This window comes from Helianthus annuus, chromosome 14, assembly GCF_002127325.2.
Source record: "Helianthus annuus cultivar XRQ/B chromosome 14, HanXRQr2.0-SUNRISE, whole genome shotgun sequence".
NCBI lineage: Eukaryota > Viridiplantae > Streptophyta > Magnoliopsida > Asterales > Asteraceae > Helianthus > Helianthus annuus.
The window spans coordinates 116,231,519-116,303,607 of record NC_035446.2 but is presented as its reverse complement, the minus strand read 5'-3'; the positions used below and the strand labels follow the sequence as shown (position 1 = coordinate 116,303,607).

At 37.6% G+C, this 72,089-nt stretch overlaps 2 protein-coding genes and 2 long non-coding RNA genes across 4 annotated transcripts; 3 read left to right on the top strand and 1 right to left on the bottom strand.

The window, feature by feature from the left end:
* Positions 1 to 26,316: 26,316 nt before the first annotated feature.
* On the top strand, positions 26,317 to 30,093 carry LOC110909107 (IMPACT family member in pol 5'region). The gene is made up of 6 exons (XM_022154115.2): positions 26,317 to 26,575; positions 28,090 to 28,131; positions 28,408 to 28,523; positions 29,243 to 29,348; positions 29,606 to 29,659; positions 29,747 to 30,093. Exons 1-6 carry the CDS (start codon positions 26,351 to 26,353, stop codon positions 29,903 to 29,905), a joined length of 702 nt encoding a protein of 233 aa, XP_022009807.1. The 5' UTR covers positions 26,317 to 26,350; the 3' UTR covers positions 29,906 to 30,093.
* A 3,590-nt stretch (positions 30,094 to 33,683) lies between these two features.
* On the bottom strand, positions 33,684 to 35,393 carry LOC110909108 (transcription factor bHLH30). The gene is made up of 2 exons (XM_022154116.2): positions 35,135 to 35,393; positions 33,684 to 34,332 (listed from the first exon to the last, which is right to left on the bottom strand). The coding sequence occupies exons 1-2, from the start codon at positions 35,363 to 35,365 to the stop codon at positions 33,877 to 33,879; spliced, it is 687 nt and encodes a 228-aa protein (XP_022009808.1). The 5' UTR covers positions 35,366 to 35,393; the 3' UTR covers positions 33,684 to 33,876.
* A 9,482-nt stretch (positions 35,394 to 44,875) lies between these two features.
* LOC110905789 lies at positions 44,876 to 46,511 on the top strand. Its single transcript, XR_002573416.2, has 2 exons — positions 44,876 to 45,329; positions 46,306 to 46,511. It is a non-coding gene; the product is annotated as an uncharacterized LOC110905789 (long non-coding RNA).
* Positions 46,512 to 50,785: 4,274 nt separating this feature from the next.
* LOC110905790 lies at positions 50,786 to 52,421 on the top strand. Its single transcript, XR_002573417.2, has 2 exons — positions 50,786 to 51,239; positions 52,216 to 52,421. It is a non-coding gene; the product is annotated as an uncharacterized LOC110905790 (long non-coding RNA).
* Positions 52,422 to 72,089: the final 19,668 nt, after the last annotated feature.

Genomic DNA, 72,089 nt, shown 5'->3' with positions numbered 1-72,089 from the left:
CCAAACTGTTTTGGTCAAAAATCACACAAGGATAGTGTAACCAAACTTTATGTAAACGGGGTATGATGCTTGGTTAATTACAAAAGTAAAGGATCACTTTCGTGATAGAGATGCAAAGACACAATGATTTATACGAGGAAAAAGCCCTTGATCAATATATGATCTCCGGCATAAAAAACCTCGGGTGATGGCAACTACCGATCACCAAACTTTAATATAAGAACAAAATGGTTACAACTTCGGATGATAATGAGCTGAGTACAAGGATCACTATTGTTTCGAGTGTCTAAGTGTGTGAGAGTTGTGTTGTATGTCGTGTGTCCCCTTCCAAATGATGAAGAAGTGGTATTTATACATGTGTAGGTGACCTATTTTAGGTAGCTAAACTAATATTCAGCTCATTACCCCTTTAGAAATGAGATACAATCTAGCCTAAATAGCCGCCCATAAATCAAGCCTAGTTTCCATATCCTGTGCAACGTCTATCTTCAATTAAGCTCTTGCCATAATTGTGAAGACGCGTCCCTGGATCATGATGCCTAGAGCGTATCCTGCTAGATGTTCCTGCAAAACAATATTGTATTAAGTGGAAGTGGCCGTTAGTATGAGGATCACTATAATGTCCCATGATCCTGATCCTGAAGTCCTGCTGAGGATCACTGTCTGCCAAAGAAACAAGGATCACTGGTTAGGATCACGTATAAGGATCACCTATAATAAAAATCCAGCCCTAACAGAGGGTATGTGTTGATTTCACTGATCTGAATAAGGCATGTCCCAAGGATCCTTTCCCATTACCCCACATTGACTCCATGGTGGATGCAACGGCGGGGTATGAACTGTTGACCTTTATGGATGCATCATCTGGATTCCAACAAATTCAGATGGAACCATCTGACCAAGAGGATACAGCCTTTATGACCCCAACAGGTTTGTATTGTTATATTGTCATGCCTTTTGGATTAAGAAATGCAGGTACAACATATCAAAGGCTGGTGAATATGATGTTCAAAGATCAAATTGGACAAACTATGGAAGTATACATAGATGATATGGTAGTCAAATCAAAGAAAGCTGAGGATCACCTAAGGGATTTGGAGGAAGCATTTGATATCCTTGATAATTATAACATGAAGCTTAATCCTTCGAAGTGCCACTTTGGTGTTAAGGCAGGTAAATTCCTAGGATATATGGTAACTCAGAGAGGTATTGAAGCAAGTCCGGAGCAAATTAAAGCACCTGGTGGAAAAGTATTTATGCTTGCCATGACTGACTACTTCTCTAAGTGGATAGAAGCTGAAGCTTTTGCTCAAGTCAGAGAAAAAGAAGTTATATCCTTTATCAAAAGAAACATTATAACTAGATTTGGCATTCCCTCTGAAATTGTATGTGATAATGGTTCCCAATTCATTGGAAGCAGAACTACTAACTTTTGTGACAGTTGGGGAATCAAGATGATAACATCAACACCAGTTCATCCACAAGCCAATGGCCAAGCAGAATCATCCAACAAGATCATCATCAACAATCTAAAGAAGAAGCTAGGATCCAAGAAGGGAAAATGGGCAGAGGAGTTACCTTATGTGCTATGGGCTGATAGAACAACTCCCAAGAATGCCACTGGTCAAACACCTTTTTCTTTAGTATTTGGGGCAGAAGCAGTGATCCCAACAGAGATGGTGATCCCAACTGCTAGAACAAGTGCTCGTGATCCTGAAGAAAATGCTGCAATCCTGGCTCAGGATTTGGATACTATTGAGGAAATCAGGGATCTGGCTAGGATAAGGATGGCAAGCTACCAACAAAGAATGGCTGGTGCTTACAACAAAAATGTTAGGATAAGGAAGTTCCAAGTCGGAGATATGGTGTTGAGAAAAACATTCCAAAACACTATTAATCCTGCTGACGGGAAGTTAGCACCAAAGTGGGAAGGCCCTTACTTGATTGAAGCTGAAGCAGGAAAGGGGGCATACAGGTTGCTAACCATGGAAGGAAATTTGTTACCAAGAGCCTGGAATGCTGTTCACTTGAAGAAATATTTCATGTGAACATGATCCTTCAAGCATGTGATCCTTATATTGAAGTATCCTTGAAGGATCCCGATGACATCAGTGATCCTTACTCTGGTAATGTGCTTATCCTAAAACTATTACATTTCCTTACTTTTTACCAAAGGATAAGGATCCTGTATCCTTCATCCTCTTCTCACGAACCATTTGAGTTATGATAGTTCAGGTATCTACGGCATATCGTCAAGAATCTTCAAAAGTAACGCAGATCCTTGGGCTTGTCCCCAGTTATCCTTGGGATTATCCCCAGTTTCCGCCAGCAGCGCACGATGATCCTGATATAGTTCACGTCTTTGGGACCAGTACCCACTTCCGGGGCTGACAACCTCATCGTACTGGCTATACCCAGGATCCTCCGTATAATGGTAGACGTACCATACATCCGTTCCTAAGGTTTCTAACGTTTTCACGTTAGCTAAGGTTTTGACATTTTCATGTCACTAAGTTTGGATAGTCGCCAGTAAGGGCCATACTCCAGTTTACATACGATCCTTTGGGCTTGTCCCCAGTTATCCTTTGGGCTTGTCCCCAGTTATCCTTTGGGCTTGTCCCCAGTGATCCTTTGGGATCATCCCCAGTTATCCTTTGGGCATGTCCCCAGCTACTAATTTATCTTTTACATTGGCTTAGTCCCAAGTTATATTCCATTTTTCAGGTTCTCGAAGTTAAACATTTAAGGATCCTTAATCCTTATTATCCATTAAAGTTTTACTTATGGTTATCCCGATTAAAGGTTAGGATCCTAACTTGGATCCTCAGGTATGATCCTTAACTATTTTCAATTTCATTATTCATTTGAATACCCTTTAGACCTTGACAACTGAACCTATGATCCTTAAAATAAACTACCTTGAAAATTTTCGGTTATAGGATATTTGATCCAGGATCATATCCTAAACTTCTTAAACATAATTTGCTCAACTTTTCTTACTCAAACAAACATGTGCCCAAAACAAGTGAAAATAAAAAGGATAATAACACAAGATAAGCGACAAAAGTTTAAGATTTTATTTATTAACGAAAGGATTAACCCTTCAAAAGTTGTCAAAATTGCCAACCCACATTTCTACCAGCAAAACGTGGCCCGTCCACATGGGTTGGCAAAGGATGTCCACTGTCTTTGCGGTCTTAGCAGGTGCAGGAAAGTAAAAGCGGCAGGATCACAAAGGCTTCATCCCCCAAACAGAGGATCCCTCCACCTTTTGTAATCCTACCTATTGTCCAAAGGATCCAAGATCCTTAACCCTAAAAACTATTGTTCAAAGATTACAGACCATCAACCACAAAAACTACTACCAAAATTTAAAAATTGGGCTCCGGCTATGTCTAGAAGTTTCCATCATTGCCCAATCTTGCAGCTCAAACCTTCGCTGCACCATCACCACCAGCTCCACTTGCTTCACCCTGATCCTTACCAGCATCTCCACCTTCAAGCATAGGGATATCCTCAGCATCATCATCATCCTCCAACTCTGCCAGCCTTGCCTTCCAACCTTCCACATCCCATGTACCTTTGTCAAAGGAAGGATCCTGAGCCTCTGCAGCCATTTGCAGCTGGATCTTATACATGGTTATCGCAGCAGAGACCTTAGCATCCTGGGTGATATCATGCTTCTCGTAGTCAAACTTGATCAATGCTTTGACAGCTTCATCCCTGGTAGCCCGGAGCTCCTTCTCAAGATCGGCTATCTTGAGATCCTTCAGCACACCCATCTGTTGGAGGTCGGCAATTTGGCGATCCTGATCTTCAACGTGGTTAACATAAGTCTCTATTTCAGTAAGTTTCTGCAAAAAACAACAAGATATGACGTCAGACACAGGTGATCCTCAAAAACCATCAGGATAACCAACAGGGGCAGTGATCCTAACCTCGTTGACAGAATTAAGAAACTGCTGACGAATCAGGGGAAATCCTTGGAGATCCTCAGAAGTCTTCCTCTTCTTTCCCTTACCCCTAATGGGTAGTTTAGGGGCTGAAGCAGAGGGACTAGCAGCAGGAGTCTTCTTCTTCGAAGACTTGACGTTGGCAAGATCATCAACCCCAAACAAGGAGGCAGACTTGGCGGACTTAGCAGATTTCCCAGCACCTACACAATCAAAACAAGATAAGTCTCCTAACTAATTTAATACTTTTGCATAGAACTTACTTTTTGGTAAGGATACTTACTTGACATTGTGGCAGATGCGGAGGATACTTCTTGTGAATCTTGGATGGTGACTTGAAAACTTCTGGTCTCAGGATCAAGCTTCTTGAAAGCTAAAACTTTCTCTCTTGCCGCAGGAGTTAACTTGAGATGAGTAACGGATATAGCTGAAAAAACACAAAAGACAAAAAAGACATTAGTGATCCTCATCATAAGAGACAAGTCTGATGGTGATCCTTCGAGGATCCTCTATCCTACCATGAGTAGCCCACTCCTTGGGCAGATCCTCCCCGTTAGGGATGGTATCTCTCCTAACAAAGAAGAATCGTCGCTTCCAGTTGGTATCATTTTTTGTGACCTTAAAAACAGGGTGATCCTCTCCAGCTTTCCGTTTCAACAAGTATCGACAGGAACCAAATGTGGTAAGATCATATAACTCGGCCAGCTCCGGCATCCCTAAGTCAATCCCCTCCTGCTCGATGATCCTCTCAAGGGTACACAGAACCCTCCAGATCATCGGCATGGCCTGGATATAGGACATACCGGTCAGAGAAAAGAAGGACTGGGTGAAGGCTGGAAAAGGGTATGAATATCCTATGGTAAACGGAGTTGCAGGAAAGGCCACCCAGGCGTCGGAAACGAAATCACTCAGAGCGGTGGGAGTAAAAGACTTGAAGATGGTATCCGCCGGAAAACAGTGACGGATCCTATCAACATGAGCATCGGTAAAGCAACATCTCTCCGTAGGAGAGTCCTTAATGATCCCTTGGCTTTTCAGGGGACTGCTCTTCTCGTGATCCTTATGGGGAGAGTTTCGGAGCAACATCCTCACAGCAAAATAAAAACAGGGAGCAGAAAAACAGAGTAAGAGGAGGAAGAATGAAAAAGAAAAGAGAATACCTGATCGATCTTCGGTAGAAATTATAAAGGGAAGTTATATCGAATTTAAATGCAGAGTGATCCCAACCCTATCTCCTATTTATAATCATGATTTGCAGGGATGTCACTTCATTGACGTAATGATCACAACGGCTAGTCCGCTTATAACGGCTAGTTATCCGAGTAGTCCGTTGAAGATAAGATCAGAGCAAAATATAACTCATTAATTTACAATAAACTCCTTATATTTTGGGGGCAATTGTTAGGGCTGGATTTTTATTATACGTGATCCTTATACGTGATCCTAACCAGTGATCCTTGTTTCTTTGGCAGACAGTGATCCTCAGCAGGACTTCAGGATCAGGATCATGGACCATCAAAGGATCCTCATGCTAACAGTTACCTTCGTTTAAAACAATGTTATTTTGCAGGAACATCTAGCAGGATACGCTCTTAGCATCATAATCAAGGGACGCGTCTTCACAATTATAGCATGAGCTTAATCGAAGATAGACGTTGCAAAGGATATGGAAACTTAGCTTGATTTATGGGCGGCAATTTAGGCTAGATTGTCTTTTATTTCTAAAGGGGTAATGAGCTGATTATTAGTCTTTTTACCTAAAATAGGTCACCTACACTTGTATAAATACCACTCTTCCTCATTTGGAAGAACACACAACAACACACAACACAATTCTCACACGCTTAGACACTCGAAACTATAGTGATCCTTGTACTCAGCTCATTATCATCCGAAGTTGTAACTATATTTTTCTTATATTGAAGTTGGTGATCGGTAGTTGCCATCACCCGAGGTTTTTTATGCCGGAGATCATACATTGATCAAGGGCTTTTTCCTCGTATAAATCATTGTGTCTTTGCATATTTCTCACAAAAGTGATCCTTTACTTTTATAATTAACCAAGCATCATACCCCGTTTACATAAAGTTTGGTTACATTATCCTTGTGTGATTTTTGACCAAAACACTAACCGAGGAGGGTATCTCAGGAGTAGGATTCTGAGGGAGGCTGGGCACAATATTCCCCCTATTATCCTCAGTATACATGGCTGAACTAAAGTTCAAAGCTCTGGGCTGTAATGGAGTGACGATATTCTCAGCAGGTCTACTCGAGCCGGACTTCAAGAGTTGTGTCTCCCTTAACAGCATCTGGTTTGTTTCCTGTTGCTGCCTCATTTGTTCCTGCACACTTCCAAATAAAGTAAGAATTTCATCATTAGAAGCTAGAACAGGAGCAGATTCTTGAACACTGCGGGTAGGGATAATATCCTGAGGTCGTGAAGAGGCTATCGTCCTTGGAGGAGGTGGTGGAAGCACCGAACCAGTAGTGGCAGAAGTCATAGCAGACACAGTAGAGGAACTCATGTTTGATCTTGAGGCCATTATGGACAAAGTGGCAAAAAGTTTTGAAAATAGAAAACTGATTAGCGATTTCACAAAAATTTTTAGTAAAGAGAGCACCACTTGCCCCACGGTGGGCGCCAAATTGTTTTGGTCAAAAATTACCAAAGCAATTAAGTGATCAAATTAGTCAAGTGAGGTAGTGTGCTAAAAAGTGTGTTGAAAATATACTGGTTATGTTGTTTGGAAAAACAGTGTTCAGGATACGGCTCAGGATATTGAGCTGTATCTACGATCAAACAATGAGCAAAAAGTAAAGGGGTTGACACGAGATGTACGAGGAAAGCCCTTGATCAATCTAGATCGCCGGCATAAAACCTCGGGAGCTGACAATCGCAGCTGCCCAGTTCTTCTATTGCTTCAAATATCAGGATACAGTGCAGGATATTGACCAGATCGCTAAGTGTTACAATGCTTTGTGTGAGAGTACAAGTTGCGAGAGAACAAGTGTGTAAGTGTAGTGGGTGTAGCCGTGATGTCCTATTCGATCTGGTATACCCGTCTATTTATAGTAATGAAATAGAAACTATAATTCCTATAAACATGGAATACTCCGAATATTCCATTATGAACGTTGTAGACCGAGTAATGCGGCTTCAACGGCTTCATGTGAACGACTTGGACCGAGTCTCCCGTAGAAAAGGTCTTCATGTACGTTGGGCAACTAGATGCGTACTCCTGCACACAACCCGTTAGTAATCCTGAGGATACCATTCAGGATGTTACCAATATCCTAAATGAGCATCCCGGATATGAGCAGTTATCATACAATCAAGATATAAATCAAGATATTTCCCAGGATATGGGCTCAGAATTTCACCCATAACAATTTCTATGATATCTTAAGGAAGAACAAGAAATTTGAGTAGACTGAGAAGCATGAGAGTGCTTTACAAGCCCTCAAAGAATACCTATCCTCAGCTCCAGCGTTGATGAAACCAGAAAAAGGAGATGTGTTATCCTTATATCTTGCGGTATCCTCAAAAGCAGTAAGTGCTGTCCTTGTTAAGGATCATGAAGGTACACAATATCCTGTCTATTATGTAAGTAAGAGTTTACTTGATGCTGAATCCAGGTATTCACACCTTGAAAACTTATTCTTGCATTAATTATGGCATCTACTAAGTTAAGACATTATTTTGAAACTCATGTTATTGTTGTTAGAACTAATTTTCCAATTAAGAATGTCCTCAGGAAACCAGAGATGTCCGGAAGGATGGCTAAGTGGGCAGTAAAGCTTAGTGCCTATGATATAAGATATGAGCCTAGAACAGCCATCAAATCCCAAGCATTAGCAGACTTTGTGGCTGATTTCAGTAGTGATTTACAAAAGGAAGCCAAATTGGAAGTCCAGCAGCTGGAGGAGACCAAGGATCCTTGGATACTGCATACTGATGGATCCTCAAATGTCAAAGGCACGGGGCTTGGTATACTACTAAAATCGCCACAGGGGGACATAATACCCAACTCCATAGCTTGTGAGTTCCAAGCCACTAACAATGAGGCTGAATATGAAGCCCTGATTGCTGGTTTGCAAATTGCTAAGCATATGGGGATCAGGTATCTTGAGGTATACGTGGATTCATTGTTAATCACTAATCACTTTAATGGATCCTATGCTGTTAAAGGTGAAAAACTAACTAAATATTTAGAGATAGTCAAAGAATTGGCACTCTCCTTTGTTTTCTTTAGTTTGACACAGGTACCAAGGGAAGAAAATACAGAAGCTGACGCATTGGCTAATCTAGGATCATCTTTGAAGATCCCAGAGGATATAAGTATCCCCATCATCCATATCCTGGCTCCTGCTATTGAAAATCAAGTGGCCATGGAAATAGAAGAGGATTCTGCAATGATCCCTAGTGAGGATACTCAATCTTGTTCAGAATCATGGATCTCACCAATCATGAGATACTTACAACACGGAGAGATTCCTATGGGAGAAAACCCTAGGGCTTTCAGAATTAAGGTATCTCAATTCACAATCTTAAATAATATGTTGTATAAGCAATCTCTTGCAGGACCATATTTAAGATGTATCGAGGATCCTGAAGTTCAAGAAGTTTTAAAAGACTTCCATGAAGGAGATTGTGGAAACCACACTGGGGGCAGGGCATTGTTCTCAAGGATCTTAAGGACAGGATACTACTGGCCAACTATGAAAAGGGATGCTGTGGAGTATGCTAAGAAGTGTGATCCTTGTCAAAGACACAGCAATATCCTTCATCAGCCGGCTGAATTTCTACATCCTATATCCTCCTCATGGCCATTTATGAGATGGGGGATGGATATAGTTGGCAAGCTCCCTAAGGCACCTGGTGGAAAAGTGTTCATGCTTGCTATGACTGATTACTTCTCCAAGTGGATAGAGGCTGAAGCTTTTGCCCAAGTCAGAGAGAAGGAAGTTATATCCTTTATTAAGAGAAATATTATAACTAGATTTGGCATTCCTTCTGAAATTATATGTGATAATGGTTCCCAATTTATTGGGGGCAGAACTACTAACTTTTGTGACAGCTGGGGGATTAAGATGATAACATCAACACCAGTCCACCCACAAGCTAATGGTCAAGCAGAATCATCCAACAAGATCATCATCAACAATTTGAAGAAGAAACTTGGATCCAAGAAGGGGAAATGGGCAGAAGAATTACCTTATGTGCTTTGGGCTGATAGGACAACCCCCAAGAATGCTACTGGTCAAACACCATTCTCTTTGGTATTTAGGGCAGAATCAGTGATCCCAACAGAAATGGTGGTTCCAACTGCTAGAACAAGTACCCGTGATCCTGAGGAAAATGATGAGAACCTGGTTCAAGACTTGGATACTATTGAGGAAATCAGGGATTTGGCTAGGATAAGGATGGCTAGCTACCAACAAAGAATGGCTGGTGCTTACAACAAAAATGTCAGGATAAGGAAATTCCAAGTTGGGGATATGGTATTGAGAAAAGCATTCCAGAATACCACCAATCCTGCTGATGGAAAATTGGCACCAAAATGGGAAGGCCCTTATTTGATTGAAGCTGAAGCAGGAAAGGGGGCATATAGATTGCTAACCATGGAAGGTGATTTGCTACCAAGAGCCTGGAATGTTGTCCACTTGAAGAAATATTTCATGTGAGCAGGATCCTCCTGGCACATATGATCCTTACATTAGAGGTATCCTTGAAGGATCCTTAAGGTGTCAATAATCCTTACTCTGGTAATATCCTAATCTTGAACTATTTCATTTTCTTATTTTCTTATTTAAGGATAAGGATCATGTATCCTTTATCCTTCTCTCACAAGATTTTGAGTTTTGATAGTCCAGGTATCCTTAGCATATTGTTGATAATCTTCAGAAGCAATTCAGATCCTTGGGTTTAACCCCAGTTGTTTGGGCTTGTCCCCAGTTATCCTTGGGCTTGTCCCCAGTTTCGCCTGTAGCGCACGATGATCCTGGTATAGTTCAAGTCTTTGGGACCAGTACTCGCTTTAGGGGCTGATAATTCCATTGTACTGGCTATACCTAGGATCCTACGTATAATGGTAGACGTACCATACATCCGTTCCTAAGGTTTCTAACATTTTCACGTTAGCTAAGGTTTTGGCATTATCATGTCACTAAGTTTGGATAGTCGCCAGTAAGGGCCATACTCCAGTTTACATACGATCCTTGGGCTTGTCCCCAGTTATCCTTGGGCTTGTCCCCAGTTATCCTTGGGCTTGTCCCCGGTTACTAACTCTTATCTTATATTGGCGTAGTCCCAAGTTATGCTCTATTTCAGGTCCTTGAAGTTAAACAACTAAGGATCCCTGATCCTTATTTCTCTCTAAGGTTTATCTTATAGTTATCCTGATTATGGTTAGGATCCTAACTTGGATCCTCAGGTATGATCCTTAACTATTTTTATCTTATTCATTGTTTATTTGAATAACCCTTATACTTTGACAACTGAACTTATGATCCTTAAAACATACACTACTTTTTGGGATTTTTCGACTATAGGATATTTGATCATGGATCATATCCTAAATGCTTTCAATCTGAGTTATTCAAAGTAACTTATTTAATAAGTATACATCAAGACAATTAAAAATTAAAAGAACTTAAAGGATAACAACACTGGATAAGCGACAAAAGTTAAGATTTTATTTATTAAGCATAAAGACTAACCCTTCATAGGTTGTCAAAATTACCTACCCCAAGCATCTACCAGCAATACGTGGCCCGTCCGCTGGGGTAGGTAAAGGGTGTCCATGATAATAGTTTTCAAGTTGTGCAGGAAAATAAAGGCGGCAGGATCACAATGGTTTCATCCCCCAAACAGAGGATCCCTCCACCATATGCAATCCTACCTATCGTCTGAAGGATCCTTGATCCTTAACCCTAAAACTATTGTTCATAAGTACAGACCATAAATTGTTCAAACAACCACCAAACAAACAAACAAAAAATTGGGCTCCGACTATGTCTAGAAATTTCCTTCATCGCCCAATCCTGCAGCTTAATCCTTCGCTGCATCATCACCACCAGCTCCACTTGCCTCACCACCCTGATCCTTGCCAGTGCCTCCAGCCTCAAGTGTCAGGATCTCCTCAACCTCTTCTTCATCATCCAGCTCTGCCAGCCTCGCCTTCCAGCCCTCCACGTCCCATGTGCTCCTGTCAAAGGCAGGATCCTGAGCTTCCATGGCCATTTGCAGCTGAGTCTTATACATTGCTATGGCAGCAGAAACCTTGGCATCCTCGGTGATCTCGTGCCTCTCATAGTCAAAGTTGATCAGCATTTTGGCAGCCTCATTCCTGGCGTTCTGGAGATCCTTCTCAAGATCAGCTATCTTGAGATCCTTCAACACAGCAACCTATTGAAGATCAGCAATCTGGCGATCCTGATCCTCAACGTGGCCAACATATGTCTCTATCTCAGCAAATTTCTGCAAGGAAAACAAGGGATAACATCAGAACCAAGTGATCCTCAAAACGAGTAGGATATATAAGCTGGGACAGTGATCCTTACCTCATTAAAGTACTCCAGGAACTGTTGGCGAATCAAGGGAAGGCCTTGCAGATCCTCAGCCTCGGAGGTCTTTCTCTTCTTGCCTCCCTTTCCTCTGAGGGGTGCTTTAGGGACTGAAGCCGTTGGGCTAGCAGCAGGAGTCTTCTTCTTAGAGGATCTGACATTGGTGAGATCGGTGATGCTGAACTTCGAGGCAGACTTGGTGGATTTTCCAGCACCTACACAACCAAAACAAGATAAGTATTTTAACTTAATTTGAATTCCAGTATATAATTACTCTTTAAATAAGGATACTTACTTGACATTGTGACAGAAGCAGAGGATACTTCCTGAGAATCCTGGGTGGTAATCTTGAAAGTTCTTATTTCAGGATCAAGCTTCTGGAAGGCCAAGAGTCTCTCTTTTGCAGCAGGAGTCAACCTAAGATGTGAAACGGAGATAGCTGCACAACAAGAAAACAAAAGAATGTCAGTGATCCTTATACTAAAGAATAAGTTCTATGGTGATCCTTCCCAGGATCCTCTATCCTACCATGGGTAGCCCACTTCTTGGGTAAATCCTTCCCATCAGGGATGGTATCTCTCCTCACAAAAAAGAACCGCCGCTTCCAGATAGTATCATTCTTGGTAGCCTTGAAGATCGGATGCTCCTCCCCAGGTCTACGTTTGAACAGATAACGATGGGAACCAAAGGTGGTCAGATCATACAGCTCACCTAACTCGGCCATGCCTAAGTCTATCCCCTCTTGCTCGATGATCCTCTCAAGGGTATACAAAACCCTCCAGATCATCGGCATTGCCTGAATGTAAGATATGCCGGTCAAGGAGAAGAAGGATTGGGTGAAGGCTGGCAAGGGATACGTGTAACCTATGGCAAACGGGGTCACAGGGAAAGCAACCCATGAATCAGAAGTGTGATCGCTCAGGGCAGAAGGATCATAGGGTTTGAACACAGTATTTGCAGGAAAACAGCACCGAATCCTGTCAATTTGAGGATCAGTGAAGATGCAGCGTTCTTTAGCAGAGTCTGTAATGATCCCTTGACTCTTGAAGGGGCTTTCTTTCCGGTGATCCTTGGCAGGGGAATTCCGGAGCAACATTTTGAACGAAATAGATACGAGAAGGAAAACAGAGCAAGCAAGAAAGAAGATGAAGGGGAGAATACCTGTTCAAATCCTCTGAATGCGGTTATAAAGGGAGAAGTTCTTGATTTTAAATGCAAACGATCCTTATCTCTATTTATAATCATGATTTGTGCAGGGTTGTCACTTCAGTGACGTCAGGATTGCAACGGATAGTTCACTTACAACGGCTATATCCGTTAAGTTAGTTACGGATAAGATCAGCAAAATATAACTCGTTAATATTATATAATTACTCCTTATATTTTGGGGGCAATTGTTAGGGCAGGATTTTTAATGACCTGTGATCCATACATGATATCCTAACAGTGATCCTTGTTTCTGTGGCAGATAGTGATCCTCAGAAGAGCTTCAGGATCATGGATCATCCTAAGGATCCTCATACTAACGATTGTTCTCTTTGAATTTCATGTTGTTTTGCAGGAATTACAAGTTGGACCTGGTCTTGGCAACGTCATTAAGAAATCTTCCACGCTAATTTCGCATATGGAAACTTAGCACAAATTACGGATAATTTGTTAGGCTAAATTTACTTCTATTTCTAAAAGGGGTAACGAGCTAGTAGTTAGGTGACTTGCCTAAATTCAACCACACACACCTATATAAACTGCACTCTCGAGCATTTGGCAGGGGACGACACATTTCTTACACGCTCTAGCATACTACACCATAGTGATCCTTGTACCTAGCTCGTTACTATTCGAAGTTGTAAACATTATTTATTATATTTGAACTTGGTGATCGGTAGTTTCCATCACCCGAGGTTTTTTATGCCGGAGATCATTCATTGATCAAGGGCTTTTTCCTCGTATAAATGTTTGTGTCACTTGTGCAATTTACATTTAAGTGATCCTTTTCTTTATTCATCATTTCAAGCATCATTCCCCGTTACAGAGAGTTTGGTTGCATTATCCTTGTGTGATTTTTGACCAAAACAATTCCCACTCAGAATATTCAGGGATCTGGTCCTGTTTTGGCCTCTAATGAAGAAATTCTAACTTTGTTTGGTAGTGTACAGGAACAGATGAGGCAACAGCAGGAGACCAACCTAATGCTGATGAGAGAGATACAACTCTTGAAATCTAGCTCAAGAAGGCCCACTGAGGATACTGTTACTCCCTTGCAGCCTAGATCTTTGAACTTCAGTTCGGCAGTATATACTGAGGATAACAGGGGGAATATTATGCCTAGCCATTCCCAGAGTCATATTCCAGAGATACCCTCTTCGGTCAGGGTGTCAACTGTGAGAAATCCAGGATATGCTCCAGGATGCGCTCCAGGATATGACGAGAATCACCAAGCTGGTAACTTGTCCGTTAACACCAGTATCCCTGTTACTAATAATCTTGGATCATTGCAGGATGCAGGTGTGACATCAGCGATAACCAGATAGCTTCAAAAGTTGAAGGATATGATATCAAGTGTGCCTGGGATAGTGCAGCCTATACCGGAAGTATCCCGGGATAGTCACAATATATCCCGCTTTGCTCACCCCATTTGTGATGCAGAAATCCCAAAGAGATTCCAGACTCCTAACATGAAGTTGTATGATGAGACGACGGATCCTGAGGAGCATATTGCCCAGTATAGGGAGAGGATGGAGATTAACCCTACCCCACCAGAACTTAAGGAAGCATGCTTGTGCAAGGGCTTCGGCTCTACTCTAACAGGATCAGCCTTGAAATGGCTTCTAAATGTTCCACCTCATTCTATTACATCATTTTCTCATTTAGTTAATTTGTTTAACAGTCAGTTTTCTTGCAGTAGAAGCTTTGAAAAACTAACAAGTGACCTCTACAGGATAACACAGGGACCTCAAGAATCCCTAAGGGATTATGTGAACAAATTCAGCAGGGAATCCTTGGATATCCCACACCTTGATGTTGCTACAGCAGTCCAAGCATTCAAGATGGGACTACAAAAAGATTCCCAGTTTTACCAGGATCTTGTGATGAATCCTTGCAGGAACTTGGACAAAGCTCGAAGCAGGGCTTTGAGATATATCAGGCTTGAAGATGATAAGAAAATGCAAGAGAGGATGAATGCATCCTCAACATATGAATTAACTAACAGGAAATCAGAATCCTCATACAAACCATATCGCTCTAAGCCATATGGCAGGAACGACAGCAAGAAAGTGAATGCTGTTGAAGACGAGGATCCTGAGGAGTATCCTGAGTTGTCAGAATATTGTTTTTCTGTAAATATACCTGAACTGATGTATGCTATGCAGGGTCTAGGAGATAAAGCAAGGTGGCCCCGGAAGAATCAACAAAAAGTTGATTGGAAGGATAAGTCCAAGTGGTGTGCCTTCCATGAGGATTTCGGACATGTTACTGAGGATTGCGTTGCTCTGAGGAAAGAAATAAGCTATCTCTTGAGCAAAGGATATCTGAAGGACCTCCTAGGAAGAAATAAGAATAAGGGTCAGGATACTGAGAAGGATCCTGAACGAGCAGCATCACCACCTGCGGATGCCAAGATAATTAACTTTATTTCAGGAGGATCCGACATTTGTGGAACTTCATACTCTGCTGCAAAAAGACATGCGAAAGAGGCTAAGGCAGAAAGGGGAGATAAGCCAACCAAGATGTCAACCCTCACGACTGATAAAATGATCACGTTCGATAGTGATGACATGGGATACTGGTGGATAATGGCAGCTCAGTCAACATCATCCAATTGGAAACCTTGAAGAGAATGAACATCCCCGAGATGGAGATTACCTCAAAGTCCACTGTGCTTGTAGGGTTTAGTGGAGAAGCAAAGAATACTGTTGGGGAGATAAAACTTCCCGTATATGTCGAAGGAGTCAACTCAATACAACGCTTCTGTGTCATGGACTCCTTATCCTGCTACAATATCATATTGGGTAGGCCATGGATCCATGATATGAAAGCTGTGCCATCAACCTATCATCAGTGCATCAAGATCCCTACTCCTTGGGGGGTTGTCAAGGTGAAAAGTGATCAACAGGAGGCAAAGGAATGTTACTCATCCTCGATGAAATCCTCAACAAAATCCAAAGCAGGATAGCAATTAAAGATGCGAGCCCATGATATTGTGGAGGCTTCGGAGCAGGATGTTAAGAAAATTATCCTGGACCAGAATAATCCAGATATCTCGGTGCTTGTAGGAACCAATATCCCTCAGGATATTGAAAATCAGTTAACTAACTTTTTGAAATGCAGGATGTCAACATTCGCATGGAAGCATGAGGATATGACAGGTATTTCTAAGGATATCATAACTCACAAGCTTGGAATTGACAGGTCTTTCAAGCCTGTCCAGCAAAAGAGAAGGAAGTTTGCTCCAGAACGAAACATAATTATTCAAGAAGAGGTTGAAAGACTATTGAAGTCCAAAATGATCAGGGAAGTCAAATTTCCCAAGTGGCTAGCAAATGTGGTCGTGGTTCAAAAGAAGAATGGGAAATAGAGAGTTTGTGTAGATTACACAGACTTGAACAAAGCATGTCCTAAAGACCCATTCCCTCTGCCTCATATAGACTCGATGGTGGATGCCGCTGCCGCTCATGAAATGTTAACCTTCATGGATGCATCCTCAGGATTCCAGCAGATCCAAATGGAACCTTCAGACCAGGAGGATACTGCTTTCATGACACCAACAGGTATTTACTGTTATACTGCTATGCCTTTTGGTTTAAAAAATGCAGGTGCAACGTACTAGAGATTGGTGAACATGATGTTTAAAGATAAACTGGGGGACACCATGGAGGTGTACATTGACGATATGGTAGTCAAATCCAAGAAGGCTGAGGATCATCTCCAGGATATTAAAGGAGCATTTGATATCCTGGACCAGTATAATATGAAACTAAATCCTGCCAAGTGCCATTTTGGAGTGGGGGCAGGAAAGTTTTTAGGATACATGGTGACTAAAAGGGGGATAGAAGCAAGCCCAGAGCAGATTAAAGCTATCTTGGATATCAAGTCACCTTCAAATATGAAAGATGTTCAAAGATTAACAGGGCGAGTAGCAGCATTAAACAGATTTATATCAAGATCCTCGGAAAAATGCAAGGAATTCTACGATATCCTGAAGAAGAATAAGAGGTTTGAGTGGGGAGAAAAGCATGAAGCAGCCCTAATTAAAGCAAAATATCTTTCAACCGCACCTCTATTGATGAAGCCCGAGGATGGTGAACCATTATCACTATATCTCGCAGTATCAGGGAATGCAGTAAGTGCTGTCCTTGTAAAGGATTATAAAGGTCAGCAGTATCCTGTCTATTACGTTAGTAAAAGTTTATTAGATGCTGAAACTAGATATTCTCATCTAGAAAAAATGATATTAGCCCTAGTTATGGCATCAACTAAGCTTAGATATTATTTTGAGACACATAGGATTCATGTTAAAATTAATTATCCTGTTAAGAATGTGCTTAGGAAACCTGAGATGTCGGGTAGAATGGCTAAGTGGTCAGTAAAATTAAGTGCCTATGATCTAATATATGAACCTAGAAATGCTATAAAGTCTCAGGCTCTAGCAGACTTTGTGGCTGATTTCAGTAGTGATATTCAAAATGAAGTAGACCTAGAAGTGCAACAACTCGAAGAAAATATAGAATCTTGGACACTATATACTGATGGTGCATCTAATGTAAGAGGTGTAGGTTTGGGTATACTACTAAAATCGCCACAGGGGGACATATTACCCCAGGCTATTAAATGTGAATTTTCTGCTACCAATAATGAAGCTGAGTATGAAGCTCTGATAACAGGATTAGAATTAGCTAAAAATATGAATATTAGATATTTACAAGTATATGTTGATTCCCTGTTGATTACTAACATTTCAATGGATCTTATGCAGTAAAAGGCGAAAAGTTAGCTGAATATCTTGAAATTGTTAAAAAAATTAGCAGGATATTTCGAAATTTTTATACTTGAACAGGTACCAAGAGAAAAGAATGCTGAAGCTGATGCTCTAGCAAACTTAGGATCTACTGTCAGGATACCAGAAGGAACTCAGATACCAATAGTGCACATCTTGTATCCTGCAATATAACATTTCAAATCTCAGGATAAAGAAGTAGCATGTATCCAGGATCCTGGTGATGGATATCCTGAGAAGGATCCTGAATCCTGGATGACTCCAATTGTGAAGTATCTTCAAGAAGGAGATATCCCAAATGATGCAAATCCTAAGGCTCTTAGGATGAAGGTATCTCGTTTTACTATTATAAATAATATTTTGTATAAGAAATCCCTTGCAGGTCCGTACCTAAGGTGCTTGGAAGATCCTGAAACCAAGGAGGTACTTCAGGATATACACGAAGGAGACTGTGGCAACCATACTGGGGGCAGATCTCTGTTCTCGAAGGTGTTGAGAACAGGATATTACTGGCCGACCATGAGAAAGGATGCCGCGGAGTATGCTCAGAAATGCGATGCATGTCAAAGACACGGCAACATCCTGCATCAGCCTGCAGAACCATTATATCCTATCGTATCCCCTTGGCCGTTTATGAAATGGGGAATGGACATAGTGGGAAAACTTCCAAATGCTCCAGGAGGAAAGGTTTTTATGCTGGCAATGACAGATTATTTCTCCAAGTGGGTCGAAGCCGAGGCCTTTGTTCAAGTCAGGGATCAAGAAGGGGTATCCTTCATAAAGAGGAATATCCTGACCAGATTTGGGGTACCAGCTGAGATAGTTTGTGACAATGGCTCTCAATTCATCAGCAAAAGAACTACTGAATTTTGCAAGAGTTGGGGAATTAAGATGATTACGTCAACACCAGTGCATCCTCAAGCAAATGGACAAGCAGAATCCTCGAACAAGATAATCGTCAATAATTTAAAGAAGAGGTTAGGTGCCAAAAAAGGAAAATGGGCAGAGGAACTACCATTTGTCCTATGGGCTGATAGAACAACTGTGAAGAATGCTACTGGCCAAACCCCATTTTCTTTGGTATTTGGGGCAGAAGCAGTGATCCCGACAGAAATGGTGATACCGACAGCTAGATCAAGCCTACGGGATCCTGAATCAAGTCCTGAAATCTTATGTTAAGAACTGGATACTGTTGATGAGACAAGAGACGCAGCAAAGCTAAGGATGGCGGCATATCAACAGAGGATATCCAGAGCATATAACAAGAATATAAGGACTAGAAGGTTCCAAGTCGGAGATTGGGTGTTAAGGAAAGCTTTTCAGAATACTACGAATCCTGCCGATGGAAAGTTGGCTCCAAAGTGGGAAGGACCCTATGTGATTGAATCGGAATCCGGAAAAGGAGCATACCAGCTCAAGAATATGGAGGGGGATATACTACCAAGATCCTGGAATGCTATACATCTCAAAGCCTATTTCAAGTGAGTTTAGAATTTAATTTCTAACTCAAAATGGTATGAATTCTGTCTCTTTTAAATATAATATAATTTATTTTATTTGAACCCAATACTAACTTAAGCATCGGAGGGGTGTTAGCCAAGCTAACACCCACCTTAGTTTAAGGTTGTTTTGCAGAATATGCTCTCGGGATATAGCTCCGGGATACACACTCAGGATACTTCGAAAGATTAGAGGATTGGCCCCCTCTCTCACGTTTAAGGGATCCTGATCCCTTCGCAGGTTTAAAGGTATTCACCTTTCTCACGAATTGGGTTTAAACACCCCGCCTGGAGCGCAAGTTATCCAGGGATAGTTCAAGGTGCCAGGACCAGTTCATGTAAAAGTGGCTGATAATTTCGTTACTGTTGGCTATACCCTGGATCCTTAAGGTATATGAGGATTGATCACCCTCTCTCGCGAAAGGGTATTTTCATACTCTCTAAGGTTTAAAGGTTTTCACCTTTCTAAGTCTTGGAGTTTATACACTCCCGCCTGTAGCGCACGAAAATTTGGGATTTTCCCCAGGATACTAAGGGTTTATCCCCAGTAAAACTAAAGTTTTTAACAAGATTATAAAGATATGACAAGCTGTGATTACACACGTTCTTTGTGGATAAGAAGCTATCACTAAGTGAAGAAATACTCAAGTATGTCGTGCACTGATGCAATATCCTGCACAGACAGGGGACATCCATGCCGGGGACATTGCAAAGGATTCAAAGGTTGAGGTTGGAAATTATTGCCTAAGTGTTTCTGGTATGATCTATTATTCTTCAAGTCTCGAAAACCTTATCTAAATGATTTAAGTTTTCTAAAAAGTCATATTCAACCAAGTTTTGTCTAACATTTAGGAGACATTTCATCAGTATCCTGACCAGGATATTTGATCAGGATATTCGAAACATACCTTTCAAAATAAAAACATAATAAATAAGACTAAAAGGTCAGTTTATTATTATTAGTCCAAAAGATTGTATTCTTGGTTTCGTCTCAAAAAGAGACCCATCCACCGAGGACACAATTAAGTTTTTAAAGCATATTTACATAAACAGTTGAAGGCTTCATCCTGAAAACACAGGATCCTTCCACCTTCAACTGTCAAACTATTCTACTTGCAGGAAATTAAAATTGTTCTAAGTGCAGGATGACCGGATGATTTAGACCCTACAAAATACAGGTATCATTAAAGACAGACTAACCAGGATACAGGTTCAGTATATGTGTACGGGATACATGATCTGGATACTTACCTTATTAGGGAAGGAGGTCATGGGCTCGATAGATTCCGTAAAGCCAAGGTCATCATAAGAGAAACCTTCGACAGCAGCAACAGATGGCTCCTTTTTCACCAGGACAGGCTTGGGATAGCTGTCAAGCTTCTCAAGATCGAAGAAAACATATATCCTTGCCAGGCATGTTAGAATGACTAAAAAATATATCCGTTGGAATCATGATATCCAACAGTTATATTTTTGGGGACAATTGTTATGGGTGAAATTCTAAGCCCATATCCTGACCTTGTATCTTGATTTTTTATTAGTTGTATATGATCAGGATACCTGATCAGGATATCGGATCAGGATACCGGACCAGGATATTGGTAACATCCTGAGGCAGTATCCTGACTATTACTAACAATTTGCTTGTAAATGTTGGCTACAAGGGACTAACGTTCATGAAGACCAAGTCATCCTGAAGACCCGCTCAAATTGGTTAGGATAAGGACGTTGATGGCGGAAAAATAGCTCTTGTAACGGTCAGCATTGAAGATTGGCGTGTTTTATGGAAAGTTACGAAGATTGGTCAAAGATATTAATGTTGTAACGGTTATGGAAGCTTAAATCCCGGAGTTATAGTTAGTAAGCGCGTGGAAAACGAGTGGAAACAGGCTGGCAACGTTCAGAAAGGAAATAATCTCAGTATCCCGGATTTTTAGCATAATATCCCGGATTTTTAGCATAGTTAGTTATTTCCTTTTACTATATAAAGGAATGCATGGATCATAGGAAGACACGACTTTCACACACACAATTTCTCGTACACTCTTACTCTCTACCACTTGTAACCACTCACAAACACAAACACTTGCACTCGAATCGCATTGTAACACTTAGTTGATCCGTGTCATATCCTGCATTGTATCCTGTTATTCAAGCAATAAGAAGAACAAGGCAGCGGACGATTATCAGTTCCCGAGGTTTTATGCCGGAGATCTAGATTGATCAAGGGCTTTCCTCGTACATCACGTGTCAACCTTTACATTTTTGCTCATTGTTTGTTCGTAGATACAGCTCGATATCCTGAGCCGTATCCTGTTAACTGTTTTCGCAAACTAACAAACCAACATATTTTTCACAAAGTATTACTAGCACACTACCTCACAAAACTAATTTGATCACTTAATTGCTTAGGTAATTTTTGACCAAAACAATATACATACCAACTGTAGAGTTTGAAATAGCATTACTGTTCAAGATGTCCGCAAAACTCAAGAAATCAAAGCCATACGGTGATCCACCAATATCTTCACATGGAATAACTTCGGTTGTACCCTGGAAACATAGCCTTTTTTGATTGTCAACATACCTGTACGTAGAGTTATTAAAACCTATAGTTGGATTCCTGATAATCAAACATTTCTTTTCAACTAATGACGGGCGAAATTGTGGTAAAACTTTATTCAAGCATGTTGCCTCCATCTTTGTCTCCTGTATAACGTATGAACACTATACTTAAATAAATATCAATAAAATAGTATTAAATATAGTATAATAAAGTATAAAATTTAAAAAAAATTCATATATATATTGATAAATTGATCAAAAAAATAAATATCCCTCTTCATCAATTAGAATCATGTCAAATGAGTATAATTGACTGGGATTCCTCCTTTCAGGGTGTTCCCAAACCCTGATCACCCTAACCTTGACAGAAAACTGCTCTTGAAAGGCATCAACAGCTCTCAACATAGTAATGTTATGGTTCTCCATTATATCTATCAGACGGCATAAAACGTATTTCAATATACGAATCAAGAAAACTAAAGAACAATGAAAAATAGTAAAACAAACAAAATGCAGAAACATTTTCGAAGGAAAAAGAGAGTTTAAAGAAGTTCTTTTTATTCAAAGAAGTTTATCATATGGTTCTATAATTTATAAGAATTGTAAGATGAAAGATTAAAACGTAACCAAATAAATGCAGTAATATGAATGACACAATGCGGAAATGAATGGAGTTTTGAAATAATATTTATAGTACCAAAATGAAAAGGTATAGAAGGAAACAATCAATGATTATAATAAAAATGATAAATATTGAACAATCAAGAATCAACAATCAGCATCAGCAAACAGCAATCAAGAACCAATCAATAACATCTTCTACATCAATACCAAAAATATTAAAAATATGAATATGGATAGTATCAATTTGAATATTCTTTAAAAAAAATAGATTAAAGAATTATTAAATATTATTTAATATATATTTTAGTTCGAAACTTTAAAATTGATTATATTGATAAAATCAATTTGCAAATTCTTCCCAAAAATAAATGAAGATTTTACATATATCATTAATAACATCAACACAATTTACGGTTGTTATATAATTTAAATAATATAGTAACCACTCTTCCTAATAATTACATATTATTTCTAAAAATAAATAAACCTATTTTAGGTAAGCTTATATAGATGTCAACGAACAGTATGAAGAACACATATATATGAATCACTTTTCTGATTTACATTTTTTATATATAATGTATAATCAAAATCAAAATATTTAGATTTATAACAAAGAGTCATAAACAGACATGGTAAAATATCTTAATATGTTAATTTATACTTACTAACTATGATGTTAAAAGCAGTTATTAACAAATATTTTCTATATGTAATATGGTTTAATATTTTAAATTATTTTTCTTTATGGTTTATTTGGATCAATCTTTTTTAACATTGTTTTTCTATTCTAATCATACACAGTAAAATTTTAATATAAGTTGCTATCACGATAATTGGCAATTCAATAATGGGAACACAAAGTACTTTAAAAAATAATTTAAATATGTGGTCCGAATAATTGTTCAGACCATAGGTAAGATAATATAAATTGTGGTAACTTAAAGTTGAAAACCATATATTTTCTGCTAAAAATGAATAAACATAACTAACTTAATATATATCATATGAAAACCACAAAAAACAAAACCATAATGTCAAAGAACTACTAACTATGGTTCACAGGAGAAACAACCCTTTCTACACTCAAAACTTGTTCAGTTTCATCAAAACAAAAATAAACTGTGTCACCCACCTTAATGCCAGCAATGTTCATGAATCTCGACCAACTCCTTAAAGCATAACAATAACCTTCGAGTCTCTCTTCACGTATCGTACCATTAGAAAACTCCTTCGGAGGATTAAGATGCAAAAGTCTGATTGTGATACTTTTAAAACCCAAATCCAGTTTAGCCTTTCTCGAAACATCATCAGGCAGCCGCTGTATTGTATTTCAAAAATTAAATTAATAAGAACATCAATCTTAAAATATTTATGTATTATGTCAAAAAAATAATATTTAATATTTAGTAGTAACTAAAAAGATATTACAACTTACAAAATAGTCAGCTGCCATACGAATAAACCGAATAATATGTCCATTGGCTTGTTCAGCAACAGCAGTCGGAGGCACATCTTGAAAAGAATCAATAGGTGCGATATCAACCTGAAACTTACATATAAAATTTCTTAGATTTATTAATTAAAAATATAGTATTAAATTTAAATATAAAGAATAAACAAAAATTATACTTACATCGTCGACATGTACATCATCAAAGTTCATTTCAATACCATTTTTATCAAATATTCTTAAATGGAAAGAATGACCAAATCATTTTGTAAATAAAAAATAAGAACCGGCCTCCAATTGATATTGAGTAACAATTACATCAATACCCGCTGTAAAACAGACTTTACCATTAAAACTTTCAACCTTAACATGAAACTCTTTGTTGCCTAAATAGATAGTTGAAATTAAATCAGCAAATGTATAATCATGAGACTTTGGAAGGATACAATCAGGTATCACCTGTATGAATGAAAACAAAAATTAAAAAAAAACATTAGACTTGTAAACAATTCTGAAAAAGTATAAATATAATAACAAAATAAGAAAAATATACATATATTAAAAAATAATCTTACAGTCAAATGAGAAGCTGTAGATACCATGGATGACCAGAAACAGATAGAACTCACACCATTTACAAAATATGTTAACTTGAATCTTGTAGAATCCAAAGGAGTAAAGATTACAAAACTGCCAGATTTAATTCCTAAATGTGTAATGACATCAGACCAACCATTGAAAAGGAAAAACATTCCTTTTGCTTCACTTATGTAAACAATAAATTTACGCCCGTCGTCTGTTTCTATCAGAACATTAGTAGGAGCCTTATAGACACCATAATTTAGTCGTCGCGTCAGAGGGAAGAGCCTTATAAAGAAAAAAATTGAAAATAAAGTATAATTAAAAAAAATAATAACAAAAGGAAATTAATGAAAAGGAAAAATATATATATGATTGATGTTAGAAATTATGAATTACCATAATAAATTCATCGGCTCTATTCAAATGCCTACAGAAAGATGGCTCCCTGATACTGATTAGAAATATATATATATATATATATATATATATATATATATATATATATATATATATATATATATATATATATATATATATAAAAGATATTATTAATATAAACATAAACAACAACTATACAGACATACATATTATAAAATTCTAAACACAAAATTTAAAATAAACCTAAACAATTTTAAAAAACAACAACCATGTAGAACAGACAAATAAAATGAACAATTAAAAAACAACTATTAAAAAGATATATTAACTTAAAATAACAAAACCGATGATATATAGAATAACAGATTCAACAAACATAATAAAACGGATTTTATACATAAAAGAATTATAAATTTACATGAATAATTCCTAATAAACATATTAGACCGAAAAAATACTTATCAAATCATAACAATCAAAAAAATATACATAATTTCCAATTTCAAAAAATTTATACAGATCTACATATCTAACACAATAATTAAAACTTATAGTACAAAACATATTGTAGAAGATAAACATAAATTACCTTGATGAAGTTTCTGACATATTCAAAACCTACAAACAACAGTTACAAAAAATAACGCATCAGATTACATATTCCAAATTTTAAATTTCAAAAAAAAAAAAATATAAACAAAAATATATTAAGAAAATCAAAAAACTTCTGAAGGAGTAACCTGTCTGTTCGAAGAATCGGTATAACACCTGATGAAGAATCGAACAATAGAAAGGAAAAAAAAAACCCTATGATCAGTGAAAAGATAAAACAAATTACAGATTAAAAGATTACGTATTACAGGAATAACATACATACCTTGTATGTTCGAAGAATCGGTATAACACCTGATGAAGAATCAAACTATAGAAAGGAAAAAAAACCCTAAAATCAGATATAAGAACAAATAAAATTACAGATTCAAACATTACGTCTTAGAGAAATAACATACATACCGTCAATGTTTCAAGAATCGTTGTTAGATCTGATGAATAATCGAACGATAGATAGAAAGGTAAGAAAACCCTAAAATCAGAAAGAGTATAAGAGAAGAAATATGAATGGGAATGTTGGTCGGTTTATTCTCTTAAATATGGAACGAATATTGAGGACCCGAATGGCTTGGTGGATCCCGTGTCGGGTCATCTTTACACTGTGTTCCAGAGTTTACTAACGGAAGGAAAGGAAAGGAAACAAAAAGAAAGTAAAAATATTTTGTGTTCCAGAGTTTCATTTAAGGAAGGAAAAGAAAGGAAAATAAAACATGTCGTGTTCCCGAGTTTCATTTAAGGAAGGAAAAGAAAGGAAATGACGAGAAAGCTAGGCTAAATTCTTTAATTTTTCTTTCCTTCCGATTTGGGAGGAAACAGTGGGAAAGTCATCTTTTATTTTCCTTTCTCGTCCTTTCCTTTCTCACTTTTGCTTTCTTTTCTTATCCCTCGTTAAGTTAACTCGGGAACAGAGCGTTAGGGAAATGAGGAGAATGACAATTTTGGCGGGAAAATGAGCTATAGAGGCCCTAGGAGGTGGACATGTGTCCATTAATTAAGGCTTTTATTAGGTTGTATAGATTTACTAATTATGTTTACATTTTGTCCTTAGACGGCGTCGTATCGATATTTAAATCAAAGAAAAAAGAATTCCAAATGCCCAACCAACCATAGGTTGTGTCTCCAAATGCAGGTGATATCACCCTACCACCGCTACCTCCCCCTCCACAACCACCATTCTCTATTCCTCCTCAGATCCATGGTTACCGCCACCACCACTGCCGCCACCGGCGGCGCTTTCACCACCATCGCAGAGACAGTCACTTTGGAGCGCGATATTAAGAAGAGCAAATTCATCGCCATCGCCGCTCATATTCCCGATGAGCGCTCTGCTCACTCCTTCTTATCGGAGGTATAGAGATTTGCTATTTCTGCTGCTCTAGTATGTTGTTAATTTTATGTTTTCTTTTCTTTTAGTTTTTTTTATATATAAAATTAGGGCTGTTGAAAACGAAATTATTGATGCAATTTGAAATTCAGAAGAAGTTATGGTTGATCGAATTGAAACATCGAGGATTGTTAATGAAAGCAATCTGATGCTAGAAAACCTTTTTTAGTTGTTACTGTAATTTATCAGTAAATGTATGCCTGCTGACATTTTTTAAATAATGAATCAATCTGCCAGAACAGATGTTAACTGCTTAACTGTTTGCCCCTGGATACATGCACAATAGAGGTAAACGTAAAAGACTACAGAAAGCCAGAAATTCACATCTAGACAACATGTTTTAACCTATTTCTTGACATCGTTGTCCAAGGCGCAAAGGTATAAAAAGCGAGGGCTTTTTAGGTGAGGCGTACTGTATAAAAATGCAGTTTTTAGTGGTTTTAGACTTCTTTAGGGCTAGTTTAGATTGTTTTAAGTTGATTCCAGGCTTCTTTTGGGTTGGTATAAATGTTTTACACCTTTTCAAACCTGCTCAGACAATTTATGGCCGGAATTTAAATGCGCCTGAGGGCCTGAAAGTGTTGGTAATCAGGCCCTTGATCGAACACATAAAAACGAGATTGAACAAACTCATTCGACTCTTTTATTATTTATCAATGAGAGCACACACAAATTACATAGACCTAACCATCTATTTATACTAGACTCACTCTAGTCCTAACTAGGGATGAGCATTTGATACTGGGTACCGGTACCGAATTTCCCGTACCGAATTTTTTCAGTACCGGTACCACTCTTTGACATTTTCGGTGTCGGTACTTTTGGTATGGTACCAGTAAAATACCGAATTTTACCTTCAAATACCAGTACCGTATCGTACCGAATATTTCGGTACCGGTACCCAGTTTTGACGAATTTCAGTACCGGTATTTTCGGTACCGGTACGTACCACGCTCATACCTAGACACCTAGCCCAACTAAAACTCAATTTAATTAATAAAATAACCAACTAGATAAACCTATCTAATTCAAACTAACAATTTATTCCTAAAATAATTCACCAAGAGTGATCTATAACCCTTTTTTATATTTATCTCCTAGTTAAAAGATTAACATCTTCAGAAAGTGGGTCTAGGCACGCACCGGGGTGAGCTTTGACGACAGAGTTTCTTGATAACCTCAAAATTGTGATATTGCCAGTTATATGATTTTTAATTGTTATCAAACTATCTTTGAAATACTTTTTTTCATAAGCTTATAGGATAGGTATACGTTTACCGCTACTTTTATGATTTGTACATTTTGTTTTTGGTCAAAGTGAAAACAGGAAATAACGGAAGACGTTTTTTTTTTTTTTTGTAGCAAAACTTGATAGAGTTAATGTGAGATTAATACCCATTTTTAGCTGTAGTAACTTTTATTAGTGAGTTATAATTTATATGATTTAAACTTTGATTTTATATTTTTTTAATGTGTAGGTTCAAGATCCACGTGCAACTCATAATTGCTGGGCTTATAAGGTATACATGTGTATTTTTGTTATAACTTATAAATTTATAATGCATTCATGTTCTAAAGTGGTCATGATATTAGTAGCCTGTCATTGTTTATGAAGAGGAATGTAACAAATACATTAGGCATATGATCTCTACCACTTGTTTTGAATATTTTGTATTTAAATTTTCCTTTTTGGTGATCAATGCATGTTGTACACTAGATGTTTATTGTATAAACAGATGATATTATGTTGGTCTGCTCACTAGTTTTGTATGGTGAATATGTTTCTCAAATTCTAGGTTGGAAATCAGTATCGAAGTAATGATGATGGTGAGCCATCTGGTACAGCTGGAAAACCGATACATTCTGCTATCGAAAATTCAGGATTAGATAGAGTGATGGTTGTTGTCATTAGGTAAAAATTATCTCATGTTAGCTTCTATCATCTTCCTTATAAAAAATAATATGTTTGTCACTTTAACTGAGAAAACAGTGGACTTGTTCTTCTGCTACATTTGGTTATATTTCAGTTTGATAGTGTATGATCTATGATGGTAGCATATACTAACATAGGGGAAGGTTCATTGGGGAACACTAAAAAAGTGGGGAACAGCGGGGAACCGACTCAAACGAACTCCGATTGGACTCATTCCAGCGGCGTTGGAACCGGCTCGTCGAACCCTAACTAAGATATCTTAACCCTAAACCCTAAATCCTAAACTCTAAACCCTAAAGCTACAAAATAAGGCTAAAACCTAAGCTAAACCGTAAAATCTAAACTATAAACCCTAAAAGCTAAACCCTAAAGGCTAAACCTAAAGCTAAACCCTAAACACTAAAGTTAAACCCTAAACCCTAAAGCTAAACCCTAAGGCTAAACCCTAAGGCTAAACCCTAAAGCTAAACCCTAAAAGCCAAACCCTAATATATTTAGTGTTTAGGGGTTATGATTTAGGGTTTAGGGTTAAGAGATCCTAGTTAGGGTTCGACGAGCTGGTTCCAACGCCGCTGGAATGAGTCCAATCGGAGTTCATTTGAGTCGGTTCCCCACTGTTCCCCACTTTTTTAGTGTTCCCCAATGAACCTCACACTACTAACATATATATTTTTTTTTATATATTTGTTAATTCTTAGGCACTTTGGAGGGATCAAATTAGGTACCGGAGGATTAGTTAGGGCATATGGCGGAGTAGCAGCAGAATGCTTGAAAAGTGCCCCTACTCGATTAATTAAATCTCAAGTAATTAATCTTCTGCCTGGATTCTTTACCAATTGTCTTGATTTTATAGTTCATTTGTGAGCTTTTATGATTCTTTTGTTTCTTTTCTCGGCGTAAGTTGGTAAAGTTAATTTTTTTTTAAATCTTATCGGAGTTTGGTATCTTGAAAAGGATGGATTTCCATTGTGATTCTTGTACTTGGCTAAAATGATAATTCACACATTTTGACGATTATTAGTAATATATGTGATTATGACGTATAAAACCTTATGCTACAGGTCCCTATGGGTGTCGAGGTCACTTTCGATCTTTTGGGGGTTGTTTACCATCAGGTTAGGTTCTAAACATCATGTTCTAGCATCAATAAATATTTGTTAATAAGTTTACAGATTTTTAACATCTTGGTTGGTAATTTACAGTTGCAGTCATTCAAAGCTGAGGAAATTAAGCAAGATTATGACACTGGAAAAGATGGCATAACAATGGTCACCTTTAAAATTAGTTTTGACCAAGCTGAAGCATTAGAAGAAGCTTTGAAAACCAATTGCAGCAGAGATCTTGTATTTTACAAGCATTGATGAATACAATGGGTTGAAAAATAGCCATATAGAAGTCGGTTTCATTTTTTTTTTTTTTTTTTTTGTATATACATGAAACATCTCACATTTGGCTAAATTTTACTAGTCATTTACTCATTTGTATACTTTGTATTTTTTTAGTTGGTTTATTCGGTTAAAGAGAAATAAACGAGCATCTGTTTTGAAAGTGTCAACTTTTTTTTTTTGAACGGCCAACGAATCCTCCAAATGGGCTACTGGCGAAATTCACCACATCGGGATACACTCGCCTTCCGAACCAGGGAAAACCCTCACCTAGGGCCGAAGCCCGTGAACACTCGCCCGAAGGCACGACAGTGCGGTGAGGAAAAACCCGCTCAGTTCAAGGATCGAACTAGCGATCGCCGCCTACTCGCCTAGTCTCCCATCATCACCAGGTGTCGCAGAAACTAAATGCTAGGGGTAGGAATTGAACTTGGGTCACTTGGAACACAAGATCTCTCCCTTACCACTCCACCACTAGCTCATTGGCTTGAAAGTGTCAACTACACTATCAACTTCCAACTTGACATCAAAAAAACCTGTATTATGTGTATTTGGAGACAGACAATATTCACAATAACGACATTTGTGTCGATGTTGGATACTTGAATACACCTTAGGCGCGCCTAGCTACACACAACTTTTCCTAGTTTATTACGATAAAAATAGGACTTTAGTACGCGTCAAATGCAAGTTTGTAGACAATTACAACATTGCAATGAACATTCGACGAACGCATTGCTCAAATACCCTTTGTTTTTTTTTAAAATGAATCAGTAGAATAGAAAATGACCTTTTTGATGCAACGAGTAACACATCGACACACGTCTGCGTTGATATGACACTTTGTTCTAGATGTGGCCAACCAAATGACCGATAATATCAAGCTCACGTGTATGCGTTGATGGGACATTCAACGCAAAAGCGAGCAAGATTTATGCAGATGGGATAAATGAAATATGTTGATTGGATCTAAATATTTGTAACGATCAAATTTGAAAAAAAAAGAGTTAGTGACCGTCTGAGTAATATATTGATACGGAGTTGATCTAAGAGTTAGCATATGAGATAGAAAAACATCACGTAACAAAAACATAAGTTGGGCTATGAGTGAAGTTACGAGGCCCATAAGTAGTGGACAGAAAAAGGCCTCGAGGACCCAATTATTTAATTGCCTGAATAATTGATTGTCTAAATCTACCCATTTATTTATCTCTTCAGTTTCACAAATCAATTGTCAGTTTTTATTTTGAAAATTTATCAATACATTTCATATTTAAAATTCCCTATAACTAGACTTTGATGCAAGTATATTCATTTTCTCTAACGAACTCACTCTTTTATTTTTCATGCATTTGATACTTAATGAAAATGGTTATTCATTTGATTTTCTCTTTATAAAATAGGTAACTTCGCTTTCTGACGTTCCATTTTAATTTTTCTTTATATAAAAATAAAGAAGAGAGACAACCATCAATCAAGCAAGAAGTAGTTAAAAAGAGGGTGAATATGTCCATCCATCAAACTCGACAAAGTGTGTCTGTGTGTTTTGCTACCTGACACCAAGATTCTGTGCTGAGTTTGCAACACAGTGAACCAAGTAGACAGTATAGTGAATGACGTAATAAGGCTCGTAAACCCAAATTGGATGTGGTTGTACATCTAGGTATACAAAATTACAAGCACATGATGATACATAAATCACGAGTTTATTAGTTAGTTGTCTTGGGACACAAACATAAAATTTGTCCACCTATACAACATTCTTTTTGTTCAAAATTAATATAATAATTCGGTTGGAATGAAATCTGAATAATATTGGAATTGAACAATAGCATAAGGAACGCAATATACACTCTAATTTCATTCCATTCTATAAAACGAACACACCTAAAATCCAAATCAAGCTTCAACTCATACGCAAATTCCAATTTGATGCAGGCCCAAGTGTAAAAGATCGAGCCATGACATTTCTGGAGGCCCATGATCGAGCTTTCAAGGGTGATTTATAAAAACGAGCATAACTTTGGCTATGGGTCTCCGTTCTAGGCGTTCGACCAGTCAAATCGAAGCTTGAAACGCATTCTAATGGGAGTTATGTACACTTTTATGTTTTTCTCAGTGTTTTATGTATTTTGTTTGGGTTGTGTTAAATACACCCTAAAGTCAACTTTTTTTACTTTTCCCAAGTACTTTTCAAGTTTCCATAAACTATTAATTTCTCACTCTACTTTTCAAGTTTCCATATATCTTTTAATTATAAGGGTTTCGATTTTCTTCTCACTGTTGTATCATCCTTAATTATATTAAATTATTGTCAGTAACTTATAACTTGCGTATTGCCTATACTATTTGTTCAACTTAAAGATTTAATTTAGTTAACCACTTATATGTGTATGTTATATCTCCGTTAGTATTGGTGATTCATGAAAGCATGTCCTTATTTTAAAAATCGAATTTCTATTTAAAATTATATAACCCTACAAAAATCAACTTGGATTGCCTCTCTAAAATGAAAAGTTGTGACTTTAAAAAACCCACACAATAACACCCCTTTGCTTTATTATTATATTATATACTTATAAAAAACCAACTAGTGCCGGTTAAAAACAAGTCAGAAAAGGGACGGCATTTTGGTTCGGTTACCTCGCACACATGACAGAAAAGGGACGATGTTTACTTTTTTATTAGAGACTCGTTATTTATGTATTTATGATAAACTTTTTCATTTTCTTGTTTATAATAAAGTGTCTTGATTATTTATTTATTTATTAATATTGATATTAATACTAATAATAGTATAACAAAATATAAAAAAAGTAACAAAAGTATTATAAAATAAAATAACATAAAAAAACATAATTATTACTTTTGACTTTAGAATAAAATAATGTATTAAAGTACTTAATCATTACTAAGTTTGACTAATTTGGTATATTAATCCATATGTTGGGTGTATTTATCACACCCCATTTTGTTTTTGGGCTTGTGTTTGGGCTATGACTTTTTTGTGGCCCGTTTCAAATTTCAGTCTTTTTTATATCTTGCTCTTGTAATTCTAATGGTCAGACTTCAATTTTGAGAATAAGTGAATAACTATTTTCACTTCAAATTCTTTGCCCTTTGGGTTGAATTTTTAGGGTTTGGGGAAGATCGTCATGGGTATTCGTAGAATCAACGTGATTTGTTCTTCATTATCGTATCACTCGCTACATCACAATTCCATTACATTCCACAAAACGAACACTACCTTAAGTCCGATTTTAAAACAATATGATATGTCACAAGAGATGATAAACGGTCTAAGAACTATCATTTCTAATACGTTGTTGGCCTTTAAATTATGTAGTTATCTTTATTGACTCAACATAATTATTAAGAATATTTCTAAAGGACCACGAGCGTGCAAGGTAATCAGTGGTCTAAGCTACAAAGTCCTCAAGTATGGCCAATTAGATGGGGGAAGTATGTCCCTGCAAGATGTAGCCATAAGAGTATTTAAAAGTAAGTTAGTTTGCCGATAAAAAGATGGGGGAGATATCTCATCTAGACGGAGAACTGGCAAAGTACGAAAATTAAAGCATAAAAATCAGACTATAAGGATAAACAATGTAACAACTACAAAATACGAAACAAAATCTCTAATATCTTCAAAAGTAAAGGAAAAAAAGGATATGCATTTGATTTCTTTACACTAGACAAGTTGTACTACCCATCTACTATAGGAATTCAAGTATCACCTCATCAACATAAATGCTTGATAATTAACATCATATAACATTCATGCTTGGATTTAGAAACCTCATTCGAAGCGGACTAAACCAAAAATGACCCAAGAGCTAGCTAGGCTCGTGCCAGATTTATATTTAACTAAACGAACTCTAACTATCGACAACAGACTTAACTTCAAAAATACAAAGAATTCAACAACCATTGTAAAAAAATCAATATCAAACAAAATGTGGAACACGTGGTCTTTTGTTCCTAGGAAGATCCAAGAACGATGCACGGTCAGTAACCACCTTTAACACTCTTCTTAGCTCATCTAACCCTTGGTCTCTTGTTACTTCATAAACTTGAACCCATAACACACATTTTATTCTTCCACCCAATGTCCCTATCTCGGTACGCACTAATTTACCTTGTACCGAACCCAATGCTCTCGTTAACTCAACGATCAAATCGGGCCTATCTTCGCAACATATGCTAACCTTTATCATAACATTATTGGTACTAGAATCTTCTCCAATGTATGTCAACTTAAGCTCATCATTTTCACTTGGAATTACATAGTTTCGTATTGTGTCGTCACTTTGATCCAAACTTGTTGATTCTAGTCCCGCGGTTATTGTCTTTAACTCCTTCACCCGCCTTACTACCTCCGCGAGTAATGAAGCTTTATCTGCCTGCCAAATATGAAAATGTTGCAATCAACACAATGATCGAATAGTGTAACACACAAAAAAATACACAATATAAAATACGAAAAGACATAAGTTCAGCTTCTTTTCAAAAGAAAGCTCAATGGATAAACTGGTAGTCAAACTAGTTGTCTCACTGCTTCACTGATCGAACCGGTTTAAAAAACCAGACGAAATTATAAATAATTTAATAACTAAACATTATATAATGAATAAAAAATAAAATATAACTATAACTATAAATGTTTTTCCTTTTCTTTTTTTTGTGTAAATTCACAATATTAATGTAAATGAAGTATGAGACTTTAGATAGAAAAAATATGAAGTTTAAACTAGTAAATAGTTATTAAATGGTAGTTCGAAAGCAAAAAATACATATTAAAAAGATTTTAAATTCGGGTGGGTGGAGGTCGGTTTCCGCGCATCTGGGAGAGCCAAGGGGCTCGTGGCGGTCGAGTAGTCAACCTTGGCCACAACACCCGGTGTCACGATGGTTGGCACGTCATTCCTTGTGGTTCAAAAAAAAAGATTTTAAATTCGGCCCGACTGGTGGCAAGTCTGTTCAAAGGACAGCGGTTCAAATACACACATCCGAACCCGTTATGTGTCTGGTTTCTAGTTGTCCGGTTCTGTTATGAAAACACTGTATATTCCAATAGAAGTATAGATAAAGTTTTAGGTACAATATTAAAAATGTCGATCTTTTCAAACATGGGCATGCGCTTAAAATAAAACAAATAAAAGGTAGGGTTATAGAACAGAAACAAATGTGGAAGGTGGGTAGTACTTTAACGGTGTCGGGGAGGATGCTACGGAGGGTAGCAAGGTGGCCATTGATCCTCTTCCTTCGTCTCCGTTCGGCTTCGCTGTGTCTGTTACTAGCGGCTGCCGCTTTCACCTCCGCCGCTGACTCCATGCTTGCTGATAAATCTTCCTCTCCATTATTGTATACCAAGTTCCTGATAATACTTGAATAGTTATTGAACTCATACCCATGACTTGGTAGAAACTGCATCATTGTTTTTTCAAAGGAAAGTAAACGTTAAACTAGTAAAAAATGTGTTATACGTTCCAGGAGTTCATGGATTGATATTTGTAGGTGAGTTTGATTTTGGTCAAAATGTACACGTCATATGTCGGGCCACAGGGTTACACAAATGGCATATGGGGTAGCACCCGTGACAGGTGGATATCATGCTGTCTCAACTAGCTCTTCCAATTCTTTGACGAAAATGAAATTATAGTCTACAATTCTCTCAATTATGATTGGTACAATATTTGTAGTAATGTTTTTTTAAAGGAAAATTTCATTCAAACAAAAAAACCGCTCGAAATCGAGCGGCCAACCTCAGTTACATATTTACAACATTACACTAATCTACCCAAGAGATACTATAATTCTTCGACCTATTTTTATACCAAACAAAACCCAAAGATCTAATTTCACTAAAAACCTCATTGACGTTAAAACTCTTTCCGGAAAAAATCAAGTTATTCCTAGCCTTCCAGATACTCCAGCAGGAAAGGATAGCGATACCATGAAATACCTCCTTCCTTTGATCATCCAACCCAACCCAATTGTGCACCTCTAAAACATCACGGAACGAAACCAAGACAAGCATAGGAGCGTTACACCAACTTTGAACCTTCTGCCAAATGACCGACGAAACACCGCACGACGTAAAGAGGTGATCTACCGTCTCAACCCCCATATGACAGAGCGGACAGCTACTGTCTTCCACCGAAATGTTCCTCCTTTGAAGCGCATCTCTGGTAGGAATACGATCCTGTTCAGCTCTCCAAGCAAAAATGTTACACTTCTTGGGATGCCATCTACTCCAATTCGAGACATACCGAGCACTAAAATCCTTATTAATATCGAAAGTCCTTTTAACCGCTCCCACCGAGAACCCATTCGAACCCGCACCCTCCCAAATCCAACCATCCTTACCGTCCAGAAGAGAGAAAGGGCGAAGTAAATTGCACAACCGGCCCCACTCCGCCAGTTCCACATTCGAATCCGGAGCCGACCTCCATTCCCACTTTCCGCACGGATTAGACAACGGACTCACTATACGATCCCTAACCACACACGATTTGTGAATTTCCAGCCGAAACAAATTAGGAAACACCTCCTTAAAAGGCTTAGCCAATAACCACGGGTCCAACCAGAACAAAATATCCTGCCCATTACCAACCTCAGCTCGCATAAAACTTTTTAAAGACATGCCATCCCCCAACTGGTTCGAGCAAACCTTATGGATATTACGCCACGCTCCACTAAGAGGGGGCCGAATCGGAAGGAAATCCCAACTACGACGGTGACGATGAATGGCGTTGATCACCTTAACCCAAAAACTATTCCTCTCGTTCTTGAATCTCCATCCCCATTTCGCAAGAAGGGCTTTATTGATGATTTCGAGATTACACAGGCCCAAACCACCGACCCGAACAGGCGAAGCCACACGATCCCACGCAACCCAATGAAGTTTAGAAACCACGCTAGACCCACCCCAAAGAAACCTTTTAATAATTTTTTCAAGATCTTTAATAACCCTAACCGGGGCCTTGTAGAGAGAGAAGAAGTAACTCAGAAGACTCTCCAAAACTGCTTTAATAAGGGTCACTCTTCCTGCCAACGACAGCACCGACGCCTTCCATAACGATAACCTTGATTCAAACACTTCAAACACCAGTCTCCAATTACAAATCCTATTTATATTAGTCCCCACGGTAATTCTAAGATATTTGAAAGGAAAGGCGTCCACTTTGCACCCAATCGTTTCCGCCACTCTATTCAAATCATTATCATCAACCCCACTCCATAAATGTTAGATTTTTCACATTCATCTTCAAACCCGAACAAATGTAAAAGCACCTCAACCAAGAGTAGATCTCATTCACCACCAGAGGCCCATCTAGGATGAACTTACCTTAAGGAAAGCCGATTGTGAATCCGAGATAACGCTCCCAAGCACCACTTTCACCCTATTAGCTAAAATTTTAGAGATCACCTTATTTATAACACCCACCAAACTTATAGGTCGAAAGTCCCCCAATCCGCTAGGGTCTTTAATCTTAGGATGAGCACGATAAAAGAGCCCGCACAACCATGATTGATCCTGCCCGAATAGAAAAACTCATCCATAATCTTCCCGAAATCCAACTCGAAAATATCCCAAAAATGCTTAAAGAATCTAAAATTAAAACCGTCGGGACCAGGAGCCCTGTCCCCCCCGCACTCAAAAACTGCCCTCTTAATCTCGTCACGACCAAACTCCTCAACTAAAATAGCCCCGAGATCTTCCGAAAGTCTACCATCGCTATCCAATCTAAGAAAAGGCCTATCTGCAACCGTTTCTTTGAACTTGTTTCTGAAAAACTCGAAGACAAACTTTTTGATCCAATTGGGCTTATCACACCAAACGCCATTAATGTTCAACCCGAGAAACCCATTCCTCGCTTTCCTGCTATTAATGTCACGAGATCTTTGCTTTAAATCCTTAGTTTTATTTTCTTCGAATTCTCTAATAATCTTTTTGGCTTCGAACATAGCCCAATCCTCCTCTACATCTAAATCCCTTTTCTCTAAAATCCGCTCGAACCCTTCCAACTCAGCGCTAGCAACAACGACCTCTCCAACCTCTTTTTCCTTTAAAGCATCTCTCCATTCCTTAACGCGGTCTTTGATAAATCTGAGCTTCTTAACCAGCACAATGTCAGGAGGACCGTCCCCACTAAAAGCCGCAGCCGCATTATACACAACTTCCTTATAACCCGCCCGACCGATCCAAGAGTTAAAAACTCGAAACGGCTTAGGCCCAAAATTCGAGCTCTTAATAGATAACACTAAGGGACAATGGTCAGAAAACAGATTTGACAAGGCCCGGAGACAAGCATCAGGCCACTTTTTAAAAAAGTCGGCACTGACCAGGAATCTATCTATCTTATTCATTCTCCTCCCAGAGGCCACCCATCTAGTGAATTGTCTATCCTGCATCTTATATTCCAAAAGACCAGAATTAAAAATAAAAGAATTAAAATTAATCGCGCACTGGGGTTTAAACATAGAATTCTTCCTTTCCTCCGGGAATCTGACAGCGTTAAAATCTCCTGCTAACACAAACAAACCAGAAAGACCAGCCACAATCCCTTCCAAATGGTCCCACAACACCTTTTTCGCGGATATGCCTTGGAGCGCGTAGACATTAATAAAAGTGAGCGGCGACCCACAACCCTTCAAAACCCCGTTGATCATCAAAAAATTCCTTTCCTTAACAAAGCCACTGGCCGAAAAACAGTCGGGTCCCAAAGACATACTAAACCACCCGACTGCCCCGACGAGCCCACGAACTCCAACTCGAACTCTCTATCCCCCCAAATTTTTACAAGAGAGAAATCATCCACCACAGTCAATTTGGACTCCTGAATAGCAATGAAACTAACCCTAACCATCTTGCCTTAATACCCCCCCACCCCAAACCTCTCATATTTAAAGAAACTAAGTTCATTGGACAACACCATTAATACCTTCACCAAGGATGGAATTCGAAACCAGCTGCTCTTTGTTCCGAAGATCGACATCTAGCATTGCCCCCAATTTGACTGTACCTGCCACTTCATCGACCAAATTATAACCTGGAATTACCTCTTCGTCCTGATTCGGAACCCCTGAATCCAAATTAACCTCACACGCCAGCTGATCCAGGGAGCTAGAAACTCTTCGATTCAGATCCAGAGAACCCCCTACCTCCATCGCAGACCTATCTTCCACTAAGAGTTCCTCCGCGTTTGACTTATTTTGGAATGAATAAGGGCCATTACCAATCAGATCATCCATTCCAAACAAGGCTTCTTTTTGAACTTGGGCTCGTTGTCTCTTTTTGGGCCGAGGTTCCAAATAAGAGCCCACAGGAGAAAAGCTTTTTCTACCCTTATACCTTTTAAAAGTTCTGGGCCCCCCATCCTTTTTAAAAAATTCCTTGGAATTGTGACAAGCAGACCTAGGGGACATAGCCACCTGAGAAGTGAAAGAATTCTCCTTTTCCCCAAAAAAGTTGTTTTTTGTCTTATCCCCATCCTTATCGGTTACCGAAACGTCACCTATAACCTCATCCATCTTTTCGACATCCACAGCAGGACTAGCCGGATCCGACGACTCCTTCCCCGGCTCCGATGATCCAAGATCTGACCCCCCCCCCCCCAAACAATCCGGAATCTACACCTCATCTTCCTCCTTAACCCATACCCTAAAAGTCTTGTCTCTCCACTTCAGGCAAACAAACTCTTCCACTCTATTATCGTTGCCCGCCAAAACAGCCACCCGGTTAACAAACAAGTCCGATTCTTCACCCACATCCTTAGTAACATACAAAGTCTTCCCAAAGCTATCCCCGATCTTCCGAAGAACCTCAGGATCAAAGATATGGAAAGGAAGGCCATGAATCTTATGCCAAGCAATCCTCTCTACAGCCAGGACCTGACCCTCCCACAGATCGAGTTTGGAGAACCAAGGTCCCCAAAGAACCTTATTCTGTAAAAATAACTCGGCAGCCTCCGTATTCGCGAAAGACACCAATATCGACAACCCACCTAAGTATTGAATTCTCAAGAAGTCCACTTTGCCAATCCTCAAAAGACGATCAAAGATAACTAGAGTATCCAAATCCACCGTTCGGCCGACAACGGCTCTACGGTATAAACCAGTACCTCCACTAACCTCCTCGGATATCATCACCACCCTCCCCGTTCTGCATCCTCCCGGACTAAGCACAGACCCCGACGGGCCAAGACCGGCCGACGTAGGATTCACCACATCCCTATATGATCTAACACCTCTCATACCGAAAGACTTCGGCCCTTCCTGAGGGAAGGCTCCAACTCCTTGACCTACAGCCTTACCTTTCTTATCCGACTCCCCTTCAGAGAACTTCTTCCTGTCCGACTCCCTATCCATACCGTTGTTTTCAACCGCAAATCTGGCCACGTTAACCTTTAGCTTACAACCTCCTATGTTAACCCCATTGATCTTCTTTTCTAAATCTTTCCATTTGCTAACAGATTTGAATGAAATAAACCCAAACCTATTACATGATTTATCTCTTTTCTTGGCCACGTAACTTTTCCATACCTCCCCGAACCTTTGCATGAAACACTCAACTCCCAAGGTGTACTCCCCTCCGGCAGATTGGATACAAAGTATTTCATGATCTGAGAACCCCCACCTGCAATACCCTTCCCCTTCTCACCACCAACGCCCACCGAACTCTCCATAACATCAACCAGCAGCGAATGGATTAGGTGAACCAAATTAGAAGGGGAAGTATTATCAAGATTCGAAACCCACAGGCTAGAATCGACGGAACTTCCCGCGCTAATCAGATTATACCGTCCTCGTCGAGCCACCGGAATGATGTCAGGAACACGCTAGAAAGCAAACGAACAGACGAACCATAAGACAAGCGAAGAAGGAAACACCAGCCCCGGAAGGCAAATGGATTCGGACCTGAACAGAATAGAGAGAAAGGAGACTCACGACACACTGCCAGAACTACCCTGCACGCTATTCCGGTGAGGTCACCCTCGTCGAGCCCAACCGGCGGACGATGGTATTCTAAGAGAGAGAACTTAACACGGTATGGTTAGCACAATCTATAGTTCCCTCTTATGTCGAAACAAAAAGGGTGGTCTTTGATAACCCATCCTTAATTGATGCTCTTTGGGATGCTCTTTGGGTATTTGTAGTAAGGTTAAGGTTGTTTGAATATTGGATATGTATGAACACAAGTTTTATTAGTTGGTAAGAAAATTTGAGTTTGTTAGAGGATAAGTTTATTTAGAAGCTATGCAGTTAATGCAGTAAAATATCGGATATCGGTCAAGGACTGATATTTGAGATATAGGTTATCTCCGTGAGATATCGGTGGGAATTTTAATATAATGCAGAATGTATATATACAACAATTTAACACTGATAATTCAGTGATATATGGGTTTTATCTGTCAAGTATCGGTGATATATCGGTTATATCGGTCAAATATCGGTGATATATCGGTTATATCGGTCAATATCGACGATATTATCGGCACCGATATTTGAAACTGATATTTTACTAGGGGACACTACTATAAAACAGAGCTTTAGACGGGGTGATATGGGTTTTAAGACGGTGTTTTCAACACCGTCTTAAAGGAGGTGTTCAATTTGAACACCGGCTTAAACTTGGTGAATCCCGGGTTTTAAGACAGTGTTTTCAACACCGTCTTAAAGGAGGTGTTCAATTTGAACACCGGCTTAAACTTGGTGAATCCCGTCTTTTAATATCAAAACATTTCAAATATTAGTTAAAACAAATATTTTTTAACACCGTCTTATAAACATTTGGTGAAAAAAAAACATTTACAATAAAAAAAGGTTTTCCAGAAATACATCAAGCTTACCAATGGAACATTTTCAAATCAAACCAAAACAATACACATTCAAATCGGAAATAAACCCATAGACATCCAATTCGGAAATAAACCCGTCAAATTACAAATATTTGTTGAATGCATAACAAACTACGTTAAATTGTATAAATAAACTACATAAGCTAATCTAACGAAATACCTAACTCGCTAAAAAACTTCGGCATCAACGTCATCAACAAAACATCTATTTTATTATCCGTAGCCTCTCTCGTGTTGTGCCACATCTAAAATAAAAGTAGATAGAAAGAGTTATTACAAATATTATAGACTAAAAATAAAGGCAAAGAGAAAAACCGGTAACAACATCATCAATAAAGTTATGTATATATTTACATGTTATATACATCTAAAAACAGCTATATAAATAACTAAACCTTCTAAGTTTAAAAAAAATAAACAGTTAAGATATATATATATATATATATATATATTACTTACTTCATCGGGAAATTGGTTTTGATATAAATTGACAAAGTCAAATCTATGTTGGAGAACTATGTAGCCGCATTCCCATCCACCCTTTTGTTGCTTACACTGTAATAAATTAACAAATTATTATTTAAAAGTAAAGAAAATCAAACAAGGAAGAAATAGCAAACACAAATACATCAACCATTGTGTAGTCGAATGTCACGGCCCCCGACCCGGTTTGACCCGTTTCAGGAGCCGCGGAACAGAAATCCCGTGATATTTATTTATGTGATTTTAGCAGCGGAATTTTAACATCAGGATCGTTATAAAGCTAAAAACTTTTCCCGATTATTTTATTTCACAACTCGGGATAAAATCCCGATAATTTACAATAATAAGATTTTTCTGATAAATCTTTATTTCAAAACATATTTCTATATTTTATACTGAGCCACTATCTTAAGCTTGAAATGCTCCCCGGCACTTTTCCTGAATTACAGTAGATCACCTGAAACATGTTTGAAAAAGGTTTTGTCAGCGGGGAAATACTGAGTGAATCATTCAGTTTACTGAAAATGACACATTTGTTATAATTCACAGTATTAAGAGTTTTTACATATGTTTATTATCTACCAACTACCAACAGTATTTGTCACTTGACCGGATCTGTGACTGTGGTCATATCACCATTGGCTGCCCCAATGAATGACGTATATCACTTAATTTTAGGTTCGCCCACCTAATGTGATTAAAACAGTAGTAATGTGCACAATACCCCACATACTGGCTGTAATTTGGTGATTACATAAACTTAATCACTGTAATTATAATTATGAAAAATAATTTGGAGTATTGTAAAACAGTTGATAAAAAGAGAATGACTCACATTGCAGATTTAACACGGACATAATATGATTTAGTCTTGTTAACCTAATTCCAATAATAATGCACACAAAACTGGGTTAGTGATCAATACAGCAGTCACGATAACTCACGAAATCAAATTCTCACAACGAACGACAAAGTGCAATACTTAAACATTCACCGATTTAACGACGAACGACAAAGTATAACCCAATGTGGGCGGCACTTAAACATCCATTGGATATATTGATCTCGGAAAATGAATCGTAATAGCGATCGAGTAATTACCCTGTTTTGCGGCAGCGATTCGCGTGCAGTGTGTGTTTAATTGTAGTATTTCTGTGCTAATTTCGACGTATACAGAAAGTTGGGACGTCGTTTCAACTTCTAAAAGCTACTGCCAATGTATGCTATTTATAGTGAATTTTGGGACACTCTTACGGACCGTATGGCATTTCCCCTTGTAACACCCCAAAAACGGGTTTGGTAATCAAACCACGTTAACATTAACGACGGGTGAAATACCGCTAGTGGTGAAAATGTACCCGGTAAATATTAGGACTTAAATAAATAAACCTAATATTAATTAAAAGGGGAAATAAATACTTTGAGAAAACAAAGTGTATAAAAAGCCCAAATTAACGGGACTTAAAATATAACGGGTTATAACTTCCCGAACACGTTAAAGTAACTAGGAATAATTAACCTAGTTAGTAGCATTTAATTAACTGACTAATGGTGAGTTATAGCTTCATTTGATCAAAATAAAACATGAGGGGCTAATGTTGCCAAGTGGGAAACTTGTTTTAATAAAACAAGAGTTAAAACACCAAAACACACACTTAAAGTGTGTGTTCTGGTCGTGACAATCACAGGAGCCAAGGGAGGGTTCCTTACTCAAACCCTAACTTGCCTAAATCCAAGAAATTGAGAGGGCAAATCAGTCCCAAATCGAAATCCAAGCTCGTATTCATGAACACCAAGTTGAAAGGATCACAAGGTATGTAAAATTGTGACGTTTTGATCCATCTCAAAATTCTAGGTTATTTGTAAGAAACTGAAATTGAGCTTGATTATGTCATGCATGAGTGAATCTTGAAGTAATATGATGTCTAGGAGTAAACCCTAGTCAATAACATGTTAGATTGTTGGAAAAACTATGAGATTCATGATGATCCATTGATAAGCTAAGTGGGTTTTATGTTAATATGATGAACACTAGGAAATAGATTGTTGATCTAGTGTAAATTGACGATTTTGAAGTGAATTCAGAAATTATAGAAGTTAACCACTTTGTAAGATGGTTGATTTATGTGAAATTTGGGGTGAGAGATAAGCTAGAGACATGATAAATAAACATGTAAAATTCTGCCCTTAAGGTGTTCGTTGAAATGCCTCAAAGAAGGCTCGAAACTAGAATTTTGTAGTTAAAACACCTAGTTGTGATGTTTCGACTATTATGCAAAAAGTGATTAAAGAGAGTTCTAAATGTGTTAAACGCGATTAGAACTTTGGTTAAAACGGAGGTCTAAAGATAACGCCTACCGAGTAGTTAAAGAGTGCTAAAACTAGTTGATAACTCGAAAATGCAAACTAGTATACTAATGGGCATTTGACTATTAAAAAGGTCAAACTGACCTATAATACGATAAATAGCAATTTTGATATGAAATGCATAAGGTGGAATAATCGTATTAGAGTATGATTAAACTAACCACCTTGAAAACGATGATGATAGTTTGACGCGTAACAAGCTAGGTGGAAGCTTGGAGTGAAGGCGGGTCAAACAAGTCAAGCATGGAAGAAAAGCGTAGCTCGGATGCAAGGTAAGTGAAACTTACATAATTGTGTAGATTACTTGTTCATTCTATACGTTATAGATGCAATAATGCTAATATTGAAAATATGGATTTCCGACGTGATTGATACGAGTCGGAACATATAAAGATGATAAAAACCATGGTTTATGGCAAAAAGGGGATTCGGTAATGAAATCCGGGACGGGATGGATGTATGAATTAGAAGTCAAAAACCATGTTTTTGATTTAATAGGCAACGTTGGGCATATAGGCCGAACGGGTCAAATGGTGGTGATAACACTATTTGACAATATCGACTAATGCGATTGTCAAGTCTTGTGTTAACAGGAGCGATTAGCGATTCAGTTAATTTCGCCCACACTAAGTGTGATGATAAAAGCGAGGTATAAATTGGGTCTATATGTTGACCCTAGCCAGGTACGTATGCATACGATTATAGTTAACATACAAACTTGGTCAAATATGTAGTGAAAGCCCCTCGTAGTAAATGAGGGGCTAATGTCGACTAAAATGCCCTTGAAGGGTAAATTGAGCAAACAACTTATAAAGGTTGTTTAGGAACTTATCTTACGATCTTGTAACCTTTAGACGCGCATGAAAGTTGTAGACATAAACTTTCAAGAGTTAAATGCTTAATTTGTGTGTTGCCGCAAAAATAACACATCCGTAGGATTAAACTCGGAATAAATAGTCCATTTCGTTAAATCCACCACATTCATAGTTGCGGTGGAAGACTAGCTAATAACAAATTGGTGGAACTATGAGGTACATGAGAAATGAGCACCGTTTGTGCTAAAATGGTCGTAAATACCCTTAACGGGTCAAAATAAGATTTTAAACAAAAACGGGTAAATAATTGTGTAGAAACCCGTGTTCAGTACTTAATATGATTGACAATATTAGAATTTAAGGGTTCATGATGAATGGTGGTCAAACAAACATGATTGTTTGATAATCATATAGTCGGGTCGAAAATTGTTGAAAAGATAATAAGCCGAAGGCTTAAAAGTCTCAATTTTACTTAATCCGGATGTCAGATCTTAACTCCATATAATGGAGAATTAAATTACAAACATGTAGGAAGAAACGGTAGGTCAAACGGATAAGCGGTTTGAAAGATACGAAAGATTTCGTGTCAAATTACGGCAAAATGGAAAGGTGGGATGCAGGTGCCACCGTAAATTACGGTGCACCTGAAATGGTTTACGGTGAAACACTCCTGATTTACGATGGAAACAAATCAAAACAAGGACTACCGTAAATTACGGCGTCCACCGTAATTTACGGTGGACCTTGTGCAAAAATGTATTTTTGATCAGTTTTGTTTTCCGGACTCCTTTAGATGCGTTTTAAATACCATATGACTAAAGCATTTCATGTTTATGAAATATAGGTGCTTTCTGGGATGCCGGAGGACGATCAAGCTCAGCGAAGAACCGAACACGATAAAGATACACGCTTCCGCGCATTGCAACGTTGTAGATTTTAATCAACGAATTCGATCACGTTTTGTAGAATAACGGATGATTTGTAAAAGTTTTTAATAAACCCGTATTTATATAGCATGTGTAGTCTTAACTACACATCTAATTGTTGGTATTTTCATATAAAATAACTAGGGTGTTACAAGTTGGTATCAGAGCCTTGGTTTAAGAGATTCGAGTATGGTGGGGAGGAACCATGCTTGGACTTAAACCTTATGCTTTTGACAAAGAATAGTGTTCGGTTCGAGGCTTGATCGCAAATCCGGTAAGTACAAGTACGTGAATAGTTAGTATGCTAAAGTGTTGTAAACAACACATAGGGCTATCGTGTAATACGCGTTACCCCAATTAAAATGATCGAAATAGTTGACGAAAATACGCGCGTTGGCGCGTATAGAAAAAGCCTTGTATTATAATACGGGTGAATATTAAAGTTGATATAATCAACTCTTGTAAATGTTTCAGTTGAAGGACACTCGCATCTAAAGATAGCGGGAGTCTAACAAATTGTTGACTTGACGAGGGAACGGTCCAAAGTACGACAAGTAGAACATGCTCACCAAGGACCTAAATCGCGTAACGATCGCGAACAAGGCTAACGGCAAGAGAAGCCTGACAGGGCAAGCATTACCAGGTGCACATTTTTATAATTTTAATTGCACGAATAGAAATATGCAACAAATACATAGAAACTGATAGTTGCATATGTAAATAGAAAACTTGGAAAAACCTGAATAGAATACCTATTCGGGATATTGTTTCCAAGAGAAATGAATAGAGGTGTTACTTACATGGGGCGTGACGTGAAAGTTATAAAAAGGTCATGTATGTCATGTGTTGATCGCCTACTCTGGCCAAGTAGGTAGTGAACACATGATACCATGAACTTTTCATAATGGACATGCTTACATCCGATGTAATAAGGACGGGGTAAGTGTGACAAATTAAAGGTACCCAAATGAATCAAATAAGCAAAATATGTGATCACAATGTAAACGCACAGCCGAGTGACGGAAGCGTATTACATTAAGATAATGAGCCTGAGTGAAGGGACAAAGAAAACACGTAAGATAATCAGACATGTATTGGGAGGGGGTGTACTTACACTCGAACCCGGAAAATGCAAACATGTAAAATGATGTAGACATGTATTGGGAAGGGGTGTACTTACACTCGAACCCGGAAAATGCAAACATGTAAAATGATGTAGACATGTATTGGGAAGGGGTGTACTTACACTCGAACCCGGAAAATGCAAACATGTAAAATGATGTAGACATGTATTGGGAGGGGGTGTACTTACACTCGAACCCGGAAAATGCAAACATGTGAAGTAATGTAGACATGTATTGGGAAGGGGTGTACTTACACTCGAACCCGAAGAATATAAAAGTGTAAAATGATCAAGATATGCATTGGGAGGTAGTGTATTTACACTCGAACCCGAAGAATACAAATATGACTCTTAAAGGGCCGATTTTGTAAAACCCCAAATTTGAGAACGGAATAGGAATATAAAAGCGAACGAAGTCATAATACATACCGTAAGGGTTGCAATAATAACGACTTCGGTAAAACACCCGGTTGGTGAGTAAGGATTTAAACACATGCGTAGACTGAGAAACAGGAACGCGAAATAGAAAGTCAAAAGACTCGGAATATGAGTCATGACTAAAAGATGACGAGAATTTTCGCAACCATAAATTTTGATGAAAATTACGTTCGACTAGTTAAAGGTCGAACGGGATGAACAAAGAATGAAATTTGACGTTCGCCAGTGATGAAATCTCACATGAACGAGTTAAGCGAATTAAATAAATGATGATGTTTGCTAATGTAAGTAGGCGCGGGTTGAATAAGTAAAAGTGTGAGATATTAACTAACCTATGTAAAGGGGTTATGGGCGTTAAGAACGTTAAGATAAAAAGAACCCGGGTAATGGGTTGTATACAAGTATAAGTATGAACCGGGAGACGGTAAGTGTAGAACAAACTGACGCGTAAATAACGTCAGAAGTCATGAAGTCGGAGGATTAGTCCGGAAATGGATAAATGAAGCCTTAGACTACGGTCAAGGTCGATTGAAGTTCAAAAGCGAAAAATAAACGATTCCAAACATAATAATAGATGCTTTGGGGCTATATATATATATATATATATATATATATATATATATATATATACACATTTGAATATAGACAAGAATAGGAGATGATCTACGGGATCATCATAGCCTACGAGATTAAACACAGTGTTAAGGTCTATGGGACCTAAAAGACCCTTGAGTCATAAAGAGAAGGAAACGAGTTATTAATGTCTCACCCTAAAAAGGTGGAAAACTTAAAGAAATAGCCTATGATGCTAAGTGAAAGAACCTACGGGTCAATAGTGCAAGGCAAGGGAACTAGCTATGATTCCCCGCGTAAAATGAGAACGGAAAAGAATAAATTATGGTTCTTAACATCAATAGGTGCAAGACAATATATTCGAAAAGAGGTATTTTCGAAAATGGAAGGTTGATAAAAATTAAACATGACGTGACACGATCACAGTCAAGAAATGCAACGTGAAGTGGAATCACATTATCACTAAACGAACGGTAAAAGTATATGGACTATAAGGTCTAGTTAGTGAAAACGGTTAAGGACATTAAAGTAATTTTGGTTGTTTATAAGCGGTGGATTCGGTATAACTAAACCGAATAAATAAATTTGAAAACAAAGGAAATTGTTGTTAAAAGTGAATGATTTCACTAAAGACCTTTAAATGGGTCAAAGTAACGGATCCATAAAGAATTTGATAATATATGAAAGTGATGAATAGCGCTAAGTAACTAAACTAGCGGAAATAACGAGATTACGTTATTTCGAATTGCACTATGTCGTAAGAGGTACGTAGACAATTAATAGCCAAAAAGATGTTACCATACTTTTCTGGTAATACTAACAATTGGCTAAGAGTATAAGTAATGTTTAAGGGATTTCTCGGCTCAAAATACATTGAGTTTAAACTCAATGAGTTATATCATAAAAGGTTTCGAGGACGAAACCTCTTTAAGGGGGGTAGACTTGTAACACCCCAAAAACGGGTTTGGTAATCAAACCACGTTAACATTAATGACGGGTGAAATACCGCTAGTGGTGAAAATGTACCCGGTAAATATTAGGACTTAAATAAATAAACCTAATATTAATTAAAAGGGGAAATAAATACTTTGAGAAAACAAAGTGTATAAAAAGCCCAAATTAACGGGACTTAAAATATAACGGGTTATAACTTCCCGAACACGTTAAAGTAACTAGGAATAATTAACCTAGTTAGTAGCATTTAATTAACTGACTAATGGTGAGTTATAGCTTCATTTGATCAAAATAAAACATGAGGGGCTAATGTTGCCAAGTGGGAAACTTGTTTTAATAAAACAAGAGTTAAAACACCAAAACACACACTTAAAGTGTGTGTTCTGGTCGTGACAATCACAGGAGCCAAGGGAGGGTTCCTTACTCAAACCCTAACTTGCCTAAATCCAAGAAATTGAGAGGGCAAATCAGTCCCAAATCGAAATCCAAGCTCGTATTCATGAACACCAAGTTGAAAGGATCACAAGGTATGTAAAATTGTGACGTTTTGATCCATCTCAAAATTCTAGGTTATTTGTAAGAAACTGAAATTGAGCTTGATTATGTCATGCATGAGTGAATCTTGAAGTAATATGATGTCTAGGAGTAAACCCTAGTCAATAACATGTTAGATTGTTGGAAAAACTATGAGATTCATGATGATCCATTGATAAGCTAAGTGGGTTTTATGTTAATATGATGAACACTAGGAAATAGATTGTTGATCTAGTGTAAATTGACGATTTTGAAGTGAATTCAGAAATTATAGAAGTTAACCACTTTGTAAGATGGTTGATTTATGTGAAATTTGGGGTGAGAGATAAGCTAGAGACATGATAAATAAACATGTAAAATTCTGCCCTTAAGGTGTTCGTTGAAATGCCTCAAAGAAGGCTCGAAACTAGAATTTTGTAGTTAAAACACCTAGTTGTGATGTTTCGACTATTATGCAAAAAGTGATTAAAGAGAGTTCTAAATGTGTTAAACGCGATTAGAACTTTGGTTAAAACGGAGGTCTAAAGATAACGCCTACCGAGTAGTTAAAGAGTGCTAAAACTAGTTGATAACTCGAAAATGCAAACTAGTATACTAATGGGCATTTGACTATTAAAAAGGTCAAACTGACCTATAATGCGATAAATAGCAATTTTGATATGAAATGCATAAGGTGGAATAATCGTATTAGAGTATGATTAAACTAACCACCTTGAAAACGATGATGATAGTTTGACGCGTAACAAGCTAGGTGGAAGCTTGGAGTGAAGGCGGGTCAAACAAGTCAAGCATGGAAGAAAAGCGTAGCTCGGATGCAAGGTAAGTGAAACTTACATAATTGTGTAGATTACTTGTTCATTCTATACGTTATAGATGCAATAATGCTAATATTGAAAATATGGATTTCCGACGTGATTGATACGAGTCGGAACATATAAAGATGATAAAAACCATGGTTTATGGCAAAAAGGGGATTCGGTAATGAAATCCGGGACGGGATGGATGTATGAATTAGAAGTCAAAAACCATGTTTTTGATTTAATAGGCAACGTTGGGCATATAGGCCGAACGGGTCAAATGGTGGTGATAACACTATTTGACAATATCGACTAATGCGATTGTCAAGTCTTGTGTTAACAGGAGCGATTAGCGATTCAGTTAATTTCGCCCACACTAAGTGTGATGATAAAAGCGAGGTATAAATTGGGTCTATATGTTGACCCTAGCCAGGTACGTATGCATACGATTATAGTTAACATACAAACTTGGTCAAATATGTAGTGAAAGCCCCTCGTAGTAAATGAGGGGCTAATGTCGACTAAAATGCCCTTGAAGGGTAAATTGAGCAAACAACTTATAAAGGTTGTTTAGGAACTTATCTTACGATCTTGTAACCTTTAGACGCGCATGAAAGTTGTAGACATAAACTTTCAAGAGTTAAATGCTTAATTTGTGTGTTGCCGCAAAAATAACACATCCGTAGGATTAAACTCGGAATAAATAGTCCATTTCGTTAAATCCACCACATTCATAGTTGCGGTGGAAGACTAGCTAATAACAAATTGGTGGAACTATGAGGTACATGAGAAATGAGCACCGTTTGTGCTAAAATGGTCGTAAATACCCTTAACGGGTCAAAATAAGATTTTAAACAAAAACGGGTAAATAATTGTGTAGAAACCCGTGTTCAGTACTTAATATGATTGACAATATTAGAATTTAAGGGTTCATGATGAATGGTGGTCAAACAAACATGATTGTTTGATAATCATATAGTCGGGTCGAAAATTGTTGAAAAGATAATAAGCCGAAGGCTTAAAAGTCTCAATTTTACTTAATCCGGATGTCAGATCTTAACTCCATATAATGGAGAATTAAATTACAAACATGTAGGAAGAAACGGTAGGTCAAACGGATAAGCGGTTTGAAAGATACGAAAGATTTCGTGTCAAATTACGGCAAAATGGAAAGGTGGGATGCAGGTGCCACCGTAAATTACGGTGCACCTGAAATGGTTTACGGTGAAACACTCCTGATTTACGATGGAAACAAATCAAAACAAGGACTACCGTAAATTACGGCGTCCACCGTAATTTACGGTGGACCTTGTGCAAAAATGTATTTTTGATCAGTTTTGTTTTCCGGACTCCTTTAGATGCGTTTTAAATACCATATGACTAAAGCATTTCATGTTTATGAAATGTAGGTGCTTTCTGGGATGCCGGAGGACGATCAAGCTCAGCGAAGAACCGAACACGATAAAGATACACGCTTCCGCGCATTGCAACGTTGTAGATTTTAATCAACGAATTCGATCACGTTTTGTAGAATAACGGATGATTTGTAAAAGTTTTTAATAAACCCGTATTTATATAGCATGTGTAGTCTTAACTACACATCTAATTGTTGGTATTTTCATATAAAATAACTAGGGTGTTACACCCCTTACGGTTCGTAAGGGGTGCAGTCTATTTATGTAGACTAGCTGGCTACGGGACTAGCTTGTATGACTCACTTTTAAATTCAGTTTCAATCTGTACAACGTGATTTTAAAGATAATTATCAATTAGGGTTTACCCCCCTGAGTTTTAGGGGCCCTGATCCTGATTCCGATTATTCTAAAATTTTTTTAGGGTTAGTGCAGAATTACTTGGGTGTCTCAATTAGGGTTTCCTTATTGACTAATTATCATTCTAATTATAAATTTTAATTAGAGTTGTTACATCCTCCCCACCTTAAGAAAAATCTCGTCCTCGAGATTCACTGAAATAGATGAGGGTATTTCCGCTTCATTTTTGACTCCAGTTCCCAAGTATATTCTGGTCCTCTCTTTGAATTCCATTTGACTTTCACCAGTACTAGTCGCTTGTGTTTGAGAAACTTGATTTTCTTATCTTCTATTTGTAAGGGTTTCTCTATGAATTTCAGCTTTTCATTTACCTCTATGTCTTGAAGAGGTACTACCAGGGATTCGTCTGATAGACATTTCTTAAGATTGGATACATGAAATACATCATGTACTCCAGCTAGTTCTTCTGGTAGTTGTAAGCGAGAAGCAACTGGTCCGATTCGTTGAATCACTGGGAATGGTCCAACATATCTTGGACTCAGTTTTCTTTTCTTACCGAATCGTACTACTCCTTTCCAAGGAGAAACTTTTAAAAGTACTTTATCTCCTATCTGGAATTCTAGTGGCTTGCGGCGATTGTCTGCATGGCTTTTCTGGCGATCTCTGGCTGTTTTCAATCTTTCCTTGATTTGAGTTATCTTGTCAGTGGTTTCTTGTACGATTTCTGGACCTGATAATTGACTTTCTCCTATTTCTGCCCAACATACGGGAGTTCTGCACTTGCGTCCATACAGTGCTTCGAATGGAGCGGCTTCGATGCTTGAATGATAACTATTATTATAGGAGAATTCGATTAATGGTAAATGGTTATCCCAATTACCACCAAAGTCAATTACACATGCGCGGAGCATGTCTTCTAGAGTTTGGATCGTTCTTTCACTTTGTCCGTCTGTTTGTGGATGATATGCAGTACTTAGATTGAGTCGGGTTCCCATTGCTTCTTGGAAACTTGTCCAGAAACGGGAAGTGAAACGACTATCTCTATCCGATACAATGGAGAGTGGAACTCCATGTAAAGATACTATTTCATCTACGTACAACTTGGGTAACCTTTCCATGCTAAAGGTTTCCTTTATTGGTAGAAAATGAGCGGATTTGGTTAATCGATCCACAATTACCCAAATCGCATCATTACCTTTTCTGGTTTTGGGTAACTTAGTAACAAAGTCCATTGTTATGAGTTCCCATTTCCATACAGGCATTTCTAACTGTTGTAGTAGACCTGAAGGTTTCTGATGTTCGGCTTTAACTTGTGAACAGGTTAAACACTTAGGTACGTATTCGGCTATATCCTTCTTCATTCCTATCCACCGGAAATTCTTTCTTAAATCTTGGTACATCTTATTGTTTCCTGGGTGTATAGTATACCTAGATTTATGAGCTTCCTCTAAAATCTTTGATCTTAAATTTCCCTGCTTAGGTACCCAAATTCTGCTTTTGTGGAATTTCCAAATTCCATCATTTCCTTGTTCCAATTCTTTTAAGTAACCTTTCATTCCTTCGGCATCGTCCTTGATTGCCGTTTCCTGAATTTCTTTCAATTGTTCCATTAAATCTACTTGTAGATTTATTCTAAGAGCACGGACTCGCCTTTGCTTCTCATGATACTTACGACTTAAGGCGTATGCGACTACATTTGCCTTTCCTTCGTGATATTGAATATCACAGTCGTAATCACTCAGGATTTCCATCCATCTTCTTTGCCTCATGTTTAACTCTTTTTGCCCAAATATATACCTTAAACTCTTATGATCTGTATAAATAGTAAACTTACTTCCATACAGATAATGTCTCCATATCTTAAGGGCAAAAACTATAGCTCCTAATTCTAAATCATGAGTCGTATAGTTTTCTTCGTGCTTTTTCAATTGTCTGGAAGCATACGCAATTACCTTCTTGTGTTGCATCAACACACATCCATATCCTAATTTTGAAGCATCACAATATACTTCAAAATCTTCTGTTCCTTCTGGTAAGGCTAAAATTGGAGCATTGGTTAATTTCTGTTTTAAAATTCTGAAGGCCTTTTCTTGTTTAGGTCCCCACTCAAACTTAGTGGCTTTACAGGTTAGCTTAGTTAATGGTACAGCTATCTTGGAAAAATCCTTAATAAACCGTCTATAATACCCGGCTAAACCTATAAAACTTCTAATTTCCATTGCAGTTTGCGGAACCTTCCAATTGGTAATTGCTTCTATTTTAGCAGGATCTACGTGAATACCTTCGTGATTTACCATGTGTCCTAAAAATTGCACTTCTTGTAGCCAAAATTCACACTTCGAGAATTTGGCGTATAACTTTTCTTTTCTTAACAAAGTTAAGAGTGCATGCAAGTGTTGACAATGTTCAACCTGACTTTTTGAATAAATAAGTATATCGTCTATGAAAACAATTACAAATTTATCCAGATATGGTTTACAGATCCTATTCATCATGTCCATAAATGCTGCAGGTGCATTAGTTAACCCAAAGGGCATGACTGTAAACTCATAATGTCCATACCTAGTTCTAAAAGCAGTTTTAGGTATGTTTTCTTCTTGAACCTTTAATTGATGATATCCGGAGCGCAAATCTATCTTAGAAAAATATTTAGCGCCTTGTAATTGATCGAAAAGATCATCAATCCTAGGTAATGGGTATCGATTCTTAATTGTAACCTTATTTAACTCTCTATAATCGATACACATTCTCATTGATCCATCTTTCTTTTTCACAAACAACACTGGTGCACCCCAAGGGGATGAACTAGGTTGTATAAATCCTTTGCTTAGTAATTCATCTAATTGCTTCTTTAATTCTAGCATTTCGGTAGGAGCTAATCGATAGGGTGCCTTGGCTATCGGTGTAGTTCCTGGAATTAGATGAATCCTAAATTCTACCTCCCTATCTGGTGGTAACCCAGGTAAATCTTCCGGAAATACATCTGGGTATTCTGAGATTACAGGAATTTCCTTAAGTTCTTTTCCTTTAGTACAAATGATTACTGAAATCATATATACTATTCCTTATTTCCGTTCATAATTAGCAACTTTCATTACTGATATGAACTTTAGCGGCTTTCGAGGTTTATCTCCTGTAATCATGATTACTTTCCCAGTAGGTGATTGAATTTCTATAGAGTTTCTATCACAAATGATTTGAGCATGGTTGGCTATTAACCAATCCATTCCTAACACAATATCAAATTCAGCTAATTTCATAGGCAATAGGTTTGCAGCAAATTTATGACCTGAGAGTTCTATTTCTACTTTTTGCAAAACCTGATTGATTTTTACTGAATTCCCATCTGCGGTTTCGACTGTAAAAATCTGCCTAACGGTAGTTAAGGGTAACTTAAGAGCTTGACAGAATGAAGTATTTATAAAACTTTGGTTTGCACCAGAGTCAAATAATACTTTTGCATAAACGTTGTGAACTAAAAACGTACCGGCTATCACATCCGGAATGAGCTCTGCTTCTTGCGTAGTTAGCTGGAATGCTCTGGCATTCTTCTTAGTAGCTCCTTCGGCTGCCTTGGGTTTATTATCTACTGGGTTGGCTAACTTAGGACATTCTGTTTTGAAATGTCCGGCTTCTCCACAATTGTAACAAATTATGGATTTCTTCCTGCAGTTTTCTTCACGATGTCCTATCGTTTTGCAAAAATTGCAAAGTTTGTTACATTTTCCAAAATGTTTCTTTTTGCAAATTTTGCAGAATGGCTGTGCTGAAGATTGCCCTGCTCCTCTTTTCTTGAAATTACTACTATTACCCACCCTAAATCCTTGGGTAATTTTCTGGGCTAATTCCTTCTTCCTGTCTTCATCTCTTGTGCGTATCAGTTCATCGGTTAGGGTGTTAGCTAATTCTACTGCATCGTCAATAGTGCGAGGTCTCGCAGCCTTAACGATATTGCGAATTTCGCTAATTAATCCCCAAATATAGCGAGAAATGAGTACCGGTTCTGGCGAAGCCAGGTTAGGTACCACTCTAGCATATTCGAAGAATGTCGAAGTATAACCACGACAATCCACACCTAACATCCGATGAGTTAGGAACTTATTTGCCATTTGTTCCTTTTCGTATTCGGGACAAAATTTTCTTTCGACAAGACTCTTAAATTCTTCCCAATTCATCGCATAAGCACTATTTCTTCCTTTAGCTTGTAACACAGTGTTCCACCATTCGAGTGCTCCTTCTTTAAACATATTTGATGCGTACATGACTTGATCATCTTTGGCACACTTACTTATTGCAATTACTGCTTCGGTTTTCTCTAACCAACGCAGTGATGCAGTTGCCCCTTCATTGCCTGCAAATTCAGTGGGTTTACAAGCAAGGAATTCTTTGAAAGTGCAACCAGGTGTTGCAGCTTTCTGTTTCTTAGGGAGCGGCGTGTGCTGGGATTCATTATCATGATTAACATGATTATTACCCCCGTTTATACTATTACTGAAGTTATCTTCAGAAGTACGTTTACTAGGAACGACATGTTGTGGTTCGATTGGACTTTTTACAGCAGCAACGAATGCTGGAATAGCATTGAATATCCCTTGAGCAACAATATTTTCAATATCTTGTCTAGTCATATATTGATCCCCTGGATGTTGCTCCGACTGATTAACCTCATTTACTGGTTCATTACCACTATTTGCCATCTGATAATATATAATAATTTTTATTAGTATTTGATAAATAGTAATCATACATAAACAGTCAGACAATTTACAATACACGTATAGTCAAAACTATCGATTTCTCGATTCCATTTCATATCCGTTATAGTATGCATCACTACACACAGATATTTTACAAAGTTTTATTCGGAGTTATGTTACAGACTGATTTCACTATTTACTATACTATTACACAACTATAGTTTTACCACCTTCCTATCCCTCACCATTTGTTGTTCTAAAAACGCATTTCCCTTTTATCATATTTCCAGGCAATCTGTCCCCCTATCTCCCTGATTCTATTCCCTGCATCCATCAACTCTTCACCGAAATGGCGAAGTTCAGCCATATTCTCAGTGCTCATTGGTGGATTAGGTAGGGGTTCTGGATCGAATTGCGGAAGGAAGGAATAAGGGTCGTTGACAATATTTTGAAATTGCCAATCATTCGTCCACCATTCTTCCATTCTTACAGGTTGGGAGTGTACTATTGGTTCTGGGATTGCTGGTGCAAAATTCATAGGGATTGGATTTTCGATAGGATAGGTAAAAATATTCGTATTGACAGGCTGAATAGTCTCACAGTTTGCCAATAGGATATCTATCTCTTCCTGAAAAGTTATTCTTTGGCTTTGGTTGGAGCTCTCTCCGATTTCTACCTGAGTTGGTCTAGAACCTTGCCCTACTTCCATTTCTATTTCTTGAGAATATTCCTCAAACTGTATCTCCATTTGCCTAGAATCTTTCTTAACTTCAATTTCCATCTCCGGCTGTTTACCAGTTTCTTTTGCTATTTCTAAAGGATTGTTTATTTTAGGAAGTTTTGGAGCTGGCTTTTTCCTACGTATACGATGTCCCCACACGTAATTCTTGTTTTTCTTTCGTTTTGGCTTTGTCAAAGGTGGAGCATGGAATTCTACAGGTTGGTCCACATCAGCAAAGTATCCAGTAACAAAATGCTAAGTTAAAACTTTGGAACAAAGTTTAACAAATAAACATCGAAGTTTTATTGCACACTCAGATTTATTTATTTATTTACTGGGAAATGCTATTACTAGATTTAGGGTATTTAAAGATTTGCATGTTTTGCTACAGTGGCTAGCATATACAAATTTGCCCATTTCTCATCTAGCTTGTCTTCCCAAGGTGATTTATTGATTAACTCCTGGGTTTCCTTTTTAATTCTCTTTTCCCGGATTTGCTCTTTACTTTTCTTAATAATCATACTCCTTTTTCTAGGAGAAAGCGGTTTCTCATATTGTGCTTTTCGCACAAATATTCCTTCTTCAGGGATAGTAGGGAGTTTTGAAAATTTAGTTTTGGATGAACTTCCCTCTTCGTAGACTGATCAAACTAATTTAAGATAGATATCTTGCAGCTTTTTGCTTACCCATACTGTAACTAACAAATAGTCAATTTAATAAAACACATAATCACATAATAGTAATCAGGAAAAATTAAGTATCTTTTAAATACTTAATTAGCTTAACTCAGTGGCTCTGATACCACCTTATTTCTGTCACGGCCCCCGACCCGGTTTGACCCGTTTCAGGAGCCGCGGAACAGAAATCCCGTGATATTTATTTATGTGATTTTAGCAGCGGAATTTTAACATCAGGATCGTTATAAAGCTAAAAACTTTTCCCGATTATTTTATTTCACAACTCGGGATAAAACCCCGATAATTTACAATAATAAGATTTTTCTGATAAATCTTTATTTCAAAACATATTTCTTTATTTTATACTGAGCCACTATCTTAAGCTTGAAATGCTCCCCGACACTTTTCCTGAATTACAGTAGATCACCTGAAACATGTTTGAAAAATGTTTTGTCAGCGGGGAAATACTGAGTGAATCATTCAGTTTACTGAAAACGACACATTTGTTATAATTCACAGTATTAAGAGTTTTTACATATGTTTATTATCTACCAACTACCCACAGTATTTGTCACTCGACCGGATCTGTGACTGTGGTCATATCACCATTGGCTGCCCCAATGAATGACGTATATCACTTAATTTTAGGTTCGCCCACCTAATGTGATTAAAACAGTAGTAATGTGCACAATACCCCACATATTGGCTGTAATTTGGTGATTACATAAACTTAATCACTGTAATTATAATTCTGAAAAATAATTTGGGGTATTGTAAAACAGTTGATAAAAAGAGAATGACTCACATTGCAGATTTAACACGGACAGAATATGATTTAGTCTTGTAAACCTAATTCCAATAATAATGCACACAAAACTGGGTTAGTGATCAATACAGCAGTCACGATAACTCACGAAATCAAATTCTCACAACGAACGACAAAGTGCAATACTTAAACATTCACCGATTTAACGACGAACGACAAAGTATAACCCAATGTGGCCGGCACTTAAACATCCATTGGATATATTGATCTCGGAAAATGAATCGTAATAGCGATCGAGTAATTACCCTGTTTTGCGGCAGCGATTCGCGTGCAGTGTGTGTTTAATTGTAGTATTTCTGTGCTAATTTTGACGTATACAGAAAGTTGGGACGTCGTTTCAACTTCTAAAAGCTACTGCCAATGTCTGCTATTTATAGTGAATTTTGGGACACTCTTACGGACCGTATGGCATTTCCCCTTACGGTCCGTAAGGGGTGCAGTCTATTTATGTAGACTAGCTGGCTACGGGACTAGCTTGTATGACTCACTTTTAAATTCAGTTTCAATCTGTACAACGTGATTTTAAAGATAATTATCAATTAGGGTTTACCCCCCTGAGTTTTAGGGGCCCTGATCCTGATTCCAATTATTCTGAAATTTTTTAGGGTTAGTGCAGAATTACTTGGGTGTCTCAATTAGGTTTCCTTATTGACTAATTATCATTCTAATTATAAATTTTAATGAGAGTTGTTACATCGAACTCGGATCCTAAGGCGGTAGGAATTAGACCTGAAAGAGAATAGTTGGAAGCATTCTTTTCGCCTTTTATCTTTGTTGAATCAAAGATATATATACATGTCCTATGTGTTGGGCAATAATGAACAAAGATGTAGGATCGTTTTCAGACCCAAACGAGTCGATCAGAAGAGTTTTACTCAGTTTGAATGGCGGAAACAGACAAACTGAGCTCAATTCAGCAAGATGTCACTTTAAACTGTCGATTTGATTGATAAAATTGACTTTTACAGCGTGACGACACTTCGGTAGCACTTCGTTGCAAACCGGAACGACTGATTAACTGATTTCGCTTGGGAAGACCTATTTATAGGCTCCTGTTTCCGCTTGCACATGTATATGTTCAGTTCAAGCGGAATTACAACAATAACATTCAAGCGAAATCAGCAAAAACAACTCAAGCAGAATAAGAAGCTTGTGATTTCGCTTGAAACTGACTTGAGGTCATTTCAAGCGGAATCTCCACTAAACCACTTTCTCGTTTTTCATGCCCTGATCTAACTAGCTATATTCAAGACTCGATACAAGACGAAGACAACAGACGGATGCACCAACAAACTCCCCCTCGAATGTTGATGGAGTCTTCAGTGTCGAGTCTTCGCATCTTCAGTCTTTATCTGCCTTTGGGCTTCCCTTTGAAGTATCTGACGCTGTAAGCATCCTCAATCTCTATCTTTTCTTCTCCTTCAATCTTCCCTCGGATGTTGACGTCTTCTCTATTCATCAGCACCAACATACACTCCCCCTCAAATGTTGAATCTTTAATCTCATCAGTTCAGAATCCATTCCAAGATCGTGACCTGGCTCTCCTCCAGCTCAGGTTATCTGCATAAACATAAATGTTCTAATATAAACCTTTAACTCACTCAGACACCACTTGTAGAAATCATAAAATGATCTAACATTTAGTCTCTGATGAACCACTTGTAGGAATATAGTTTTTACCACTTGCAAAAACATTTTCTCTACAAAAATTTCTAATGACCACTTGAAAGATTTAAACTCTTAAACACACTCTCCCAAACCAACTGTTGTCATGTTTAGCACTTGGAATTTTGAATATCAGCTCTTCAACACCAGTTGCCAAAAATCTTTTTGAATTTTTCAAAATTTATGCTAAAACACACTAAAATCTTTTTGGGATTTTTGAATATAATGAATGCCGTAAAGAAATATTTAAAAACAATATTTTTGTGAGTTTGTGTAAGAGGATCATATCAGTTTCTGAGACAAATCACTAACACCGTTAAGCTTCATTTCATTTTAAGTTCTAAACAATTCACCTAGATTGTCAGTATACTGGTCCACTTAAATTTTCACACAAAGTTCAACTGTTTCGAGATACGAGATTAATGTTTTAAGCACTTAAACTTATTTGCGTGTCCCACTACTTAAATATACTCCCGTATCTAGATCCCAATATTCAGTCTTACAGGTGACTATACCACAGATGATATCTGTAAAGGGGTTGGATGCGAAACCGTGAGAGCTCAGGTCAGAACTTCCGTTCAGCAGAGAGATGACGGTTCGACTTTTGGTGTGTCCCCTTTAGAGGATCTTTTCTTCAACAGCAATGATTATCAATTTTATTGTTTCATCACTTTGCTGAGGGCGAGCTTATATTTCAAAGCATTTGTAGAAAGTATTATACGGGGACTAGGTCAGAATTTCCATTCAGCAGAAGTCCCGGGATAATACCCCAGATATCACTGAGTATAAAGACCTAGTATCTCAGAAAGAGGGACCTTTCAAACAAGATTTCGGGGGTTACCCATATATCCAAGAAATGTTACCCACGAGATAAGCAAGTTTGTATTTAGGTTTATATCTCGAAAACAATTTACTGAATGTGCAAAAACCTACTGGCACATCCACAGTGAGATTGTTTATCACATTTTTACTTTACATTTCTTTAGCATGTTGTGATAGTCCACTGATGTACTATCATTTACTCTTTTTCAAAACAAAACTCATTTTGATTTTATCATGTTTTTGACTTTTTCAAAATTTCTAATGTTTTTGGATTTTCTGAAATTTTTACTCCCCCTAAAATGCAAACACATTTAAAGAAATTTGAAAACAAACTATACAGAAGTATGACAACTGTTGTTTCAAGCTTCAATTCGCCATTCACTTGGCATAAACAATCAGAACTCCCCATTTCAACAAACTATTTTCTCATTATGATTTCAAAACACTTAAGTTTGTTTTAATCAAAATGATTTTTCCGGAAACTTAGTTTAGTTAATTTTACCACTTGTAGGGATGGGGATGTGGTTCATCATTTTGTCGTCAACCACTTGTAGGAAATCAAGTACAAATTAATGTCCCTGATTTACCACTTGTACGTAAAAACAATCAAATACAGAGAATGATGCCGATTCATGTTCCACGCTTACCAACCTGGGAACTCCGGCAAGTCAGGTTTTTCTATTCAAAGAAAATATCCACCCAAGCCTGACCAGCCTTGGGTGTTACCGAGCTACCAACACTCGGTTTCTTACCTTCCATCTTCTTCTCATAGAACTCTTTAACCCCTTTGACTTTTCAGACAATCATTTTTCCAAAGATGTGTTTTACTTTGGGGTTAAAGGCCTTTTCAACATCAAAAACTTTTTTGTCAGAATAAAATTGGTTTGAAATCTCAACTTTACCAATTTTCTTTTTAAAATTTTCAGCCCGAAGAGGTGGAAAATTCTCATCATCCACAGTCGGAACTGATTCTTCAACATTTTCCTCAACCTGTGGCTCCTCTGATTTTGTGGAATCAGATTCATCACAAGAAGATAGCTCCTCTGATTTTGACCTATCAGAATCATCGCTAGAACTGTCAACTGACTTCTTAACAACCCATTTCTGGTTGTCAGATCTAGCTCTCTTTTTGTAAAACTTGTTTAACATTCACCAATTTCAAATTTTGAGTTTTTGAATAATTTGGTTCGGTCAATTGGTGGTTCAAACTCAACCACTTTCTCTTTGAGTTTGGAAACTCCCTGTTTGGTTTGAATTGCTTGTGAACAGTTTACCGCAAGATGTCCAATTCTACCACATTTGAAACAGGTTCGAGTTTTCTTTCTCTGATCAGCATTTTTCATCTCTTCTTGCTTCTTTGCAAGGAACTCTTTGTTTGACTGCTTTCTGAATATCTTTTTTTCTCTTCTTAAGAAGATGTACCTGAAACAAATGTCATTTTTGATTTAAAATCTCGAACATATTTTTCATTTTTCTGTTTTTCAGTTGGAGTAAAACCAAGACCTTTCTTTTTGAAATTACCGTTATGGTTTGGTTTCTTTTGAAAACCAGAACCAGAACCGTAACCCTTTTTCTTGTTTAATCTTTGTTGCACTCTTGAGGTGTATTTTTTAGGTTTATCAGTAAGATTTAAATCTTTTATTCCAGAAATATTAATTTCTGTTAGTTTGAAAACCTTTTTTATCATTTCAGTTTTAACACCTCTTATTGGAAATTCCTCATCAGAATATAATTTGTCTGAATCATTCAAAGTATACGCTACTTTAAATGTTTCATCATTCAAATTAGTTTTTGATAACATGAATTCTTTATCATAAACTCTTTTGCCCTGTTTTTCATTTTGACCCGGAGTGCTGGACTCAGACTTTGACTCCGAACTAGACTCCGACTTTGACTCCTCTGTTTCATCGTTATCTAACACATGATCCACCACTTTCTTCATCAATTGAGATTGTTGATCAGTGTCAGACGATGTAAACGTGACATCAATATTTTCTGGCAAATTGACTGAGGACTCTGACTCCCACTGTAAGTTTGTAGCCTTTTTGACTCTTTCATCATTTGGATTTCTGGGCAAATATCCATTATCCAGCGGGGGTGGACACTTGTTGTAACTGACACCTTGTTTCTTACCAGAATTCTTCTTGTCAGTCTTTTTCTTTGTGTCATTCTTCTTCTCAGGAGTCTTTTCTTTAGAAACTGTCTGTTCGTCAGTTACTTCATCATCTTCAAATGCCTTCATGCCTTCAACAGTTGGATAAATCATGTCAATGAAATAAGAAGTACATGAGTAACTTTTCAACAAACGATTTACTCTCTCAGTCTCAATTCTTTGCAACTCCAGTTTCTGTTCAAGAACAACACACTTTTCAATGTAGTTATTCACAACTTTTTGCTTCGTCATGAATGCTCCTTGAAGAGTTTTCATAGCAGATGCCTGTTCTTCACTTGTGTCATTATACATGTTCATTACTTTGTTCAGCACTTCGTAAGATTCCTTCAACCTATTCATGTTGTTGATCAACTCACTGTTTTTTTTCATGATCTCACAAGTTTCACAGTTCACAGGAATCTCTTTGGCAATAACTTCTTCACTAATTTTGAACTTTGGAACTTATTTTACTTTTCTTTTGACCACCGGAGTTTTATCATCACTGCTCACTGGTGTCTTGATCTTCTTCTTTTTCTGCTTGGCTTTTTCATCTTCACTGTCGCTTTCAGCCATCATTTTCAAATGATCTCTCATCTTTTTAGCATAGTATTCAGTATCATCATCACTATCTTCTTCAACTCGGGCAACAAAAGCTGTGTGAACAGGAGCTTGGTCAGGAATATAATCATCCCAAGTGAAATTCTCCCAGCTAAACCCTTCAGGTAACTTTTCATCATCTTGATCAATCATACATGCTTTAGCATTAGTTGGAATATATTTATCCCAGTTGATGAATTCTTCTCATCTTGATTGACCATACAAGCTCTCTTTGATGAATCTTCAATCACATTCCTTCCATGTGCAGTTTGTGCCTGATGCTGAGTTGGTTGTTGAGCAACTTGATGGTAGATGGCCTTTCGATAGTAATCATTGTTGTTGAATGGATTTTGAGCTCCACTTGCTTCGCGATTGGTGCACTCCCTCTTGAAGTGTCCTTTTTCCCTACAACGAAAACAAGTGACTTTAGATTTGTCAAATCCTAAAGTAGAAACATTAGCCTCACGAAGATCATCTCTTCCTGTGATTTGCTTGAATTTCTCAGTTCTCCTCAACCCACTAGCCAAGCACCATTTTATATCCATTAGCTCCATTTCCTCGGCATCGATCTGGTCGTAATCTTCCTTAGTCAGCATTGGATTTCCGATTCGACCTGCAACAAAACTACCATAAGATTCTAAAACAGTTCCCAATAAAGACATATGGATCTTTGCAATTTCTTCTGTACAATCCTGATCATCCTCAAGAATCAATACAATGTTACACTGAAGCTTCTTTCCATTTTTCTTTGTTGAAATGTTTGGATCAAAAGATGGAAATGATGAGAAACTTGTGTTGCTGTTTGATCCTTTGGATGAACTACCAGATGAGTTCTTCGCGTTGAATGCAGTTTCAACTTTTGGTGACATGTTGGTTGTTTTCTCATTCAATCCTGATTTGTACTACAAACTTATATCTTGTTCACCATCAAACACTTTCATTCTTGAAATCTTTATCTGTTCCATTTCTTGTGCCTTAATCTTTTCAACAAATTTGCTAAGTGTCAAATTGTTGAACCCTTTTTTGTTTCTTAGCATCATCAAGTATGTACCCTAAGTCTCATGCGGCAACACATCAGCTAATTTCTCAATCAATTCTTTGGTGATACTAGCCCTCTTCATGTTCACTAATAAATTGCAGTATCTTTCAATTATTTGCTTTGTGTTTTCGTTTTTCAAACCGCGAAATAGATCAAACTCTTTTTTCAGAAGTGATTTCTTGTTTTTGATCATTTCTTGGCTTCCAACAAACTTAGATCGCAATGCTTTCCAAATCGAATAAGCACTCCTAGTGTGTTGCAATAAAACCATGATATCTTCTTTGACGGCCTGTTGCAGTAAGCTAATCATCATCTTTTCGTTTTAGTATTTCTTTTTCTCATCGGGACTAAGATCTTTGATAGGAATCACATCTTCGTCATCATTAATTGGTCTAACGTATTTAGTCTCAATGCATTCCCAAGCATCCAAGTAATTAGCTTGCACCCAATTCTCAAAACGTTCTTCCCAACTCTTATACTCCTCAATGTTCAAAACTTTGGGCGGTTTTTGCATTGTTCCTGTTTCGTTTTCCAACATCGTTTGCTGAGCAACTGTGATCGGGGTAGCAAAGGCATTATAAAAATCCTCGTCCATGTTTCGGATTTCAAAAATTTCTCAAAACAGACTGTTCAAGCGGAATAACAAGCTTCAAGCAAAATCCTTTTTCAAGCGGAACCACTAATTTGAAGCGGAATCAGTCAATACTTTTCAAGCGGAACCCTGTTTGGAGCGGAATCAAACTGTACTTTCAAGCGGGATACCGTTCCAAGCGGAATCACTAAGAACTTTTCAAGCGGAAACTGATTTTGGGCGGAATCACCAGAAATTCTTAAGCGGAATACCCAACTAATAGTTTTCAAGCGGAATCAATCAGAAACTTTCAAGCGGGATCTGATTTTTCAAGCGGAATCAGCCCTGAAATACTGCTGACGTCATCATTTTTCGTTGATTTTCAAGCGGAATCAGCCCTGAAATACTGCTGACGTCATCATTTTTCGTTGATTTTCAAGCGGAATCACGAAAATTATCAGTTTTAGATTGATTTTAAGCTTGAAACTTTCAAGGATTTGTTAAAATGCAATTCCGAGTATAATGTGAGAAAATGAGCCAATTTTAACCGTGAAAAGTTTTTCAATTTGTAAAAGAAGGTGTAGAAAACAGAATTCGCAGCTGAATTGGTATGAACTCTTCCTCCTGAGCTCTGATACCACTTGTAGGATCGTTTTCAGACCCAAACAAGTCGATCAGAAGAGTTTTACTCAGTTTGAATGGTGGAAACAGACAAACTGAGCTCAATTCAGCAAGATATCACTTTAAACTGTCAATTTGATTGATAAAATTGACTTTTACAGCGTGACGACACTTCGGCGGCACTTCGTTGCAAACCGGAACGACTGATTAAATGATTTCGCTTAGGAAGACCTATTTATAGGCTCCTGTTTCCGCTTGAACATGTATATGTTCAGTTCACGCAGAATTACAACAATAACATTCAAGCGAAATCAGCAAAAACAACTCAAGCGGAATAAGAAGCTTGTGATTTCGCTTGAAACTGACTTGAGGTCATTTCAAGCGGAATCTACACTAAACCACTTTCTCGTTTTTCGTGCCCTGATCTAACTAGCTATATTCAAGACTCGATACAAGACGAAGACGACAGACGGATGCACCAACAAAAGACCAATGGTTGCTACAAAATTAGCGTTATAGAATTGTTAGGTGAGTCATAGTAATAAAATAAAAGAAAGTTAACTAAAATAAACTTAGTCAGCCAAATGCGGTGTAGTTATATCTATACAATATTATAGTGATAATAACTTACAATGTAAACCAAAACACAATGGTGAGATCAACCCACTCTTTGACAAATAATGCTTAACATTGATTCAGCCTCAATATAGGTACCACTTTTGCTAGGAAACATATTCTCAGGAGCTGAAAATGGAAGCGTAGTAGCCCAGTTGTTCCCAATGTATCCACCTAGTCGACCAACCATCTTCTTATGCAAAAGGTTCCGTTAAGTTTCATTTCTTTCTCAAACTTGCGCGATTTAATCCAATATTCGGGAAATGTGTTCTTGTTTCCAAGCCAAGCCAAGAATCGAAGTAAGATGCATTTTGACCTATCGAGTCGTAATTTTCATCAAACTTAATGTGCATATCCTCCGATCTTAACTTCTTTTTGCATTTAGCAACACCACGTTTACCATGTGTAGACATAACTGAAGTTTACTATCAAACATAAAAAAACATAATGAGAATTATTCAAACCAAACTTAAAAATTCATGCAATAATTAATGAGAATTATTCTACTATAGTCTCAAAGGGGGTTGCGTCAAACAGAAATCGAACGAAACCCCCTTCGAGACTGAAAGTGTTTGTGTTCCCGTTACATCATAGGACACACTTCTAGTTATAATTAATATGGTTCAATTGTTGTTGGTTTAAATATAAATCAATGCTAGTTTTAGCATCTCATAGGAGTTAAAACATGTATAAGAAGATTAAGTAAATATGCACTGAAGCATCATTATTTTCACAAAATGAACAAGCTAAAAACTTCTTTAATTTCTTGTACATATGTTCAGATCGATGACCATACGGATAATACCGAACGAAAATCAACGGCCGTAGCTAGACCCAACCCAACAAACCGCCAATACTGAACGAAAATCGAACGAAAAACTAACCTGTCTCAAAGGGGTTGCGTAGAAGGGGAAGGGATTGGTGCGGCTAGGGGGAAATCGAACAAAAAACTAACCCGTGGCTGGAGGGGTTTGCTTCGTCTGAATGGCTGCGAGTAGAATGGGAAGGAGGCTAGGGTTTGCTGCGTCTGAATGGTTGTGAGTAGGAGGGGAATGGAGGCTAGGGTTTTGGTTGAGCAAATGACAGTACGTATGTTAGGGTAGAATGGGTTTAAGTTTGTTTTTTTTTTTTCTAAGCTAATTGTTAGAATGAGTATATAAGACGGGGTCAAAAACACCGTCTGAATGGTGCATATATAAGCATAAGACGGTTTTCAAAGGGAACACCGTCTAAAGGGTGAGGAATTGATTATAAGACGGGGTTTAAGCATAAGACGGGGTTATATGGAATTTTGTTGAATATTTTAATTGGATTGGCACAACGGCCATGTGAGGAATTGATTTTAAGACGGGGTTATTATTATAACACCGCCTAATAAGATCTTGAACACCGTCTAATGCTTCATATTGTAGTAGTGGGACCGATATAACCGATACATCACCGATATATGACCGATATTAACTGCATAGGTTAGAAGATGTGCGGGTTTGTAGTCTGGTTGTACTAAGGTATTGAAAATGTGTCTCTTTTCATGATGTTGACGGTTATAGTACTATGGTGGACAAAATTATGGTGTAGATTTAGAATTAGGATTAACGGATCTATGAGTTAACCGTTCTAATTATATAATTAGTTAAGAGTCCTCTTGCAACTTCTCTAACCCTGTGACATTACACAAACATTTAATATGATAATAAAATATGATTGGCCTACCTTGATTACATCTCCTTGGTGAATAAGTGTGACACCACGTAAAAACGTGTCCAAGTTATACATAGACACGTGTCATGAACCTTAAATTTCGCGAAGGACTTAAAATGTCAACATGCCAAACTTGAGCCTCTGATTGACACTACGTGGATAATATATTCTTAATCGAAAGATTAATTGAATATAAAAATCCATTCGTGTACATATATGAAAAACGATAAGGCTTCGGGAATTAAACGTGTCAACATGTTATGTTTACCTCTGAGTGACCTTTTTGAACATTCCTCGAGAGCTTTATGGATTATGTTAGCTACATTAATAAATGTCTATTGAGAAAAAAATTAAACCACGGCTATTAGTGATAGTCCATACTCCAAATTCAAGAAAAATTGAATTGCATGTAAAATATCGACAAATTTTCACATACGCCAAATCTCTACATATCCAAGGAAGACATATATGCATGGCATAGTAAATTGGACATGGCAGGACTGATCAGTTGGACTATTACACTGAATTATGGTTCAAGATTCGGACAATTGAAGTGCATGGTGAAGTGTATGAAAGTTTGAAAATTTTTGTCTTCAGGTCATCGGTTACGGACCGTATGGCCCTAGGCTTACGGTCCGTAAAATGGTAACTGGGTGATGCAAATTAAGTTCGGTTACGGACCGCATGCATCTGGACTTACGGTCCGTAAGATTCGGATACGGACCGCAAGACATTCAGCTTACGGTCCGTAAGCCTATCGCTGGGCAGAATTTTGGACAGATGTATGTTCTTGCTATTTAACCGACTCTAGGTGACTGGTTTCGAAACCATGGATCATTGGACGGTAAAAATAAACCACTAGGACACCTGGGGTGATCCTAGGGCCTTCCATAACAGCTGGGATTGATCCAAGAGTTTGTGAACAAGTATATAAAGGACTTTGAACTAGAGCTCTCATACTTCACTTGCAACTTTTGCTAATCAACATCACCTGGAGCTTTCTAAGGACAAGGAGAAGACTCTCAAGTGTAGAAAAGACTGCTTGGACCTTAAGTAAGCCTCTAATTACTTGTTTAGTCGTTATAATTAGCTTAATTACTCTAGAGTCAAACTTAGCGTAAGTTTAGTTTGACTTTCGAATTAATCATGCATAGGTTAACTACTGATCAAATTGAAAGTAGTTATAAGACCACATTAGTATAAGTGATTAACCCTTAAAAGGGCATCTCCTAATTATATCGTTTGACCAGTTAATTATCGGGTCAAAGTAGTTTGACAAAAAGTCAAACTGGACTGAAATTACAAAAATGATTCTAATTAGTAAACCAGAGGTTCTAAATTATATTTTTACATTCTAATGACTTGGTAATTAATGTTTAATCATGTTTTATCAGTCCTAATCTAAAAATTTATAGTCTAAGGTCAGTTTATAACCGAAAGTCGCAAAAGCTTGACTTTTGCTTTGACTTTCAGTTCTGACCCATTCAAGCTTAATTCTTTCATGTATTAAGCTTCCATTAGGACCACATTACTTAGTAGGATAACCCTCTGGAGTTATATTGCATGGTGCCTAATAGTTTGAATTATATGCATTTGATCGTGATTATGCTTAATAATGCCTAAAACGCCCTTTTTGTATAAAACCGAGATTTTTAGCAATGTGAATGGACTAACACCTTCGCTACTAATATTTAGGCATGTCCCAAAAATTTGACATCAGTTTGAGGTCTAGAATAGGAGTTATGCTCAATAGCGTAAGTAAGAAACTTTTTAGTAATTAAAAGGCGTAATTAGCATAAAGCCTATATAAACCCAATTTTGACACCGAACATTTTACTTACTGATGTTAAATAATATTTTGGGATTTTTGAAGATTTTTATTTATTTTTAGGCTGAGCATAACATAGGATTATAGCTTAATTTCGGTTATTGTCGGTTTTACCCTTTTCAAGCATAAAATGAGTTTTACATAACTTTTCAATGCCAACCCTTTTGATATTGATTCTATATGATAAATAGAATATTTTTAACCTTATAAACTGATCAAAAACTCAGATTTCCTATTTTAACCCGAATAACCCTTTAAATCGACTTTTAAGCGTTTTAGCGCCTAGTATGGGTCAAAACTATATTTGGCTTATAAAACCCATTACCTACTGATGTTTTAAACTAATATATGTAATATTACAGTAAGCTAAAGTTTTTAAACTCAGAAGTCTATTTTTGACCTTAAAAGCTTATGTAAATTTACCAAAATGCCCCTACGGTGATAGTTGGTTATAAAAGGTATATTTCTCATATGTTAAGCATCCTACTAATATAACCTATTAAAATACATGTTTTTACTAATTATAATCAGACCTGGAACTCAGTTTTATAAATAAACTCTTTTATGGGCATTAAAAATTACCAAAATGCCCTTAAGGGACTTATTTTGGTTTAATTTTCTTTTTGGGCATATATGTTAATATATTACTGATATATTAGCATATTTTGAGCATAATAATGATTAAGACCTGTATTTAATTTATTTGGTTACCCGTTACGCATTTACGCGTTCGAATCGGTCTACGTGACTAGTTTACGTAAAATAACCGAAACGGGCTTAACCTTATCAATTGATTCTCATTTTCCAGAATGTACTTAGTTTACCCATATTATACAAGTATCCAAGCTTGTCGGGTCTAAATCACATTCTATTTCGGTCTCCGCTTAATCTAGCATTTAGAACCGTAAGGTTTCCTTCTAGCTAGCCGGTCTAAGTCTTTGACTAATTAAAGACTCGTTAGCATCCTTATAGGCTAATT

Bases quoted from the DNA above. Each gene is read 5' to 3' on its own strand.
- LOC110909108 (XM_022154116.2), bottom strand. From the start codon at position 35,365: ATGATGCAGTTTCTACCAAGTCATGGGTATGAGTTCAATAACTATTCA. The intron at 34,333-35,134 runs GTACTACCCACC...CATATTTGGCAG, and splicing joins TCCTCCCCGACACCGTTAAA to GCAGATAAAGCTTCATTACT.
- LOC110909107 (XM_022154115.2), top strand. From the start codon at position 26,351: ATGCAGGTGATATCACCCTACCACCGCTACCTCCCCCTCCACAACCAC. The intron at 26,576-28,089 runs GTATAGAGATTT...TTTAATGTGTAG, and splicing joins CTCACTCCTTCTTATCGGAG to GTTCAAGATCCACGTGCAAC. The intron at 28,524-29,242 runs GTAAAAATTATC...GTTAATTCTTAG, and splicing joins GTGATGGTTGTTGTCATTAG to GCACTTTGGAGGGATCAAAT.